This window comes from Beta vulgaris, chromosome 3 (assembly GCF_026745355.1).
Source record: "Beta vulgaris subsp. vulgaris cultivar EL10 chromosome 3, EL10.2, whole genome shotgun sequence".
NCBI lineage: Eukaryota > Viridiplantae > Streptophyta > Magnoliopsida > Caryophyllales > Amaranthaceae > Beta > Beta vulgaris.
The window spans coordinates 15,360,810-15,432,898 of record NC_079204.1 but is presented as its reverse complement, the minus strand read 5'-3'; the positions used below and the strand labels follow the sequence as shown (position 1 = coordinate 15,432,898).

The window sequence follows — 72,089 nt, the reverse complement described above, 5'->3', positions numbered from 1 at the left end:
TATGATTCACAGCATGAAGTGGGATACTGTTGGAGTTGTAACGAATGTCCTTATTAAAACATTCTTAGGCAGAATTATAAAGATTGCAGCATAATGTCTCTATTTCATTCATTCTTCTTGATTGTTTCTTACAACCTTAACTGAGCCTTATATAGACTTCAGCAGATTAGGGAAACTTCCTAGGAAACCGCCAAGAAAAACAGCTATAAAGATGAGCTGGAGGTTTTAATTACAAAGAGAGAACATAAACGATATCCTAGTACATAGTACACTGACAATTAGTACTAGGCACATCTGCATAGGTAGTGGAGACATTTCATTCTGTGCACTCACACACTCACACCAAGGAAGGCAGTCATTCCTTGGTGCTTTTCACTCCGCCTCAAGCTAGGGGTGAGGGTGGAGTGAGGGTGCTTTTCATAGAACCTTATATCCCTTGATACAAATGACACTCCTCTATAATATGGATCAGGTAATGCCCTAGAATGGCTTACATTTCTTATCTTCAAACTCTAGGGCATTACCTGATCTTATGATCTTTACACTTTTAATGAACTGAGTTCTAGCCATGTTTACAAACCTTTGTATGGCATCAAATGCATCATATTTCAGTTTTAACAAGTGTATCCATGTTAATCTTGACTTATCATCCACTTTTCCCTTTATAACTTACCTGATATGGCCCCCAAGTCTCCATATGTATAAGTTCAAACACATCTTCTACTCTAGAGTCACTTATTCCATAAGGCAACTTAGTAAATTTTGCCAATGGACAAGTCATACACACTTCTTCCTTCTTACTCCTTACATCAAGATTCTCAATCAGAGCAATCCTTTTCATTGGTGCATGCCCAAGTCTATGATGCCACAATGTTGCTTTACTAAGCTTTGGGACATCTCTTAACACACTAGGCACTTCAGATCATGTGTGAACAGTTATGGCTGTCTTTCCTTTTTGAGCACTCACAATGTTAAGGGTCTGGTCTTTAAGCTTCTTTAGAGTACTTTCTACAGGCTCATTAATAGGATAATAGAGTCCATTCTCCCCGTTTCCCACACCCTTTACCTCATTGCTTTCACAATCATGTATATACAATACTTGTCAAAGAATACAACTTTGCAGTTCATGTTTTCACACAACTTATTTATAGATATCAAGTTATATTTAAAGGCAGGGATGTATAGAACATGTTTAAGACTCACACCATTCAAGAGTAAAACAATTTCAATATGAGAGATTTCAGAAGTCTCACATGTGGGTAGACTTATGAGTGATGCACTTCTGCATTCATGAGCACTTCCTAAGAGAGAATAAGTGCCAGTCATATGGTCTGAGGCACCAGAATCCAAGATCCACTCCTTTTTTTCTGAGTTAGCAAAGCAACAAGAAACCATGCCTGAAAAAGCATAATCCATCTCTTCATCTGTATCTCCTCCTTTAGATGAAGGTGGGAGTAATCTTAGAAGCTGTTCCAGCTGTTGTGTTGTAATGGTGGTGGATGAGCTTGCTGTAGACACTGCATCCTGTTGAGCAGTAGCAGCAACTTTTACTCCACTTTGTTTTCCTCCTTTGTTCCATTTCTGCTGCCCAGTGGCTTTAAACTTTCCTTTACCTGCATCTTGATACTTCGTTTTGTTAGGTTTTGCAGGAAAGCCTATTACAAACCAGCAGCCATCCTTAGTGTGTCCTATTTTTCCACACACTGTACATTGATTGAGGACATGAGTGTTGTTATTGGCTCCCCCTGAGACTTTAGAGAACATGGCAACAATGTCATTTTCTTCCTTAACCTGCCCTAATACTTCTCTCTGATCTTCTTCTTGCTCCAGATAACTACATGCTGTTTCAACATTAGGTAATGCACCCATCATGAGTAAATTACTCCTTTGTGTTCCATAGGACTCATCAAGTCCATTCAGAAACTGAAAAAGTTTTTGTTCTTCTTGTTGCTGAGTCAGGACTTCCATAAACTTTGTGATTTTTGCATTCACATTTGTTATGGGAGGTAAAGTATTGAGAGCTTCAAGGTATTCCCAGTAGCATTTCATATGAGTGTATACTCACTAATCTCTCTTCCTTGCTGTTTGGTTTCATAAATCTCTTTACAGAGTTTATATTTTCTAGTGCCATTTGTAAGTGAGAATCTCTTCTCAAGTTGGTTCCATATTTCTCTTGAATCTCTAACAAACATGATGGACTTCTTGATTGATTCATTCACAGATGCAAGAATCCAAGATTTGATCATGTTGTTACATGTGTCCCAGGCATCTTACTTAACTGCATCTTTCTAATCTCTTTTTATTACTCCCGTAATAAACCCTAACTTCCTTTTGGAAGCTAATGCTATCTCCATAGAACGTTTCCAGAATCTGTAATTTGAAGATCCTTGGAGTTTATCTATAAATGTGAAGTTGTTCCCACTTGAGGGATGAAGATATAATGGATTTATTTGTTCTATTACAGTAGGAGTAGATGAAGCCATAATTTAAGCAACCAGATTTTAGTTAAAACAAGAAAAAATTTATGATGTGTGTGAAAAGAATGTAATATGAGTGAGATATAAAGAGTTGTGCTCTGATACCTTGAAAACATTCTTAGGCAGAATTATAATGATTGTAGCATAATGTCTCTGTTTCATTCATTCTTCTTGATTGTTTCTTACAACCTTAACTGAGCCTTATATAGACTTCAGCACACTAGGGAAACTTCCTAGGAAACCGCTAAGAAAAACAGCTATAAAAAGCTGAGCTGGAGGTTTTAATTACAAAGAGACAAAATAAACGATATCCTAGTACAAAGTACACTGACAGTTAGTACTAGGCACAGCTGCATAGGTAGTGGAGACATTTCATTCTGTGCACTCACACACTCACACCAAGGAAGGCAGTCATTCCTTGGTGCTTTTCACGTTAGAATCGAACTCGTGACTTGATGCCTAGTATATTCGCGCTCCAACCACCTGCTCCACCATACCTATTTGTATTATTGTCTCAGATAGGTTACTTATAGATATTTTAGATCATGGGATGGGCCGAGTCCCGGGTAGGCCACCTCCTAGATCCGCCCCTGCGCCCAGGCAAGATGATTTGCTTTAGGTTTATTCTCTCCATCTTATTTTTGTTTAATTTACTTTATTTTATCTTTTTTTTAACTATTCTAAACAAATTTTTTTAATCTCAATTTTCCTTATTTTTTCTAAACTTTAATTATTTATTATGAATTTTGATGAAAAAATTTCCTAATTTTTCTTACTTTTATAAAAAAACAAAAACAAATATGAGGTGAAGAGAACATGTTCTTAGTAGAGCAATTTTCCAAACTTACTCAAAACTTCTACTTTCTTTGGTTTTTATTAGTTTATTCACTTTTCTTATTGGGTTGTCCCTTATTAGTTTATCCATTTTTTTTCAGTTTTCAAAATGGTGCCACCAATTGTTTATTATTATCTTTAGCTTTTCAATCTACTTTGGCCCATAACATTAACTTCAATACAATATTTCAATATTTTCTCTTTATTTTTATGACCCACATACATTTTCTCCTAAAATTCTATGTTAAAAAAAAAGGTAAACTAACAAAAACTGGACAACTATCATACACTTGTTTTTCATCAGGAGAAAAAAGAGGCTTTTATTTTTATTCTTCTCATTAAACCAAAGTAGTGGCGGATCTTAACTTTTGAACTAGACTAGTTGGACCACCGCGTGCTACGCACGCGGTAGCCAACATGAATTATAACAATAATCTCAATTTTGGAATAATATTTTGCATATAATAAATTATATACATAAATATTATTTATATACACACATATTTATTAGATACATATATAAAAGCTTAATTTTGGACATAATTACATGTAGACCAAGATATAAACATCGAAGGAAAAAACAAATATTACATTCCTATGATATATTATTTTACATAAAATATACTTTTCTAAGAGATAGCAACATCATTTTTTTTATCTTTGATCTTGGATGCATTCATTGTATTCTTGAAGTAGATGACTATTTGTATCTTGCAATATTTTGAACTCATAGTAGTTGAAATCTGCAACTTCAATATTATATGTTTGTTCTAGAAATTTAATTGCTTTTCTTGCTGCATTTTGTTGTGAAGGGCCTAGTTGTGTAGATGATGATCCAATAAATCGTAGAGGTCCACGAACGTTTGGAATTCCATGAAGATCGACATATGCTTCTATTTTGTCATGAATTCCAAAATCTGCATGTGGTAGACTTAACTGCATTAATATATCATTTAATATAATTTTGATATTTACCTCAATTACTCGACGTGGTTCTTCCATTGATACTGAAATAGAAAAGGAGAGTGTTAATCAATTATAAGCAAGTAATATTTGAGATTTAAGATATGTAAGTTGTATGAGTACATTCTTAATTACTATGTAAGGGACGAACTATTGAACTTGTTGATGTTTTTTTTGTGTGTATTTATATAGAATACAAAAGGAACTGAAATAGATTTGTGAAAGATAAACTATGAACAAACTTAATTTCAGCTACGTGTCTTGATGTAGATATCTACAAAAATACGTGTAAGACAGGTGGTCAATTCAATGTAAACTTTTATTATACGTGTCTAAAAAGTTGTTGTATATGTGTCAACCAGTTAGTCAGTTATAAAAAGGTGTCATAGTATTGAATGACTTTGATTTAAGTAAAATATTGATAGTTATCCGCATATTATGTATGTATATACATTTTTTTTTGTTTGTTATAATATTGTATTTAGGATAGATAAAGAAATTGAGTTGTTGTCATTTCTATATAATAATATTTGTTAAAGTAACTATAATTATGAAATAATATGAATGTAGTAAATAAAACAAAATGATATTAAAAAAAACTTAATGGAGATATATTAGTATTTGTGAAAAGAGACAAATACATATTGCACCATATATTACATAGTTAATAAAACATAGTTAATTACATTAAATCTAATTTTGAACGTGAATACATTATGCAACAACACAATTAGGTTCTAATATATTTTTTGTATAGCTGATGTAAGTGTCGGTGACTGTCTTCCAACAATTTCATCTGATAATAATTGTAGTCTCCAATGTCAAGATTATATGTATCTTGAAGAAAGCTAATGGCTTGTCGAGCTGCAGTTTACTGTGAAAGATTCGCCTCTGTTGAAGTTATTCCGATGAATCTTAATGTTTGTGGGAAATTTGGAACTCCATGAATTTCAACGTATGCTTTCAATTCGTCAGCAGTGATAGAATGAATTCCATAGTGTGCCGCTGGTAAATTAAGTTTTGTGTCAGCATGTCATGCAAAATTATTTTCATGTTCGTTTCGATTACTCGATGTGTTTCACCCATTGTAAGCAACAATATTTTCGAAGTTTTCGTAGTATTTGAATGAGTGTGTATGTGTTTCATTTTCTTTCTATCTCTGTGTGTGTGTGTGTGTGAATATATATTGAGTACGAGTTTGATAATATATGTAACATGCATGTTGCCATGTGCCACAAAGATTGCTCTAAATGCATATATGTACGACAACACGTGTTGTTTAAATATTCATGTTGATATGATTTGGCATGAATGTTTATGTGGACTGTATATTTGAAATTTACGTGTCAGAACATTTATACCCTAAGATAAATAATTATGACATAATATGGATGTAGTAAATAAAACAATCTGATCTTAAAAAAAACATAATACAAATATATTAATACTTGTAAAAAAAAAGGTAAATACATATTCTACCATATCTTACATAGATTGTTACATAGATTTTAATCTTAGATTCGGATACATTATGTAATAACACAAATAAGTTCTAAAACATTTTGTTGTACAGAAAAAGTAAGTGTCGGTAATTATCTTCCAGCAATTTCATTTGATAATAATTGTAATCTCCAATGTCAACATTGTATGTATTTCGAAGAAAGCTAATGGCTTTGCGAGCTGCAGTTTTTTGTGAAAGATTGACCTCTGTAGAAGTCATTCCGACGAATCTTAGTGTATGTGGAAAGTTTGGAACTCCATGAATTTCAACGTATGCCTTCAGTTTGTCATCAGTGGTAGAATGAATTCCATAACATGGCACTGGTAGATTAAGTTGTATAAGCATGTCACGCAAAATTATCTTAATGCTTGTTTCCATTACTCGGTGTGTTTCATCCATTACAAGTAACGATATTTTCAAAGTTGTGGTAGTATTTGTTTGAGTGTGTATGTGTTTGTGTGTGTGTGTTTGTGTAAGTATATATTGAATACCAGTTTTATAATAAATGTAGCATGCATGTTGACATTTGTCATAAATTTTGCTTTAAATTTATGTGTCTATGATAACACGTGTTGTTTAAATATTCATGTTCATATGATTTGTCATGAATGTTTACGTGGGCTGCTTATTTGAAATTTACGTGTCAAAACATTTATGTCCTAAAATAAGAAATAACGTGTTGTTAAATAATTTAATTTGTTTTAGAACAATTATAATATTGTACTTTTTAGAAAACATTTTTTATTATATTTATATCAATAAATTGTGATTTATATTTGATTTCTCTATGTATTTATGATAGTTAAAATGATAAAAAAATATAGTAAAATTGGAAAGCATTGTATTTAAATATTTAAGGGTTCAACAAATGATATGAAATACATAGAATCAAATGTGGAAGATAAAAACAAAAACCCACCAAAGGAACACGATTTTACAATAAGTTTATGAAATCACAAAGCACAAATCATCAAGCAAATGAAATTTCGAAATTGTAACTAATTCCACAAACTCAGTGTCAAAATTCGTATAGCCTTAATTTGCTCCATAAACTATAAAAATTCATAAATATAAATGAGAAAACAAACAATAATAGTAGCTGAATACCTAAGATGATACAAACTCACCGTACTTAATCAACCCACATAACCATCTAATTTATCGTAGCTCAACCAACACTATATCAATCAATGTACCAGAATTTCATAATGAAATCTACTAATCATAATCGCAACTTTACCAAAGATCATCTTTTGGTTATACAATGTTATTACAAATGGATACATCACTACAAAATTTGACTCAAAGAATACGCTCGTAGTCCACTTCCATGAATAAAATTTTGTTATACTATACAATAAAATTTTGTAGAACATACAACATTTCACACATGCAAATTGGGAATCAAAGTACCATGGAAGTAGTTGTTGTATGTTATCAAATATAAAAAAAATACATAATTTTAGTTGACTAACACAACTTCATCATGATTAATTATGGAAGTATAATATAGGTTTTTCTAGCATAGACTTAAATTATGCATAGATATCCTATACGTTTCTCTTATAACAATTTCTTGCAAATTATAACAACTAAATAAAGAATAAAATTTTTATTCTTCTACTTACTGAAAACAAAGCTAATAAGAATAATTTTTTTTAAAAAAAAACAAGGTTGGTGATAGTTTCATTAACTTTTCTTCATCTTCTTAGTTCTTAAGAACTGCCATCACCATTCTCTAAACTTTCTCTAAATGCATGACCATTCTTTTCTTTTCTCAATGATGTGCAAATGCTCATATCTCAATGAGGAAGAAGTAAATAACCGGAAAAGACGAGGTGTTTTTCCTTCCTGAACTTCGTCTTCTCAAAGTTAAAAATTAATATTACATGATCGTGCATATCAAAAAGAAAAAAATTAGGCAACATAGAGTTGAAAACAGAAGAAAGAACATTCTTTATCTATAAAGATCGAAAAAAAAAAGATGGTCATATCTCAATGAGGAAGATACTCCAACATAATCATAAAAAATTCAAAATTTTAAAGCATAAACTTGAGAAATATAAGAAATTTACCAAACCCATATCAAATTTTAAATTTTTTTTTAATGGGAAGAGAGAGATTACCTTCAACACTATGAAGAATTTTCTTTACTTTTCGTTTGCAACCTTCACAGTTAATGGAGACTTTCAAGACCCATATCTGAAAAGAAAAAAAAAGAGCAAAAATAAAAAAAATTAGAAACTTGCAACTATAAAAAAACAAAAAAAATGAGAGGACAAAAAAAGGAATTTAGAATGGATCTTATAGTTGAGAGGTTTAGAACTATCTTGATCAGGTTCACTTGGAAGTGAAGGTAAATATGAGCAACGGTAGGCAACAGATAAATAAGGGACTGTGGCTATAATTTGGTTTAAAAACATGAAGGTAAAGCACACAGAGGAAAAGGAATTCCAAAATATAATGGACAAAGAAGCAATTGTTTTTATGGACTAAACACTTGCAACCACAGCTTTCAAAAAAAAACTTACCCAAACATGCCACAAGGTATCTGCCAAAGCAATACATCGCAAAAGCTTCATAGCAATCACGTAATATCTCAATGTCAACACTATTGATGGTTTCGTCAATGAAATAAACTGCACAAATATACATACATCATCAATTCATCATGGTCAAAAAAAGCATGTTAATCACGACTCAATTTAAAAAACAAGAAACAAAATTATCAAAACACAATTACAACAAATTAGAAAGATGAAATTTCAGATTAAAAAAAAAAAGCTTCAGAATTTCGAATTTACGAACTGACCAACGTCAATCAACTGGCCTCGATCTCCGGCGGCGACGACGATGATGCCGACGATAATAATGGCGGAGATTACGATGATTATGAAGAGAGAGAAAGTAAGGAAGTTTGTTTTGGTAAAACTGGTGAAAGAAGAAGTAAGAGTTTGAGGAGAGAGAATTGACGTGTTGGATACTGCCATTCTTCCCATTATTTTTTATTTTCCATTAAGGAAAGAAGAGAGAAAAAAAAAGCAAAAACTTCTTCAGAACCACATTCCATGGAGATATGAATGTGCTAAGGTTCATTAACAACAGCTAATGTCAAGCTCTCCGAACACGAATTTGAGAAACCAAAGTCATTATCGACGACGACAATGGCCATGATAATAATGCCGGTAATTACTATGATTGATGATGAAGAGAGAGAAAATAAAATGATGAAGTAAGAAACAGACGTTTGAGGAGAGAAATTCACGGGCTGAATAGTATCATTTTTCCCTTCTTGTGTATTTTCCATTAAAAAAAAAAGAAAAAAAAAAAGCTTGTAAGGCAGTTATGGCACGAAGGTAATATTGTGAACACATTGGTCGGTGCCCCTACCCCTAACCAGCCGAAACCCAAGTTCCCTTTTTATATAAGATATAAGATATACATTAAATTGTAAATAAAATAAATATTTTGTAAATTTTGCAAAATTAAATATTGCAACTGGAATGTTTGACAAATGAATGATGGTTGCAAGTTGCAACAGGAATGTTTGAGAATGGATGATGGTTACGACAGGTGTTTGACAATTCATGTTAATCCCAAATCATTTTGTTGTTAGTTGCTGTCGTCGTCATTCTCTTGTGAAACACATCTTATTACATCAATTTTTTGAAAGTAGGGTAGACATAATATATTATATGCAATGTACATCGACCCAAAAATTTTAAATTTTCGGTCATTTATTTACCTTTCCTTTGCAAGTTTTGTTGTCTATCAATCTAGAAATAATAATAGAACAACAAATAACAAAGTAAGAAATAACACACAATAACTTTTACGTGGAAACCTAAGAACTGGGAGAAAAACCACGAATATGCACTAGGAATCGATGAATATTCAAGAAAGATTACAAAAGCGCTCAAGAACTCTCTCTATAGCTTTTTCTCTCTCTAATCTGTGAATAATGATGAATAATACAATAAAAGGCGTACTAGGGAATCTATTTATACTACTCCTTCGAAAACCGCGTTTCCAGAACAAGCCGCACCAAAAAAAGCCCCGCCCGATCAGGTCGGGCGAGACCCACCCAATCGGGCGCTTAACGCCAAAAGAAAACTCGTCTCGGGCCCGACCGGGCGAAGACACGCTCGAGTCGTAATACGGTGTCCTGCCCGATCGGGAGAAGTGGCTCGGTGCCATCGGGCGAAACACAAAACAGTCTGTTGTTGATTTCGTTGCGGGCCCGATCGGGCGAATTAGAAAACCGTCATAACTTTCTCGTTTCTCAGCGGAATTGGGCATATGACCTATCATTGGAAATAAAGCTCTCGGAACAAGATATTACCTCCAATTTTAATCACCTCAAAATCATTTATAGATTGATAGATATGAGCATTCAAAGTCAGCCTTATGCCCCATATGACGTTTTTCCTTTATGCAACCTCATCTCCACACCCATACACTTCCATGAGCTCCATATAATACCATATACCCAACAATATCCCACTTGGAGATAGGTGTAAGTGAAGAAAAATTCATAACTTCATCATCCTCTCATTCATCATCCTACACACAACTCCCACTGCAAAAGCAATCTCTAGTCGTGTCCAAATCATGCCATATATCAAGCATCCTATGACAACATCTCCTCTACACCAAGGAAACTGACATTGAAGTTTTCACCAACTCCAATACAAAAAGCATCAAAGTCTAAACCGACTTTAATTTGATTCTTAATAACTAACCTCCAAATCATTGCACCATCACTACATGAGCCTACACACCCTCCTACCCCGGAGGTCGGATCACCTTAGAGACAAGCACAACCAAATGAAGATCCCTTCCTCTACAATCAAGGAAGATAACCACTTCCTCTCCAACCAAAGAAGCACATTGAAGTCTCATCAAAACTTCAATAAAACAAAGTACCACCTAAGCCAAAGAAGCTTCTCATTGTTTTGAAAACAAACTCACATTGCTCCCACTTGAAAAATACACCCTTTGTTCCACTTAGGATTTCCAGCACTACATGCTTGTGTGCTGTCTTCACCTTGTGTGCTTACCGTCAATTTGCCACCAGGATACCGTTTCACCATGGTTCTCATCCCTTAGCCTACTATCGATAGTTTTCTGACCAAACGACACTTTACATGAAGTTCTCATCCCCATATCTCGGACTCCTTTATTGTGCTCCCCATGGTGTAAAGTGTTCCACTCCTTGTCCCACGAGCTATGATCATAGCTCCCTTGACAATCTTCCAAGAACAACCATCAAACCCAATCTTGTAACCCGATGTAGCAAGTTGGGCTACCGATATCAAGCTCTTCTTCAACCTTGGGATAAACTTGACATTCTTCAACTCCAACGAGCCACCATGAGTGAGTTTCACACTCACATCACCTTTCCCCATGACTTCCACTACCTTGCCATCCGCAAGATAGACCTTTTCAAGTTTTTCGGATTTGAAAATCCAAAAGAACTCCTTGCATGGTGAGGAATGATGAGAAAAACCTGAATCCAAGACCCATGATCCCGAGCACCCAACCAACTTTTCCTGATCATCCATGCTTACCATCAAAGCATCGGAATCGTACTCTGAAATCAAGTTAGTTGATGCATCTTCTTCATCATCACTTTCTTGAACCTTCTTCTTCCCTTTCCCATTCACTTTCTTAGGACAATCTCTCTTTAAATGTCCTTCATTACCACACCCCCAGCAAGTAGCACTAGTCCTGCCTTTTGATTTACTCTGGTCCCCTCTTGACTCCGATTTTCCCTGAAAATTCCTCCCTTTTCCCCTCCCTCTACCTTCTGCACTGTATGCTCCAGATGATTCTCCACTCTCCTTCCTTCGAATGATCTCACTCAAAATCAGATTACGGACAACATCATAAATCAATTTTTCATTACCAGAAGAATTACTAACAGCAGTTACTACAGTTTTCCACACAGTAGGTAAGGAGGACAACAAAAATATGGCTTTTACTTCATCCTCAAAGACAATATTAACCAAAGATAACTGACTTATTAATGAATTAAATTCATTGATATGTCAGCAGCAGAACTACCATTATTCATCTCTAAATCAAACAAACGACGAATTAGATATACCTTATTCATTGCTGAGGGTTTCTCATATATATCTGATAGTGCTTTGATTAATTCTGCCGTTGTTTTTATATCCTTGACATTGAACGCCACAGTCCAAGCAATGTCAACCGTACCACTGCTAGTGCCTGCCTATCGAGTACCTTCCACTTAGCCTCTTCAATGTCAGTCGGCTTTGCAGACAAAGTTTGATACAAATTCTTCTGATATAAGATGTCTTCTATTTGCATCTTCCTATATCCAAAATATGTTACATCAAACTTTTCAATTATGATCTTTGCATCCTCCATTGTTAATTATTCTAGATCTAGACAATAAACCAACCTAGCTCTTGATACCAATTATAAGTTCTATTGTCTATCAATCTAGAAATAATAACGACCAATAATAGAGCAACAAATAACAAAGCAAGAAATAACACACAAGAACTTTTATGTGGAAACCCAATAACTGGGAGAAAAACCATGAATATGCACTAGGAATCGATGAATATTCAAGAAAGATTACAAAAGCGCTCAAGAACTCTCACTAATATGTGAATAATGATGAATAATACAATAAAAGGCGTATTAGGGCATTTATTTGTAGTCCTTCTTCGAAAAGCGCGTTTCCGGAACGAGCCGCACCAAAAAAACAGCCCCGCCCGATCAGGTCGGGCGAGACCCGCCCGATCAGGTCAGACGAGACCCGCCCAATCGGGCGCTTAACGACAAAAGAAAACTCGGCTCGGGCCCGACCAGGTGAAGACACACCCGAGTTGTAATACGGTGTCTCGCCCGATCGGGCGAAGCACAAAACAGTCTGCTGTTGATTTCGTTGCGGGCCCAATCGGGCTCCCTCGCCCGACCCGATCGGGCGAAACATAAAACCGTCATAACTTTCTCGTTTCTGAGCGAAATTGGACATATGACCTATCGTTGGAAAGCTCTCGGAACAAGCTATCACATCCAATTTGAATTACCTCAAAATCATTTATATATTAAGAGATATGAGCATTCAAAGTCAACCTTATGCCTCATATGACGTTTACCTTTTACGCAAACTCATCTCCACACCCATACACCTCCATGAGCTCCATATAATACCATATACCCAGCATCCTTCTCTTCTCTTCCTTTCCGTTGGTGATAAAAACAAAAGTGAATGAGCTAGAAACTAATTAATTTTTAAGTGTTCAATTAATCGTATCTAAAGGATTTTGTACTTTTACTAACGCACAAATTTAAGTATTAGCATTTTTAATTATATATATGTAAAATTTATAAAAAAAAATGAATATTTGGAAATATATACAAATATACATTTAACAAGCTAAATTTCACATTATATTTTTACTTATGCATAAATAAAATATGGAGTCTGCAAAATATGTGAAAAGCTTAAGTAAACATAACATGACTAAAAACACGCAAGTGAAATAGAATTAACTGAGCAACCCAAAACTCAACCCCTGCTCAGCTTAGTGGTGTCAGAAACAGATCTAACCGCTAAGTCAATCTGATTCTAACCTGACTTGAACATGGTTCGATCTGTGAGGGTCAGTCTCCAGACCTGACTGAAACCTGACCTGGGATTACCCAGACCTGACCGGCACCTGGAAAGATTATATGCTGACCTGACCAGACATACCTGCATTCAAATTCGAACTCGACTGTACTCAATCAGATATCACTAAAATTTAATTATTTTTTTCTATTTACAAAATCATTTAAATATATTAATTTATAAAATTTATTAAATAAAAAAATAAATTACATTTAATTTAAGGGTTAAACTTTGAATATCATGTACTTGTTTATATTTTCATTTAATTAACCAATGTTTCCATTTTCAAATAATATTAAAAAATATCTAATTAGATCCTGCACTTTAAATTTATTATCCCATTTTAATATTCTACCAAAATTTCCCCATTTTTTCTACCAAAAATCCCATTTTAACATTCTACCAAATAATATCTCAAATTCTCGTAATCTTATACTAAACAATTTGCAATAACCAAATTAGAACTTATAAACACTCTCCAATATGCCAAATTAAACGAAAGAAAACAATTGCCAAGCACGAAATCTCTTACATTAACATGAGCAATAAAAAAAACCAAACTCATATGGCAAACATAGAAAATTCAGATACTAAAACAAAATTACAGATTTGTTTGTCTTTATACTAAACAAACCATAATGTGAATGACAAAGAATGACAAACAGATAAAAACTAAGATTTGTTTGTCATGAAAAACTACAATTTGTTTGTCATGAAGATACTGGGGATTCTTTTATCATGAATTCCCAGTATTTTAATTGATAATAATCCCCAGATTTTCCCAGATAAAATTCTGCAAGAGAAAATTACACTGCAATTTATTTGTCACAATCCTAGATAAATTTCTTTTGATTGTCATAAAAAAAATACAATCCCAAATAAAATATTAAACTTCAGAATATCAAAATAAAATTACAATTTCATATCTAAGATCATCTGATAAAAAAAATTCAAAAAAAAAGATAAAATAAAAACGAAAATGGAACTAATAAGCGACGCTGGTGGAGTCGAGCAAGAATGAGAGATGAACGAAGGTGAATGAGGAATATGAGCGGAAATCAGATTTACACGATGATGAGCGGAGATGAACGAAGCACGAAAGTGGAACGATTATGCTCTATTGGAGAAGACTGGCCTGAGGGGTGAAATTAGTTCCTTCCGACGATGACGACGGACTTGGCGGAATGTGCAGCGCGGATGAGAGAGGAGAGATGACGACGAACGAACATATTGCTTGGTTGTGGAGGATGAGAGAGGCTAGCAGACGAGAGTGAAAGATGAGAGGGAAAGAGCATCGAAAAAGGCAGGAAGGGTGGTGGTGGTGGCGGCCGAATTCCGGCAAGGACAGAGAAAGGAAGGAAGGAGCAGCATGGTGAAAGCAGCGGGTTTTTTTTAGGAGATGAAAGAGCAGCGGCTGAACATAGAGAAATAGGATTTTTAGGTTTGGAGGAGAGATGGAAGAAGGTAATAGGATATGAGACGATCTAACGGTTCAGTTTGTTTTATGACATGTATCCAACGGTTAATATTCATGATCCGTGTGCTTTGTGTTATTTTCATGCGTGCCCTTAATTATGATGATCTAACGGTTTAGATTTTGCCCAATAGATGATTTTGGATTTTGCCTTAAGAAAACAAATAATCCTACCAAATTATTATTCATAACAACTAATCTCCATGTTCCACATCCCTAAAACCCAAATCACATACCTTATAACCCCATTTTTCAAATAATAATATAATTATTTATAGTAGTAATCTCATATCCACTAATTGATCATATATTCGTAGTTAATATATAAATTATAATACTCATTATTATTATCGTTAATAATCAATCGCGTATTAGTTAAAATGATTCAAATATTATTATATCGTACTGAAGTATTTAAGTCTACTAATAAAATAGTTTGTTTATAGTCACTATATACAAAGTTAGGACATATATCTCAAGTATATGTTTTTTGTTTCAAAATGCATTTCTTATAAAGACGATTAACTCAAATACTGTATTGTTATCTTAATTAGCCTATCAAATACCATTGACACATTCGTTTGTTGATTATTAAAACATATGAAGAGAATACACTAAACATCACGGTAATCAATATAGTGTTTTTATTGGTTTTTCGTTGTCATCCATATATTTATCGCACACACACATATGTGTATATATGTCGATATTAATACTTTTATTAATATGATTCGTTTACAAAATACATAACAAAATCAAGATGGCTCGACCAGGAGTTACCCGAAGTTGAATGGACGTTCAATAGCGAATGGACCCGATATTTCGCAATGATCGAACTAAGGTCATTACTAATTCAACCTGAGTACATTTGACTTAACGCTACCGTGCATGAAATCTAAATACGACCTGCGCAAACCGGGCAAAAAAATATCAACGGGTGATCATATCCGATATTGGATCGGTTTATAAATGGAATGTTCAGACCTGTTCGGCACCTGGGAATCAAATGATTCAAATGTGTTCGACCCAGTTGAACAAAACCTGACCAATCATGACCTGGGACACTGACAATCAGAATCCTGACCTATCCGGATATGACCTGGTTTACCATAAGTATACCCAGAACCTGTTTGAGAACATGTTTTAACACCACTAGCTCAGCTACACTTGGAATCATTTAGATGCAAGGGCCGTGGAAGTCCTGCACAGCGTCACATAAATGTTAACAAGTATTAAGTGGTAGGAGCTTTTATTTTCTCTTTTTTCTTTATAATATATATTGGATAATCTTGAATTGATAGAGCCATAATAGTTATTTACTTTCATTTTATTTATTTATCGCAGTGATATTCTTACCCAACCATATAATATAGCATTTAAGAATGAATGAAGGTCGTCGTCAACTCCCCCTCCGTAACTGTCGTCTTCTAGGCTTGCGACAGTAGCATTTGCTTCGAAAATTCAAACTAACTACACCATCACCCATCAGTGTGTTCATAACTTCAGACAAACTAATTTATTTATAGAGCTTTTGAATCCTTCACTATGTCTCAGGCCAAATCAAACGTACACCACCACTCAACACTTAACTAGCGTCCATATATACACAATTTGATCATCCTGCTCAAAACGCGAGTCCAATTACTTTTACGCATCTCATGGAGCATTCAAGTAATACACTTCTTACAATTGTACTACTTTGGGTTTTAACACCATTCGTCTTAGGAGATGAAGTGGTACCACGGCAAGTCCTCAAGCCATACTGTTCACACACTTGTGGAAACGTTAGCATTCCATATCCATTTGGTATTGAAGATGGGTGCTATTACTTTGTGGATAATAACTATGATTACAAATTCGTTTGTAATGATACTTATACTCCACCAAGACTAATACTTGGTAGAAATTTGGAGGTGTTGAAAGTTTCACTAGAAGGTGAACTAACCATTAACAATCCCGTTTGTTATGATTGTTACCATAACTCAAGCCAAGGCCAGCTCCTTAAAACCATATTTTGGAGCTGGGTAAACCTGGCGACCTTTACTATTTCTAGCACGAAAAACGTATTAGTTGCCATCGGCTGCGATACCAATGTCTGGTTTACCGGGTTTCGACATGGAAGACCATATTACACAGGCTGCATGACTCAATGCGCCAACTTAAACGATGTTGCTGATGGTGCCTGCAATGGGATTGGTTGCTGCCAAATTGCGCTTCCTGAAGGAGTTTCGAACATTACAACAAATGTTTCAAGTTTTTCGAATCACAGATTTGTGCCTTTTAATCCTTGTAGTTCTGCGTTTCCTGTTGAGATAGAAACATTCAAATTTTATCAAAGGAATTTGAGTCAGGACTTAAACTATTACCGTAGTAATGAAATAAAGCTGCCAGTAATCTTCAATTGGAAAGTTGGAAGAAACAGTTGTTCAGTTGCTAAAGCACACAGGAATTACATGTGTACGGAAAACACAGACTGTTATGATTCAGAGTATGAAGTTGGCTATCGTTGCAAATGCAAAGATGGTTATTCCGGAAATCCTTACCTTTCTCAAGGTTGCACAGGTAAATATTCTGATTTATTTTCTTTGTTAATCAATCTACAGTGTAACCCAATGACATATGAAAAAGTTAGGATTATTTCCGGTTCTTTAAGTTTCTAAGTGTTTTGTCGTCAGATTCCAAATTCCTCAAAAATACTCTCCTATGTCTCCCCATCATTCACAACTTATAATTATAGAGAACTGAGGATAAATAAGATCCAGGCGAGTTTCTAAAATTGAGAAGAGTTTTAGCAGCCTTGCTCAGTTATTGTTGTTCACTCAATTGAGTCAGAAAATAACGTAATTATAGACTAATCTCCCCTCCGAAAGTAAATTACAGACTAATTTCTAATTACAATTACTCAATTGGAAGTTAATTTAATTTTACAAATTTTTTTTATTGGATAAAAGTTAATTTATTGTAGATTATTGTAAGTGTAAGTTTCACTCTGACCATTAGTAAATCCTAAATGAATTAAAGCCACACCTTGTTACGCGTTAGAGGGATAAGGTAAAATGCAGTATGAATGTATGATAATCCCAATAAGGATTTGCTTATGTGTCAAGTGCAAATTGAATTGTCGATGTGTCAATCCATTGTAATATATTTTTACAATTTTTTGCCACGTGTATTTGTCTCTAAATATTTCTGTCATGCATTACTTTTTTACGCATATAATTGGAAAGCTATTTAAGAAAGTTCTCTGTGATGGAATGTAAATCAACTAAATTTTAGGAATTGATTGCTACTAATTAGTAATTACTTATGCATCATAAAACTGCCAAAAAAAATATATCTCCTAAATTCGATATTTAAGGCACTAATGAAAAAAATCATATCCCCTAAATACGGTATTTTAGAAACTAATTAAAAATTCATATCCCCTAAATTCAGTATTTGAGTTACTAATCATATATTTTGGCACTAATTAAGAAATAAATTTATAGCAAGAAGCTTATATTTTAGGTACTACTTAAGGTATTACAACCATTTAAATGAACATGTTGTACTCTCTTCTTAAACCCAAATTAAAACAAAAGTCTTAACAGATTATAATATATATATAACTTAAAGTTTACCAAGGGACGTATTAATCATACAATAAGTTGTATTATAGGTTTTTTTAAAAAGTTCAAATTATAAGATCATTGACCACATATCCATACCATCAAAATTATAAGTTCATTGCAAACTATAAAATCGTGGGCCGTCATATTACACAGACTACGGTGTATCCCATAAAACGATGATAATTATTAGTGAGTTACAATGTGATTAGCAATACAAAACACGATCCACGATAAAATCAATAATAATTGATATTAGCACCTCATGTATAACACAAAAAAAAAATAAACATCTTATGTATTAACACTTAGCTTGCATAAAAGAATAAACATCTTATGTACTAACACTTAACTTGCACAAAAGAATAAACATCTTATGTAATAATACTTGCACAAAAGTCAAAACATCTTATGTACTAACACCTAATATTAAACTATAAACTAAAAAACGGATTAGCCAATATATAAATAGATAAGAAAATATAACAAAGTCTCAACAAAAGTTAACTTTTACTTGGCTCATGAGGTTTGTAAAACTTAAAGGGGGATAGCCTAATTGTAACAACAAGCATGAGATGTCTTAAAGTTTAGTATAATAACAATGGAACCCCTTTCATTGTACAAAATATCACATCGCAGTATTTAAAGTCCGCTAGGAATATGCTATCTTAAGTGGTAAATGTATGGCATCTCTACGTAAGGTTAAAGATTAAAATTACATATATTATGTACTTATCAACTAAAAACGGATTAGCCAATATATAAATAGATAAGAAAAGATAACAATCACAAACTCAGTAATATATAAATATGTAAGGTTAAAGATTAAAATTGCACATAGAACTTATGTGAAATCTATTGTCCATAATTTTAGTGTAGTTGTACCTTTGTGAAGTTTATAAGTCATATTATATTTGTTCAGTTTATTCACAACAACCGAATCACAACTAAAAAAAATAATATTACCATACATATGAAATTTGAGAGCTCATAATTTCTAGGTGTTCATCTCAAAGAAAAGATAAAATCCCATATAATATATTTCCACATATAAATTGATTTTTATTTCTATATAGTACCGTTTATTTGGAACAAGTATTATTAACCTGGGTCAGTGAGCTAATCACAAACTCACAATAAAAATGAAAAAAAGGGTAATCACAAACTCAGACTCATTCCTCTCCTCCTCCTATTTTTCTCCCTCACAATACATCAGTTGTTCATGACTACTCTTTTCCTATTCCTAAACCTTTTCAATTTTATGAAACACTTACACCTTCTTCCATTTCCACTTTACAAAATGACTCTTTCTCTCCTTCATCTATACCACCACAAAATGATACTTCTCTCCCTCCTTCACCTGTCCTTAGACACTCTACTAGAGTTCATGATACTCCTACTTGGATGACTGACTATGTTGCTTCTCTTTCTTTTTCCCTTCACTGGTGAAACATAGTCTCTTTCAATGACCTCCCTTCCTCTTCTAAGCCCTTATTTCTCATACTTCTTCCATCTCTGAACCTGAAAGTTACTTAGAAGCTTCACAAAATGAGGGCTGAGTTGAAGCAATGCATAAAGACATTGTTGCCTTAGAAGCTAATGGCACTTAGGAGCTCATACCAATTAACCTAAAGGCAAGAAGGCTATTGGGTGCAAATGGGTGTTTAAAGTTAAGCTTAAGGCAGATGGGTCATTAGAGAGGCTCAAAGTCAGATTAGTTGCCAAGGGATTCACCCAACAATATGGGATTGACTTTGAGGAAACCTTTTCACCAGTTGTGAAAATGTCCAATGTGAGATGTTTGCTTGCCATTGCAGCTAGTAAGAGATGGCCCTTGTTCCAATTAGACATCAACAATGCATTTCTGCATGGTGACCTTACTGAAGAAATCTATATGAAGATGCCTCAAGATATTCCTAATCCCAAGAACCTTGTATGTAAGCTCTAGAAAATCTTTGTATGGTCTTAAGCAAGCCTCAAGGCAATGGTTTACTAGGCTTACTTCTGAATTACTACAACAAGGCTACTATCGATCAAAGAATGACTATTCTTTGTTTCTTAACAAATTTGGCTCCCACATTCTTATTATTGGCATCTATGTGGATGTTATCATCCTCACTGGCACTAATCTTGCTCTGGAGACTCTCAAGCTTCATTTACATCAAGTCTTTAGCATTAAAGACTTAGGGTCTTTAAATTATTTTTTAGGCATGGAAATCACTTCTATTTCTTAAGGTCTTATTATGACTCAAAGGAAGTTTTCCAATGAATTGCTAGCAGCTTGCAACATGAATCTCTCTAAGACAACCAAAACTCCTCTCCCTATTGGTATTAAACTTTCTAGTGATTGTGGTGCTTTCTATGTTGATCCTGCTCTATACAGAAGTTTAGTGGGGAAACTGAACTTCTTAACTCACACTAGGCCTCATTTATGTTATGTAGTGCAAACTCTTAGCTAGTATATGCACCAGCCTCGAGTTCAACATTATGAAGCTTTACACCATGTTCTTAGGTACTTAGCTGGGTCCCTAGGGCAAGGAATATTGCTCACTGCCACTGATTAGCTTACTTTGAAGGCCTATTCAGACTCGGATTGGGCTTCTTGCCTTGATACTCGCAGTTATGTCACTGGTTATGCGATGTTGCTTGGCTCTTCACCTGTTTCTTGGAAATCCAAGAAGCAAGCTACAATCTCCAAGTCTTCTTCTGAAGCTGAGTACAGGGCAGTGTCAGCAGCAAACTCTGAAGTCACCTAGCTTGTTAGACTTTTGCAAGAACTTGGGGTTCCTGATTTAACTTCTGTTAAATTATTGTGTGAAAACCAATATGCCATTCACATTGGTAGAAATCCAGTTCTACATGAGAGAACAAAACATATAAAACTTTGTTGTCACTTTACTAGAGAGAAAGTTATGGAAGGTTTGCTTGAACTCTCATACTTGCCTACCCAAGATCAACTTGCTGACTTGTTTACAAAGGCCTTGAATTCTCCCCAGCATCCGAAACTTAGCTCCAAGCTAGGTTTGATTGAAGATCAATCACTCCTTAGCTTGAGGGGGGTTGCTGATGTATGCAATCTTCCTCCTACTGAAACAACCACTTGATGGTTATTACAACTGCCAGCTCAGCAGGTTGTTATAACAACCTTTCTTCTTGTTTATAACTAATTCTAGATATTTCTCTCTCTCTCTCTTGTAATGACAGTAGTATATAAATTGTCTACTTAGTTCAATCTAAGCAATGATGTAATAATATTCATTCTGGAATTATTACACACTTTCTCCCTCTAAATTCTCTCAATCACTTTTACATTGTTTACAATTGCTGAAATGAAGTTCAGTTCATGAATTTCTTCACCATCTTTTATCATTATACCCTCAATCAACAAAATATTTACATCATCCTTGATTTATTGGTTTTCAAAAAAAAAAAACAGAAGAAAAATATACAATGAACTTTATGAATAATTTTTCGTATATATTATTATGCAATTGAACTTTTGTTTGTTTTCACACACATCGCGTGCATACAAGACTAGTTATTAATTACAGTAGGGAGGGCTTAACGTAGCTCATTAAATTTATTTTAATAATAATAAAAACCTGCGTTGTTTTCCCAACAATAGTTTTTCTTTGGCAGTTTTCTGAGTCTTATCTGATAGATTTAATCGTTGAATCTCTCCTCAGATGTTGATGAGTGTAAGAATAATGATACAAATGATTGTGAAAAGCCAGAGTATTGTTTCAACATTAATGGAGGCTACAACTGTCACTGTCCAGAGGGCTACCATGGCAATGCGACGATGACTGATCGTTGTGTATCTAATAGGAAAGCTTGGTTCACACCGGTTCTCGTCACTGCAGGTTAAGTTTCGTAAGTTTTTATTAGAAATGTTATAATTATTTGCAAGTTTCAAATTTTCTATTGTTATTTGTTACACCCATGTTCATTGTGTACACGTGAGTTTGTACATCTTGGAGAAAGAAGAGAGAAAATACCACGTTTAAGATAAAGGAGTTAATCCTACTGTTGTCAATTAGTTATAGTACGGAACCTTCGGACTTGTAAGTGGACCAAATTCTCCTCCTCTTTACCAACTTGCCCAAATCCATTTTGAATTACATTAAATTTATAATCATTTTTCAAAATGAACATAATTAAAATAAGTTTCGAGTAATTCTTGATTCCATTATAAAACTAGATCATATGGGCCATAAAGTCTCAAAAGCCTTAAACTAGATAATGATAATGTTGCCTATATTAGCTAGTGGTTTTATCATGTTATGGTTAACAAAATTAATAGTTGACAAATGAGATCCTATGTGAAGGGCTAAGTAGCACGGATACAGATACGGGGACGGGTACGAGTACGGAAAACGGTAAAATCAAAAATTCTAAAAACGGGTATGGCTCGGATTCGGCAAAAAAAATTAAATAATATAATACATTTAATGAATGATATTACTTAAAATTGAATTTTTATAAATTAAATGGTAATTATAAACTTATTAATTTACAGTATTTCAGTCATAATTAAAATTAGATTATTAAAAATTAATATTTCATACTTATAAGTTATAACTCAACACATTATACTGTTAAAATAGACTAGACTAGAGTTTTCTTTTAAAAAAGGAAAAGGGAGATGACAATGTATTCCCCAAAGTAAAAAACAGAAGAAAAGAAACAAGGTGGATGACACCTGTAAAGTGTAAACAACATACTCCCTCTTCCTTAAAGGATATTTTCAGTTCTTGTTATACAATGGAGAAGAACTATTAAACCAGAAAATAAATATTACTCACTAGGCTAGTTCAGGTGAGAGAAGAAATCCGACGATGAGTGGAGATAACCGATGAGAAGAAGTCGAGGCTTGCTTCGAAGTTCGAACTCAGAGAAGTCGAACTGGCTTCGAACTTAGAGAAGTCGAACTTGCTTCGAAGGAGGTTGAGAGGACGACCGGCGAAACCACCGGTGACCGGCGAGAAGAAGTTCAGGTGACTTCACACTTTCGAAGTTCAGTTAATTGAGAGAGAATTGAGAATTTCGAACCCTAAAACCCTAGAATTCAAATTTGGGGATTTCGAATTTCACTAAAACAGGTTGGGTACGTGACTTTCCCCTCAAAAACGTCCCCGGCGCCGTCCCCAAAGTCGGCCCATCCGTCCCCAAAAGCAACCCACGTCCACGACCCACTGAATTCGTTCTGGGTACGAATCCCAGCCGAATCTGTAGCGTACCCAAGACGTCCCCGTCCCCGGTACGGGAAACGGTACCTGGGAGTCGTACCCATGCTTCATAGGTGAAGGGTGTAGGGAAATTTAGTTTCAGAACCAAATAATAAGTATGCTAGTACGAGAATACAACTTTTGTATTAACACTAGTTTTTAGGCCCGGTTTACATTCTACTAATTATATCTTTTATTTATTAATTACTATTCTACTTTGAAATAATAACATTAAGTATTACTTAATTTAGTGGTTAAGACATTAGTAAATATGCTTGTGGTTACAAGATCAAATCTTACATAATGTTTTTTCTATTTTTTAGTGTATGTGGATTACATGGCATAAAACACTCTAAGCGAAAGCACCACGTGGCATTATTCCTTTCTTAGGAACGCCTTTTAATATATAGTAGTATAGATTAGAGATATTTTGTTCAAATGAAAAATTAACTTCTTAAAGTAGATTTACTCTGGTGACTCAATGTCTATATTACATTGTTATGATACGTTAAGTACAATGGAAGGTACTAAACTTTAGCAAAAGTTGTAGTTTAGATACTCAATCCAAATTTTTTTCAAGATTTGCTTAACTCCAAGTAAATAAATAAAAATATTTTTGTACATAATAACTATTTTTCAAAAAGAGAATTCGTGTCTTTTCTCTCTCCTCCCCTCAAAACCAGACTAGTTAAATATGCACGTGATACGTGCGTGGATATACGTAAATTATAATTAGTAAAAGTAACTTCTAAATATTGCATCACTAAAATAATAACAATTTTTTTAAACATTTTTTTAACAATAGCATATCAGGAGACACCAAAGTAAACGTGGCAATAGGACCAATCATATCAGATTCGGACTAGACCAATTTGGATCATACTGTTTTCAGATCAAGTTAGATTCAAACTAGATCGGAATCGGACCAGACCATTTTAGATTGGGATATTGTTTGGACCATTGTATTTTGGGACTAAATCGGATTTCAGATTATAATTTCATATCATCATCAGATCAGATGGTTTTCGGACCGAGCAGTTGTGGATTGGGTTTTTCGAATCAGGTTAAGCTGGGACCAAAAATATTTTGAGTTTTTAACACTAGGGTTGTTATATGTAAACAAATTTATTCTATTTGCAGTAACTAATTACATTAAAAATTCAATCGTATTTGTGCTAATATAAGGTTTATATATTTGGATAATTAAGCACATTATAGAAATTACAAGTTAAGTCTAGTGACTAGCAAGTTATATAAGGTTTATGTATATAGATAATTAAGCAAATAATTAATGGAATATTTACGCAATAATATATAATATCTTTTATAGGTTTCCATGGTGTAGAACATAAATTAGTTTTAAGTCTTTCATGATAATATTATTCATAAAAAGGTCAATGTTGGGTACTTCGGATCAGGCATAATCGAAGCGAATAGTTTCTTTTTGCTTTGTGATTTTGGGTCAGATTGATTTTGGGTCGGGTTGATTATGGATCATATCGTTTGGATTTCGAATGAGTATTGGATCAAGATTGTTCGAACCAGATTCAGATCAGACCGAATCATTTCGAATTCATATCAGATTTTGGATTATCTGTTTCGGATCCAAATCGGACCACTGATCAGATATTTCGAATCGAATTTAAGGATCAAGACCAACTTTGTTGGGTCTACACCATAAGTATTCTCCTATAAAATGGGCTCTGATATATTGGTTCAAAGGGTAAGGGATTTGACATTTGCACTATTAGCGCCAATTATACACATTTACTTACGCCGGCCTTTCATTTCAAAAACAAATCAAGATCGCAATCAATCATACAAAATTTTTCATTATAAATCTCCCAAATGATCCAAATTATACTAAGAAAAATAAACTACAAACATGTTCATTTTCACTCGAACGGACTGTTCTTAATAATCTAGTGCGACTATTTAGAATTCCAAAGAAAGCAAGTATGTTTTAAATTATTTTTAATATGTTCCAAAGAAGAAAACAAGTAATTTTCAAAGAATTCAGAGAAAAATTTCGGTGTGCTGTTGGTAATTTTAGGTTGATTTTAATTTTTTAATTCGGAAAATGCAATAAAAAAAAGGAAACAATACTATTCATATTTAATTTTAATTTTTCATAAATTTATAAATTAGAAACATCAAAACTCTAGTGCGACTATTTAGAACATGACAAGAACTATATAGAACACAACAATAACTATTTAAAACACAGTAAGAACTATTTGGAACATAATATTAACTATTTAGAACATATGTTGTACAATATTTAGAGCATAGGAACAACAACGTAAAACATCCTTTTCTATTATCAACAAATTAATTGCAAAATTGACATGGGAGAAAAATATGTTAAGAAACATATGCTCTCAAAATTGAAGTATATACTTCCGAAAAAAAACTTAAGTATGAATCCTAAAAAAAGTTAAATAAATATGTTGTTCTAAAAAGTGTTGTGTATGTTCTAAAAATTTAAGTTTAATTATTTGTTTCCTTAAAAAATTGTAAGTATGTTCCCTAGAAAAAGTTATATTATTAAAAAGAGTTGCATATGTACTAAACATTTAAGTATATTTCCTAAAAAAAAAAAGGTTAAGGATGTTATTCTAAAATGTGGTTGCATATGATCTAAAAGAATATTACATATGTTCTAAACCCTAATCTGTTCTCACATAAAAAGTGTTCTCAAGTAAGATATGTGTTCTCACAAGAGTCTTCCCCTCTATATGTATATATGATATATATATATATATTTATATATATATATATATGATACATACATACATATATATATATATATGATACATATATATATATATATGATACATACATACATACATATATATATATATATATATATATATATATATATATATATATATATATATATATATATATATATATATATATATATATATATATATATATATATATATATATATAAACAAACGCAAGATCACATGAGAAGGCTCCTTACATGAGAAATGAGAATTAATCTCAACCATACGATTGGATTAGAGTTACAACACTTGTTCATTAGAGTTATACACCCCTAAAAACTTTTGAGCCCAAAAAAAAAAAATTTGGAATTTTTTTTTCTAATATTATTTTTTCTTGGAGTTATATCACTTTTTCATTAGAGTTACATCACTTATCGCGCGTAAAATTCATTCTCATGTAAGTATGCATTCTCATATATGAACTCACTTATATATATATATATATATATATATATAGGTAGGATCCGCTGAAAACAGCTCTTATTCTGAAAACTGAAAACAAGGGTAACTTTTCCCACTTTTAGAGTAACTTTATATACTTTAGGGGTAACTTTTGCCTGTTTTAGGATAACTTCATTATATTAAGGACAACTTTATATATTTCAGGGGCAACTTTATATATTATAAGGGTAAATTTTTGTACGTTTAAGATAACTTTATTATGTTATAATTAATTTTCATATTTCTAGGGTAACTTTGAGTATTATAAGGATAACTTTGAGTATTATAAGTGCAACTTTAATTAATTGTATTACAATAACTAATTGTATTAATTTGGTTATCGCCATTGTCAATTTGGTTATCTTGTCTTCACCATCGTTCCTTCGAGTACTTGCATAAACCATCAATTTGGTTATCACAACAATGAAGACAAAAATACAAAAACTTTTCTCTTTCCTAATCATAGTAACTAATCACAATCGTTCCTTCGAGTACTTGCAAGTTCATCCCACACAGAGTTTGCATTATCACCTGATATATTAAGGGCAGCAATTCTCTCTCCTAATCAACAATTCCAATCCAAAAGAATACACTAATCTAAGCCAAATAGAAGAGAGTAAAAATACATTTTGCGAAAAACTAAACTAAATTTTCTTGAAAATTTGTTCGAAGTAGTTTGCTCATAGCAAAACAATCAAACGAAAATAGCAGATTCGAAGGAACGAAAGTAGCTGAAAATTTATTCAGAGGTTGCTTATCTTTTCATTGTGGTTGGATTCTTCATCTTCTTAATATGAGAATATCGCCATTGTTGTGATTAGGAGAGAGAAAAAGAGATTTTTTACATTTAACCAAAAATTATTGTGATGAGAGTATCCCCTCTTTAAAAAAAAAAAAAAAAAAAAAAAAAAAAAAAAGAAAAGTAATAGAATGAATTTACATTTAACCAAAAATAACATTATTGTGATGAGAGTATCCCCTCTTTAAATAGAAGTATTTGCTTTTATTGCACTTTCATATATGCCTATAATGATAGATGTTAGAACAAGAGTTTCGCAAAGGCAGAAATAGATAACTTTCAAGGTTGTGCCGTGATAGAAGATCACTGACTTGAAAGCAATTACGGCCCGACAATGGTGGTTATCGATCTTGGCCGCCCAAGGCCCAAGGCCCAAGGCCCATGGCCCGGTCCGGGCGGGGCGCGCGTGTGTGATAGCAAGCCCAAACCAAACATATCATCCAACCACAAAAGCATCTCTAGTCACAACTCAATAGATGGAAGGAGGGAGGAAGTATATAAACATGAAGAAATTCCCTCCCACAAGCAATGTGGGACAAACAAGAATATGAGCCAAGGCTTTTCCAAGCCTTAACTCCAACAATAGACATGGGAGATTGGAATTATGGAAAGAGTTGAGATAGATAAAAACAAAAAATTCCTAGATGCTATGTGGGAATGTTAATTGCGTAATGTATTTGGATGAAAGAATAGGCCCACTAGTGATGGAGGTTGAAATTGAGGATATAAGAGCTTGTATGTTAGAGTGTGAAATTGAGGATATAAAATGTTTTGGGCATTTCTATACATGGAATAACAAGCAAGCTGGGAGACAAAGGGTTTTCTCAAATAGAGTCATGGCTAACAGTAGATGGTAGGAGAATATTTTATGTGTTAAAGCATGTTTCAGGAAGAAGGTGAACTTGATTATTAACCAGCTCTCATAGTCTCAGCACTATACCCTAGAGAACTCAAGGGGTAAACCTTTTAGGTACTATACAATGTGGAAAGTAGCTCCACAGTTCAGAAGTATAGTACGAGATACAAGGGTCAAAGATGTATATAGTCAATTAGTCATGAAGAAATTGAAGCCGGTGAAGGTAGCTCTAAAGGAGTTGAATAAAACTGGATTCTCTAAATCCATGTAGCTAAACTGAAAGCTTACCATGAAATGGTAGAAACTCAGAGATGATACATCCGCACCATCACGATGAGCAGATTAGAAACAAGGAACTTGTTGCTGTACAAGATTATTCAATGAAACATGCAGCTTATCTAGAATTTCTGAAACAGAAAGCAACGATGGAGTGGGTGAAACATAGTAATGAAAATACTGCACTTTTCCATCAGATTTTTAAGGCTAGAAGAATACACAATCATATATATAGTATATATAATGTTGATGGAAATTGGAAGTATATAGTGCTATTGCACTATCTGATGCATTCTTGGACTACCATAATAAGCTGTTAGGTAGCACTACTGAGAGATTTGTTGTTTTACCAAAAATAATACAATGTGGTCCTCTAGTTAGTGAGCAACAAAAAGCTATACTAGAAGGTCCATACACAATATACGAGATTAAGAGTGCACTTTTTTCTATTTAGGGGATAAATCCCCATGGATTTGGAATCATTTTTATAAAATATGCTTGGGATTTTGTGGGAATCAAAGAGGTTTTGTGCATGGGAGGTATATTGCACATAATATCATGGGTATTTAGGATATGGTCAGGCATTATGGTAGTAAATCTGTCTCTCCAAGTTGTCTTTTGAAGATTGATATTCAAAAGGCATATGACACTGTCAATTGGGCATTCTTGAAGCAAATGCTGAAACATTTAGGCTTTTCTCTAAAGTTTATACAACTGGTTATGGAGCGTTTATATACTAATAGGTTTTCTTTGCTCATAAATGGTTTAATGAAGGATTTTTCCCTGCAAAGAGAGGGGTTGAGACAAGATGATCCTATGTCTCCACTCCTCTTTGTAATATACATGGAGTATATGTCAAGAGTTCTACATAGAAATGAGTAAACTTAGCCAATCAAAGTTCCACCTCAGATACAAGGAGCTAAGTTAACTCACATGTGCTTTGCTGATGAATTAATTCTCTGCTGCAAATAAAGGAGATTTTTCATCAATTTACTTGTTGTTAGGTGCTTTCAAGTTATTTTCACACACTTCTAATTTGATAGCAAATATTCAGATGTCAGTTATGTTCACTAGTGGTATGAAGCAGACAGATGTGCAGAGGATTGTTGCTGCTTCAGAGTTTACAATTAACAATTTGTCTTTTAGATATCTTGGAGTTCCCATATGCTCCAAACGAATATCTTAATATGAGGCTTTGATAGAAAAGATGACTGCTAGGATAAGAGTCCGGAGCTCTAGAAATCTATCCTACATGGCTAAAGCTCAATTAGCAATTGAGTGCTCAATAGGATACATAGATAATGGGCTCAGGTTTATGTCTTGTGAAATTAAAGAAAGTACTGCAAGATGTGGTTAGATTTTGTAGAGCTTTTTTGTGGAGTGGAAATCACTTCAGTCATAAGCCTAGTTATGTAGCTTGGGAGTAGGTTTTTCAAGATGAAAGTGCATGAGGATAGGTTTTCATAGATGTAAAGTTGTGGAACATAGCTTGCATGGGAAATATGTGTGGGCTATCTCATCCAAACAAGATAATGTTCAGATAAAATGAGTTCATCCACTTTAAATTAGAGAATCTAATTAGTGGTCATATACTCCTAAGACTTATGCTAGCTGGTACAGGAGAAAAATATGCAAAGTGAAAGAAAATTTTTAAAGCACATTACGCAAGTGATAAACTGAGCAACATGGGTAAATATTATGTAAAGTATATTTATGGAAGATTATTGGAGAACATAGAAGAGTATCTTGAATGAAAGTAGTATTGGAATAGGTTGAGCATACCTAAGAACATATTTATTCAATGGTTGGAAATTCAGGAGAAGCTGCAGACTACTGAAAGACTGAAATAAATTGGCATAAGTAATATTGATATGTGTTTGATGTGTGGTCTACAAGTTAAAAATCACAAGCAATTATTTTTCAGATGTGCATTCAGTAATTGATGTATTCAAGAGGTAAATAGATAGACGAGAGTTCATATCACCACTATGGACTTGCAGCAAATCTGTAAATGGATTAGAAGAAGTTCAAAGACTAAGATTCATAAATAGGTCATACTAGTTGGAGTGGTTGTTGGTGTATATCATATCTGAAGATGTCGAAATGATTGGTACTGGAATCAAAGTGTAGCTACTATTATTAGTAGTAGTGTAAAGAGAATCAAAAGTGAGATTAAAATCAGAGTTAAGGTTGTAATATATACCCCAAAAGATATCAAGGAAGGATCAATAATGGTTATGTAGTTGTAAATTGCTTTATGAAAACGTTTCTGTAATGTAGTTTGTATACCTGCTCTTATTCCAAAGAATTAAACTTAGTTGGTTTGTTTGGACTTGAATTTGTTTAGGTTGTATGAATGGTTGAATATATGAATGAAGAACTTTCTTATTTAGAAAAAAAAAATTCATTGAAGACAATGCATACAAGCCAGTAACTCGGCTTGTAGGCATGAATAGGCAAGAAAATAGATTCCTCCACACATCAACTGATCATGGCTAGGATTGGGGATAGGCTAAACATCCCCCTCATGTAAATTTTGTTGCCCAATATGGATTGAGACAAAACCTCTGAAAAATCTTGTAATCCGAATTGTTTTCTAAACTGGATGAACTTCTCTGTCGGAATTGCTTTAGTGAATATGTCTGCGAGCTGCTCCCCCGTCTTGCAGAATTGTAGCTCGATCTCTTGTTTGTCGACCAACTCTCGGATGAAATGATGTCGTGTCTCAATGTGCTTTGTGCGACTGTGAAAGACCGGATTCTTTGTCATGGCTATTGCAGACATGTTGTCGCAGTAGATAGTTGTTGGTTCTTCTGATATCTGTTGTAGATCATCGAGAATTCTTCTAAGCCATACTGCTTCACATGCTGCACTTGTTGCTGCTACGTATTCTGCTTCTGCTGATGACAGGGCTACTGATGCTTGTTTCTTTGATGACCAAGATATGGCCTTGGTTCCCAGCTGGAAGACGTAGCCACTTGTACTTTCTCGATCGTCAATGCTTCCGGCCCAATCACTGTCTGTGTATCCTGTAAGGTTGTGATTCTCCTCTGTTTCGTACATAATTCCATAACCTTTTGTTCCCTTTACGTACTTGAGAATCCTTTTTGTTGCTGCCAAGTGAGCTTTACTTGGCTCACTCATGAATCTAGATACTATACTGACAGCATGTACTATGTCGGGCCTAGTATGTGTGAGGTAGATGAGAGAGCCAACCAAACTTCGATATATTGATGCATCGACCTTCTCTTTGCCATCATTCTTGGATAGCTTTTCATTAAGTGCCATTGGTGTAGCCAATGGCTTGCATTCACTCATGTTGAACTTTTTAAGTAGGTCGTCTGCATATTTCTCCTGTGAGAGAAATATTCTTCCTGGGATTTGCTTGACTTGCATGCCAAGTAAATACTTCATGACTCCAAGGTCGGTCATCTCATACTCCGACATCATTGCTTTCTTGAATTCTCTAATAATTTTTGAACTAGTGCCTGTATAGATTAGATCATTTACATAAAGGCACAATATGAGAAAATCGTGTGATCCTTGGGCCTTGATATATAGTGATGGCTCACTTGGGGTTTTTATAAACCCATTTTGAAGTTGGTAGCCATCTATTTTGCTATTCCAGGCCCTGGGTGCTTGCTTAAGTCCATAAAGGGCTTTACGAAGGCGATATACTTTGTCTTCTTTGCCTTCAATGAGATATCCTTGCGATTGCTCAACATACACTTCTTATTCAAGCTCCCCATTTAGAAATGCTGACTTGACATCTAATTGAAAGACTGGTAATTTAAGTTGAGCAGCAAGAGCAAGGACTAACCTGATAATCTCTATGCGGACAACGGGAGAATATGTCTCGTTAAAGTCAATCCCTGGTTGTTGGGAGTAACCTTTTGCGACGAGACGAGCCTTGAATTTCTGGATGGAGCCATCTTCGTTATACTTGACCTTATAGACCCATTTGAGACCGATGACTTCTTTGTCTTCAGGTTTCTCAACAAGCTCCCATGTGTTGTTTTTCTCGATCATCTTGATTTCTTCATTCATGGCCTCGATCCATTTCTCTTCTCCTGATGCTTCTTGAAAGCTTTGTAGTTCTCTAGTGAAGAGAGCCATGATAGCTTGATTGCACTGGAAATCCTCAAAGTAGCTTGGCGGTCGCCGATCTCTTTGTGAACGTCGCACTACTGGAGCTGAGCTTTGAGAGCTTGATCCTGATGTTGGACTCACCGATCTCGAGGATGATATTGAAGATATCGGTGATGATGTAATGGAGGATGACTGTGTTGCTGGATGATTTGGGCCTTCATCTTCTCTTGGGTTTGGTGGAAGAAAATCTCCTTCATGCGGTTGAGATTCCTTCTCTATCCACATCCATTGAGCTCCTTCATCGAAGATGACGTCTCTTGAGATGATTAACTTCTTGGATTCGGGCTGATAGAGACGATATCCTTTAGACTCGTCACTGTATCCAATGAAAATACATTTTTCTCCTTTTCCATCAAGAAAATCTCCTTCATGCGGTTGAGATTCCTTCTCTATCCACATCCATTGAGCTCCTTCATCGAAGATGACGTCTCTTGAGATGATTAACTTCTTGGATTCGGGCTGATAGAGACGATATCCTTTAGACTCGTCACTGTATCCAATGAAAATACATTTTTCTCCTTTTCCATCAAGTTTTCCCCGATTTTCTTTCGGGATGTGGGCATATACTATGCACCCGAAAACTTTGAGGTGCTCCACTCTTGGCTTTCTTTTATGCCAAGCTTCATAGGGTGTCATACCCATGACGGCCTTCGTGGGAGATCGATTGAGAATGTAGATAGTCGTATGTACAGCTTCGGCCCAAAAACATTTGGGCATGTTTTTGCCTTGCATCATACTTCGGGCCATCTCAGCAATGGTCCGATTTTTTCTCTCCGCAACACCATTTTGCTGAGGTGTGCGTCTGACAGTTAATTCTCTTTTGATTCCATGCTCCTTACAGAAGCTATTAAATTCTTTATTTGTGAATTCTCCCCCACGATCTGTTCTAAGAAGTTTTATTGAACGCCCACTTTGTTTTTCTGTGAGGGCTTTAAATTGCATGAAGTGAGAAAACGCTTTTGATTTTTGCTCCAAAATATAAATCCACATCATGCGAGTAAAATCATCGACAAATAATAAAATATATCTTTTTCCGCCAAGAGACGATTTCTGGTAGGACCTCATATATCTGCATGAACAAGCTCTTATGGAGCTCTGATCTGGCCCTCCATGATGAAGTAGGGAATGGCAATCTATGCATTTTGCCATATATACAGCCCTCACATATTTTTCTTGCATTAGTTATAGGTGGAAGCCCAATCACCAATTCTTTTTGTTTTAACAGTTTTAAACTGTTAAAATTTAGATACCCGAATCTCAAATGCTATAATGTGGACTCATCCACCATAGAACTTAGGACAACATTATGCTCCAATTGCATTCTTAATGGAAATATTTTATTAGAAGCCATTTGAGTAATTAATTTCCCTTTTCTCTTTTCAAATATGAGGCATTTATTAGCATCAAAATTTCACCATATAGCCTCTTTGAATTAGCTGGCCTACACTTTAATAAATTTTGTGCAAGCCCGGGGACATAGAAACATCAGAAATAAATTTAGACGAGCCGTTTTTTGTTCTAACGGCTATTGTCCCCTTGCCAGCAACCTCTTGGTTGCTTCCATCACCAAGAGTAATTTGTGTTTTTATGTTTTCGTCCAGACTGACAAATGAATTTTTCTAGTCATATGTGGTTTGAACAACCACTATCAATATACCATATATCATTTGACTCTTGGTGAGCATTTAAACATGTATAAAATAATTGATCTCTAGGCTCCTTATTTTCCGTAAAATTGGCCTCTTCCTTTTGCCGGAACCAACAATCTTTTTCAAAATGAGTGTGCATTTTGCATCTTTTACACTTATACCAGCAATCTTGTGTATTATGACCATTTTTCTTACATAGATTGCAATAGGAGCCAGATTGATTATTTTCTCGAGTTTCTTGATTTTTATAACTTCCTCTCCCCCTGCCACAGTTATATGATGTCCCTCCTTTTCGGAAATTTTTACAGTAGACATTTTTATTTTCTCCATTATTAGAGAATTTTAATTTAGCTTGAAATGCTTGTTCTAGTGGTTGCTCTATAAATCTCTGCATTCTATCTTCATGTGTTAGAAGGGAGCCCATTAATTCAGTTAAACTTAATTTAGATAAATCTTTATAAGACTCCTCTATAGCAGCCACTATGTGATCATAATTTTTGGGGAGACTTCTTAATATTTTTCGAACAACTTGAACATCTTCTATTTTATCTCCATTCGTTCGGATTTGATTTATAATATTTGTTACTCGACTAAAAAACTCTTGTATTATTTCATTTTCCACCATTAACAAATTATCAAAGTCTCTCCATAAAAAACTCTTGTATTGTTTCATTTTCCACGCCTCCTTGGCCGTTGTAACAGCTATGATGGTAGGGTGAATAGTTTCATCTACTCCCCGATAGGTCAAGGATAGGGCATAATTATCCCTTATCCGATTTTGTCTATATTGTTTGCGACGTGATTCGTCCCAAGTAGCTTCTTGGATCAAATCATTTGGTTGTTCATAACCATTTTGCACTAGCTCCCACAAATCTTGTGAGATAAATATAGATTTCATTTGAATAGACCATTGTTTATATTTTTCTCCCTTAAAGATAGGTACTCAATTTAATTGGGGTAGTTAAATGTGTTTAGGGTAGTCATTTTTATTTTGTGATGTTTGAAGTTGAGGGATGAATGAATTTAATTGTTGAAGGCTTTGAAATAAAGTGGCTCTGATACCAATTGTTAGAAATGTCTAGTGGAAGCTGTGTAAAAATTATAGGCTTAAGGTATATGTTTGAAGGTTTTGTGACAGTGGGCAAATGCATGAAATGCTTTTTTTTTTTCATTCCCAAATGAAGTGAATCCATCACATATTTATATTGTGGTGTTGTCGGTGCATTTCCAAGAGCCGACATTGCCTTTTATAATATTTTATTTTGTTCTAGATTTCTCTAGCTTAGTTTTTACTCTTGCAAATTACATCTTGATAAATCTTGAATCCTTAAGATAATTATTTCTAAGTTGTTCTTAAGATATGGTGAATGCCTAGATTTTTCTAGATTAATAATATTATTTTTAACAAAACCTAGTGATCTTTGGGAAGCAATTTTAGGAGGATGGAGAAAATGAAGATATTGAAGTTGAAGCTTTATAAACCACTCATGTTGAGAGATATCATTAGAAATGGCCACCCGAACTTAGGATTTAGAAGAACTACCTCCACGAAAAAGGTGATTATTCCGAGTCACCCAAATACCCCATAGCGTGGCAAAAAATAACACCAACCTATGGCTATCAACAACATCCTTACTAGTAAAAAGTAGGATATAGGAAGAAATCTAATCCTGAGCATCCTTAAAACAACATAATTGACGAATAAAAGGAGCACTTCATTGGGCAGAAGGAGAAGTGATAACATGAGATCACTAACTTTCCCACTAGCTTGTCTCAAGGTTATAGATGGCTGAGCCTTTGGTATTATGTGGAAGAGCCATTTTTTCCTAAACACTCAATATTACGGCCATTACCTAGTTTCCCAATTACATCCTCTAATAAGAGAAGCCTCAGCTCTAGCTAAACCATTAGATAAAATTTAAAAGATAAAAGTTAAGGATAAATTTTTTGTTAATAACAACAGTTTTACCTTTACTTTCTTAAGTGTCAATTCCTCCGTCATACAATGCAGTTTCTTTTTTTGTTTTTACCAGTGAATTTAAAGTAAAACTTTCCGCAATTTTTGAACTTTTTTTTTAAAAAAATATGACTGGTAGATTATGCAATTAGCTTTGTACTTTGGGGTATATTGGTAAGAATGATATATACCAAAATCCTGAAGAGTTCTCACATATATAATTGAGATCCACCACCCCCTCCCCCCCCCTCTGGACCCCCTAGTTTTTCTCTATCGTCTGCTCCTGCTTTCACCGCTCCAACATATATATGCTCGGGCATTCCAAGACACATAACTTCACTTCGACATCATCTTAATATACCCATCCTTGAGTTTCCCACACTTGAAATGCATATTCAAAAGTGAACTTCCAATATACACATTAAATTCACAATCCACCTTAATAACCATATAGTGCAATTGCTCCCCATAAGTAATCTTTACCATTGCAATTAAACCCCTTAAGAATACTACCAAAATTTTACTAATCTAGGCTACAATCGCATGATCCAATATACATTTGATTAAATACAAAGATGTTAATCACTACCAAATATCATATCTACGTAATATATGACATATTATAACATCATCCACCCCAAATTTATGATGTATCATCTTGTAGAAAAGTTCCCAACTGGGAGCAAAACACCCAATATTTACATATCCAATAATCATGGTGTTCCAAGAAGTTTTATCACTGTGATTATGTTTATTTATTGATTTTATGTGATTTCGTTGAAATGTGTTAATTTGTGGCACATTTTTGGTTGGTATATGATTTGATTTTTGGTGTCGATATTGGTTTCATGTTTGTTACTTAGTTTTCAAATTCTCCGAAGTTTCTCTAATTTTGTGGGTAAATTTTGGTTCGTCCAATTTTAAATTAGGTATTGATTTTACTTTGATTCTTGTTTAGTTATTCAATTTTACTAATCGTATGGGGTGAATTCTGGCTGTTACAATTTGAATTATGGTATTGATTCTGATTTGATGCTTGTTTATTTGAAATTATGGGTGAATTTTGATTAACGAGCATTATTTTCACATTCAGATTATCTCTGTATATAATTTTTGTATTTACCTGATGTTTAGGCTATTAATGATAAATGATTAATGATGAGTGTCTTGGCTAATTTCTTCCGATTTTACTAATTGTTGTCGGAGAGGAGAGGAAGGACGTAGAGTGGCAAAATTAGCAGCAGAGGAGAGAGATAGACTAAGGGGATATGGAGGGCACAAGGGGGGAGGGGGGGAGGGGAGAAGGTGGAGTGGTAGGTGGGAGGTGGTGGTGAAATTGGTTTTGAGGAAGCGGAAAGAGAAAAGACATAATTTTTTTTAGAAAAAGTTATGTGCAAAACTACTTTTATTTGAGGGAAATTTTCAATGGTAGGCTCCTATTCTTGAGAATTTCCAATGGTAGATTCAACTTTTTTTTCCCTATGGCTAGGCCTCACTTTTCCTAATTTGCCCAAATGTAACATTACTTAGGCTTAGACGTTAATTTCATGTTTAGTTTTAATACTTCTGTTATGTATTGCCTAAATCCTACCAACCATGATTTATTAAGTCTAGACTTTCAACTGATTAACAAAAATTTTGCATCCAATTCTAATTTTTTTTCCTCTAGCCTAACCTCCCTTTCCCATTATGGAATGTATTGCTTTGTGACTGTCACTCACCTTAGCTTACATGTCCTTCTTTAAAAATAAATAAAAAAATCATGGCAAATTCATCTTCTTACTCCATCAGTGTGTAATTTGTTTCCTTAGGTATGCATCATATATTTAAGAAGTTAAAGAATAGTGAATCTTTCACTTTATTAGAAAAGCATGTGAGTACGCATACTACTAACAGTACATAATATACCAAGATATGTCAGGATGCATCAAAGATTAATATTGACCCACTCTTTGACCTAAATAAATCATGGTTAGTAGGGCTTTGATAGGTTGTCGTACACCCGTCAAAAATAATTCCTGCAAAACCTTCTAACAATGTAGTAGGGTAAGTAGGGTCGAATCCACAGAGAGATGGTCGTTTTATCTAGCTTATAAGGTAAAGAGAAACTAAACAAAATCACAGATATTTGAATTAAGGTTATTCTAAACTAATCAAACTACGAAAATCAAACTAAAAATGATCTAGGGTAATGGTTCACCATGTTTATACTTATAAACTATCAAAATATCATCAATAGTTCAATCAATCAGATATCTAGGGCACAGGTTAATCCTTGGTCAGGCATTAACGCTCTCAAATCAACATATGCTAGTACGGTCGCTCAACATAATCAGATTTGCTAATTGTAGGTAAGCCTCTAAAGAGTACTATCTCTCGATCTATGACTCGATATTAGCAATATTTAATCAGACAATTGATCAGATTGCAAGATTAACAATAAAACACTAATCAATTAGAGAAATCAATAACTAATCAAACCATGAATAAATATCAATCAAATCATATTATATAAACATGGATTCCCAAAACCCTAGATATAAAAACTACTCTATCATGAAATAAATAATGAAATCTAAAACTATGAAAGAAAATATAATCAAAGAAATCAATGAAAGAAACTAAAAGAAATCATGAATTAATGAAGGAAATGAAAACTAGGGTTTACAACTAAAAACTAGAGACAAAGAGAGAGGACTAAACTAAACCTAGAAAATAGAAAATAAAGTGAAAGGGGAAGGAGATAGAGAGAGAAAAACTAATCTAAATAATATTCTTTAACCTAATATGACTAGGAAAGTCATTTACAAGATAAGGAAAGTCTTAATTAAATCATTAAGGCTCCGTTTGGTAGGGCGTAAAACATTTTCAGTGTAAAATGATTTTCATGGAAAACAATTTACAATGGAAAACACAATTTCAAAATTAGTTTTCTGTTGTTTGGTTCGATGTAAGAAAAATGATGAAATGAAAGGAAAATGAAAGGGAAAGTAAGGAGGTAGTGAGAGGAGTGTACAAGAGAGATAAGGAAAATAGTTTCCCTTCATTTTGAAAGGAAAATGGTTTTCCATCATTGGGAGAGTAATTTTGCCCCAAGGGAAAATGATTTTACACTCTTTTGCCAACCAAACAATGTAAAACTGAAAATAGAGGAAAACAGTTTTCCGGGAAAACATTTTACACCCTACCAAACGGAGCCTAATAGGCGGATTTGTGATCCGCGCGTACGCGTGGCAGATTCCAGCAGAAACAGTGCAATCTTCCGAAAGGCATAACTCCTTGACCAGAAGTCTCCTCGGGGCGTGCCACCTATCGTTGGAAAGATCTTCAAGTCTATTTTCCAAATCTGGTGGAATTACTCGGTTTTAATAAGCACGTCAAAAGTTATGATCAGAAGAGTAGACGTGACTTCTTTTTCACATTTCTTCTAATGATTTTCCGCTTCGTTTTTGCTCAAACTCATACTATGACATATCCATACGATCCTTATTCATTGTAGATCCTTTCCAAGTGCTCCTAATCCTCAAGCTTAGCTAATCATACTCCAAATACGTTATCAATGCCTGAAATTCATCAAAAACAAGAAAACATACCGAATAGGAGAGGAAAATCATAACTTAAGAATATAATGCAATAATGAACCTAAATATGAAACTAAATGCTCTAAAATGCAACCTAAATGCACCTAAAAACTATATATAAATGACTTATCAAACTCCCCCAAGCTAAACCATTGCTTGTCCTCAAGCAATAAGACATAGACATCGGAAAAGTTAGACAACCTACAATATAGGACTACAACAGGGCTAAAAACTCAATTGAGAACACAAGAGATATAATCACTACATAGACCAAACATCGAAACAATCTCGAACAAAGCTGCATAGCATATCATGTATCGCAATCGACTCTCCAATCATACCACAACCCATTTCCCCCAAGCTGGATTTAACAAAACCTGACAGACCTCGCTATAGTTATGTGCACTCAAATCTCTCATGTGTTTAAGGGTTAAACAATGACTCTCAACCTAAACAAGTCGACTCAGATGAAGCAAATACTCTTTAACTTTGACTTTTTGACTCACTTAATACTCAACAATACAATACATAATGATCAAGAGGACTTTCAAGGGTTGTAATGGGGCTGAGGTTAAAGGTATGGAAATAATTTGGGAATTGTGGTGGAAAAACCAAGAAGGGGGAGCATCATATAACTGAAAACATGACCAAGATATATCACAACTCCGTTCAACAACCAACAATCTCTAAATATAATCAACAACCTTTTTCACTTAAGAAATTCAATCATAACCCTTTTTATTTCACTTTATTCACAACTCTTTTTCACTTCTTTTTCATTTCATTTTTCACCTTTTTTTTTCTTTTTTTACAGACTTTCATTTCAATTTCCAAGCTCACTAAACATATTTTTCATTCTTCTAACCACATATAGAGCACTTCAATTCAATACAAACCAAACCAAAACAAATACTCGCTCCCCCAAGCTAGGCTTGGGACAAGAATCAAATGAGGCCAATGGCTTGTAATGTAGGTATTTGATAAGTCCCTATTTTATATATAATTTTAGCCCATTATATTACTCTTTAGTATAAGTTCTGAGACTTATAATATGTTTTCTTCTCATATTTTAGTGTTTAAAGAGTTAAGTTGCTTAAGTAATAAAGTTGTTAAAAAAATATGAAAAATACGCCAAATAAACTACTTGCTTGATTCTAGTATTATTTTTTTATACATGCAATTTTAGTTTATTTAATATTTATAATAATGGTATGTGTTTACTATGCAAATAGTTTATTTTTTAAAAAAACCGAATTTATTCATTACCTTATTATTTTGAAGGAAATATTTGAAAAGAAAAAAAAAAATAAAGGAAGAAAGAAAGTAGTTGAAAGCTTGAAGCCCACGAAGGAAATCAAGAAAACCAAGAATTGGGCCAACAATAAACAAAAAAATAAACCTAAGCCTAAAAAGGGGACAGCAGCAATTAAAAGGATCCTACGGAAGACTAAAGACGAGAGGCGACATTGAGAGAGGAGCAGCACAACAGAAGACTAAGAACGCAGCACGCAGAACCGAGGTGACGGAGGCGAAGCGATTGATGCAAATTCATCATATGAATATGGAGTTTATCTTTCTCCTCTCTTAGTTAGTTTATGTTATTTAATTTCATCAGTCATTATGTTTAATTTCAGATTTTTAGTTTAAATTGGTTTGTTTGATTTAGTTGTTATGTCTAGCTAAATTCCTTTGTTCTAGGACTAGATGTAGTCTTTTAATTTTCTGTTAATGAATTGAATTATTGTTTGGGTTTATCTATTTCAATTGCAATTTGATAATTTTGGTTTGATTTCGTATAATTGATTTGGCCAGTTGATTATATGTTTAAGGTATTGGATTAGTAGCGGGAGTGAACTTTCAATATTAGTTCGTAGAATTATCAAACGTCAAGTAGTATAATTTTAGGAATAGTTATAACTTGGGGTGGTTGTTTACATGAATTTCTTGTTCGTAATGAGTTTATGGTAATGTTTACGACCACGGAAGTAGGCGTAAAGTTATTATAAATATACGTTTTCTACCTTGGAAGAGGAGATAATATAAATTAGGAAATTCGATCATTGCAATACAATAGTCCTTAACCCAACAATTAGTTTAATTTCATTGTAGAAAGTAATTGGCGAAATCTAAGTCCTGGAACTGTTTCTCATATTTGATTCTTACCCATTAGTGTTAGAATTAATAGTAGTTTATATTAATTTAGCTTAGTTATTTTCACTACTCACGTCACCCGGATTGTCTAAATAATATTAGATTTTTTAATTTGGTAGTTGACTATAGACCTCCTTGTGGGAAACGATATCTTGCTTACCTTATATTTACTTTAATTGACCCATACACTTGCGGTATTTTAAGGTACATTTAGGACCGACCAAGTTTTTGGCGCCGTTGCCGGGGAGGCAATAGTTCAATATCATACTAAAGGGATTTTGATATTAATTTAGACAAAGTATTTCTTAGTACTACTTGTTTGTTTTTACGCCTACTTGTTTATTTAGCTAGTCTTGTGTTGCTTAAAGTAGAGTACCACTGTTTTTATTTTTATTTTTAGTTGATTTCATAATTTAGTGTTAGCCATTAGTTTATACATTTTTCTGCTCATATTTTGCATTAGTTTAGAGAGCTGCATTCTGTGTCTTTACATTTAGAAGTTATTCAACATTGATTTTGGTGATTAATCTCTATTGTTTTATCCATTCTAACTTTTATTTTTAACAATTTTATGTTCTTAGCTTTTATTTGCATTCTGCCAATAGTCTTGGTTTATGAATTATTAGTACTTTATTATTAGTGTATGCCACGTACTAATCGTTCTTTGGTTTCATTTGATCCAGAGATTGAAAGAACGGCTCGTGCACTAAGGAAACAGAAAAGGTTGGAGCAAATACAAAAGCTGCCAGATTTTGATTTGGAGTACATCTTCTCTGAAGCATCTGACAATAAACCATTAAAGATGGGGGATAACAACAACGAAAAGCCACTACGTGACTACGCAATGCCGAATGCTAGTGGAGCCCCTTCAAGTATTGTAAGACCAACTGTTACTGCAAATAATTTTGAAATTAGTCCTGCCTTAATTCGTATAATTCAACAAGAACAATTTAGTGGACTAGATAATGAAGATCCTAATGACCATATAGGTAATTTTCTAGAAAAATGTGATACTCTTAAGCTGAATGGAGTAACCAATGATGCCATTAGATTAGGACTTTTCCCCTTTTCACTAAAAGATAAAGCAAAAATATGGTTAAAATCTAATCCTGCTAATTCTTTTACTACTTGGGAAGATTTATCTGGAGCTTTTCTTAGAAAGTACTTTCCCCCTGGTAAGACTGCTAAACTAAGAAATGATATAACTAGTTTCATACAGAATGATGGGGAGTCTTTATACGAGGCTTGGGAAAGGTTTAAACATTTACAACGTCAATGTCCTCACCATGGTGTCCCAGATTGGTTGCTTGTGCAAACTTTTTATAATGGTCTGAATGAATCTGTTAGGATCACTATAGATGCTGCTGCAGGAGGTGCTATAATGGGTAAAACTACTGAGGTAGCTAATAAATTATTAGAAGAAATGGCTTCAAATAATTATCACTGGTCTAATGATCGAAATACACCAAGGAGAACTGGTGGTAAGTATGAAGTAGAAGGAATAAATATGTTAAATGCAAAAGTGGACAACTTAGTAAATTTGTTCACTAAAATGAATAATTTAATTCTGTGTCTTCTTACTATGCCATGTAATTTATGTGGAGGTGCTCATTTAACTGCTGAATGTGTTAATGTGGAACAAGCTCAATATGTTTCTAATTTTAATAGACACCCACAAAATGATCCATATTCTAATACTTATAATCCAGGCTGGAGAAACCATCCTAATTTCTCTTGGAGGAATCAAGGACAACAAAATGTTAATGTTAATTCACAACATCCACCTGGCTTCCACCAAAAACAACCTCAACAAGAAAATAGACCATCATGGGAACTAGCTATTGAAAAATTAGCTAATGCTACTTCAGAAAGAATTGAAAAGTTAGAAAGTAAAGTAGATCAGATTGCTATTTCTAATAGAAATGTAGAACTTCAACTTGGACAATTAGCTAATGCCATTAATTCAAGGAGTCAAGGATCTTTGCCTAGTAAAACAGATGTAAATCCTAAAGAACATTGCAAAGCCGTGACCTTAAGAAGTGGTAAGCAACTAACACAAGTAGAAGAGTCAATTGACAAAAGTAAGGGAGTTAAGGAAAATGAAAAGGAGGGTGAGGAACACGTTGAAACTGAACATGAAAAATCACCTTCTCCACCCCCTGCCAAACCTTATGTGCCTCCTATCCCCTTCCCTCAAAGGCTTAAAAAGAATAAAACGGATAATCAATATGAAAAGTTCATGAACATGTTTAAGCAATTGCACGTTAATATTCCATTTGCCGATGCTTTGACCCAAATACCTGCATATGCTAAGTTTCTAAAGGAGTTCATTGCTAAAAAGAGAAAATTGGAGGATTATGAAACTATTGCCTTGACTGAGGAATGTAGTGCCGTAATTCAGAATAAACTTCCTCCAAAATTGAAGGACCCAGGAAGCTTTTCTATTCCCGTCACTATAGGTGACATAAAATTTTCTAAAGCTCTATGTGATTTGGGTGCGAGTGTATCTCTTATGCCATTAACTATTTGCAAAAAGTTAGGATTAACGGATATAAAATCTACTACTGTTTCATTACAACTTGCTGATAGGTCAATTAAATATCCGTTGGGTGTGATTGAAAATGTCTTAATGAAGGTGGATAAGTTTATAGTTCCTGTGGACTTTATAATTCTTGATATGGATGAAGATGTTGAAGTTCCCATCATTTTAGGCAGACCCTTTCTAGCTACTGCAGGTGCTGTTATTGACGTTAAAAAGGAACTTTAACCTTTAAAATTGGTGATGAAGAGGTCAAATTTAATGTGTTTAAATCTGTGAAATTTCCTTCTTTTACTGATCATGTTTTTCAAGTTGATGTGCTTGATGAGATAGAAGGGCAGACGACTAATAAAGTGCTCTATGATGATCCTCTCCGAGCATTCTTAGAAAGTGTAGACTTTGAAAGCCCAGAAGTAAATGAAATAGCTCTCGCATTGGAGGCATGTCCTCCATGGCGGAAAAAAGGTAATAACTTTGAGGAGCTCGGTAAAGGTAAGCCTCTTCCTCCCCCATCTGTAGTACAAGCCCCTGTTTTAGACTTAAAACCACTCCCTGCCCATCTAAAATATGCATATTTAAGTGAAAATGATACTCTGCCAGTGATTGTTAGTTCATCCTTAAGTGATGATCAACTTGATAAGCTTCTGCGTGTTCTAAGAGAAAGAAAAAGGGCCATAGGCTGGACTATTTCTGATTTAAAAGGGATTAGCCCTTCTGTTTGCATGCATAAAATTCTTATGGAAGATGAGTTTAAACCTTCTATTCAAAATCAAAGAAGGCTAAATCCTAATATGCAAAAGTAAGTTAAAAAAGAAGTTTTGAAATGGTTAGATGCTGGAATAATATATCCTATATCTGACAGTCCGTGGGTTAGCCCAGTGCAAGTCGTACCTAAAAAGGGTGGAATCACAGTAGTACCTAATGATAACAATGAACTAATTCCTACTAGAACAGTCACTGGTTGGAGAGTTTGTATTGACTATAGGAAACTTAATAGTGCAACTCGTAAGGACCATTTTCCCTTACCTTTTTTAGACCAAATGTTAGAGAGAGTTGCTGGACATGAGTTTTATTGCTTCCTTGATGGGTACTCTGGTTTCAATCAAATTCCGGTTGCTCCTGAAGATCAGGAGAAAACCACATTTACATGCCCTTACGGTACTTATGCATTTCGTAAAATGCCTTTTGGTTTATGTAATGCCCCTGCTACTTTCCAACGTTGTATGATGTCTATATTTTCCGATTATATTGAAAAGATTATGGAGGTCTTTATGGATGATTTTTCTGTTTTTGGATCCTCCTTTGATAATTGTTTAGCTAATCTATCTCTTGTCTTACAACGTTGCGAAGATACTAACTTAGTTTTAAATTGGGAAAAATGTCATTTTATGGTACAAGAAGGTATAGTACTTGGGCATAAAATTTCTGTGAATGGTATTGAAGTTGATCGCGCTAAAATTGAAGTAATTGAAAAACTACCTCCACCTATTAATGTCAAGGGAATTAGGAGTTTTTTAGGACATGCAGGGTTCTATAGACGTCTCATCAAAGACTTTTCTAAAATTTCCAAACCCTTATGTGATTTATTAAATAAAGATATTCCCTTTGACTTTAATACCAACTGTTTAAATGCATTTAACAAGTTAAAGCATGAGTTAGTTTCATCACCTATAGTTGTCCCTCCTGATTGGTCTTTACCTTTTGAATTGATGTGTGATGCGAGTGATTATGCTCTTGGTGCTGTTTTAGGCCAAAGAAAAGACAACAAGTTGCATGTTATTTATTATGCTAGTAAAATGCTCAATGAGGCTCAATTAAATTATGCAACTACTGAAAAGGAATTACTTGCTGTGGTTTTTGCGATGGACAAGTTTAGGTCGTATTTGATTGGTTCAAAAGTAGTAGTTTACACGGATCACTCTGCCTTAAAGTACTTGTTAAATAAAAAGGATGCTAAACCTAGACTTATTCGATGGATTCTTTTATTGCAAGAATTTGATTTGGAGATTAAGGATAGGAGAGGTATTGAGAATCCAGTGGCTGACCATTTGTCTCGCTTGAAATTTGATGTTGCTTCTGATATACCTATTAATGATATGTTTCCCGATGAGCGATTGCTAGCAGTAGTTAATATCCCTTGGTATGCTGATTTGGTGAATTTTCTAGTAAGTGGTATTATACCCCCTAAGTTAACTTATCATCAGAAAAAGAAATTCTTTTGGGATTCTAAGCATTATTTTTGGGAAGAGCCTTTGCTATATAAATTTTGTGCTGATGGAATTATTAGACGATGTGTGCCTGAAGAATATGTTTCAAATATATTGCAGCATTGTCATTCATTAGAATGTGGAGGTCATTTTAGTACAAATAAAACAGTTTCTAAAGTTTGGCAATGTGGATTTTATTGGCCTACTATGTATAAGGATTCTAGAGAGTTTGTTAGTAAATGTGATCGATGCCAAAGAGTAGGAAATATTTCTAGAAGAAATGAGATGCCTTTGAATATCATTCTTGAAGTTGAACTGTTTGACCTTTGGGGAATAGACTTTATGGGGCCCTTTCCTCCGTCCTTTAACAATAGGTACATACTGGTAGCAGTAGACTATGTATCTAAATGGGTTGAAGCTATACCTACTCAAACGGATGATTCTAAGGTTGTCATGAAATTTATTAAGAAAAACATATTTTCTAGGTTTGGAGTTCCTAGGGCATTATTAAGTGATGGAGGCTCTCATTTTTGTAATAAGCCACTTGACAGTCTTTTAAAGAAATATGGGGTTAAGCATAAAGTCGCATTACCATATCACCCCCAAACTAATGGTCAAGTTGAGCTTGCTAATAGAGAGTTGAAGCTTATTTTGGAGAAAACCGTCAATAGTTCTAGGAAAGATTGGGCTAATAAAATCGATGACTCATTGTGGGCATATAGGACAGCCTTTAAGACACCATTAGGCATGTCTCCCTATAGCCTAGTATATGGAAAATCATGTCATTTACCTGTAGAAATAGAGCATAAGGCATATTGGGCAATTAGAGAGTTAAATATGGATCTTAAGGCTGCTGGAGCTAATAGATTATTGCAATTAAGTGAGCTAGAAGAGTTTAGGTTAAAGGCTTATGAGAATTCTAAGATTTATAAGGAGAAGACAAAACTTTGGCATGATAAGCATATAAATCATAAGGAATTTGTGGTTGGACAACAAGTTTTGCTCTTTAACTCACGTCTCAAACTTTTTCCAGGAAAGCTACGCTCTAGATGGTCTGGTCCCTTTACAATTGTTAAAGTTTATCCATATGGCTCTGTTGAACTACAAGGTAATTCCAACACTTTTAAGGTTAATGGTGCACGACTGAAGCCTTACTTGGCTAGCGAGATGGTCCCCAATGCAGTGACATATTCCTTAGAAGATCCTTCTGAAGCATGAATACTATGGTGGTCAGGCTCGCGACTTAAAACAAGCGCTACTTGGGAGGCAACCCAAGCACTTTTAATTGTTTATTTTTCTTTTAGTTCTTTTTATGCTTGTTCTTTTTGTTTTTCTTTTGCAGATACCAAAGACTATAATGAAGATAAGTCTCTTATGCATGTAACCTGCTACTGCTCTATTACCTGCTACTTCCTTCTACTGTGTGCTGTTGTGTGCTACTGCTACAAGCTACTGTATCACCATTATCACAAGAGTAGCTAGCTCGCTGCCACTCTCTTACTGCATAGCACTTGAGACGTCGTCTTGCCCCCCAGGTTGTTTCTTTCTAAGTCTTTTATAGTGCCACATTGCTTCATATAATCTGAGTTTATCGAAACATTGAGGACAATGTTTGTAATAAGTGTGGGGGAGAGGCTTAAGCCTTAGATTGCTGGATTGATGTATTGTTGTGATGCTGGAATTAATTTGTGTGAAGAAACAGGTTTAGAAAATGAAAAAAAATCTAATTGGATATGCCATATTTTAGGGGAGGTGCTGTCAAAATTTATGCAGAAATTTTAATTTTCATGTCTGATATTGATTTGAAGGCAAATTCCATTAGCTTAATTTGACTGAAAAGAAAAAAAAAAATAAAAAAATTCAGTTTTTAATACTTGAAAGAAAAAAAAAAAAAAAAAAGAAAGTTTTTCTAGTTTTGTTGCAAGCTAATGGGTTTTTAATTTCGACTGATTCGGAGAATGGCATAGCATAATTGTTCAAGTGTTTGGCAAGTGGTAAGAATGGTTATTTAAGATTTGATTGTGATTTACTTGGTGGACATTTATAACCATTGTGAGATCCTTTTGAGCCTTTTAGTAGACTAAAACATCTGTATTAGTCTCTATTTTTTGAGAGTGTGTGTTAGTTCCTGGTGAAATATAAACTCTTGGATTTGCATTGGTTTCTTCGAGATTACATTGAAACATGAGCATATATTAAAATGATAAAGGCATTTGTTTTTTTGAACCACATTTAGCCTAAGCCACCTACATTATCATATCTCTTTCTAAAACCCTCTGAGCCTTAAGCCTATTTCTTTTGTCTAAACCACATTACAAGCTTATTTCCTAAACACATAACTTTTACCTGATCTTTAAGCTAGTGGAATATATGACATGATTATAATGGGGTTGTACGTCATACTTCTATGTGTAGGTTATTATATTAGTTTCCAAGAATATTTTTTCTCAAAAAGAAAATATCAAAATGAAATGAAAAATATGAAGGAAGAAAGAAATGACAAAATATGAAGAAAAAAAGAAAAAGAAAGAAGGTTGATATTGAGAATAAAAATGAGTTCGGAAAAGTTTATTATTAGATATATATGACTAACATTTGAGTAGTTGGAGTTTTGACTGTGACCATTACAATTGGCCTTCTTAGAGATTGTGTACTCCACTAGTCTTAAAGATCTTGAGCACCAAATACTAAATACTTCCTACCCTTTACCCGAGCCTTACATTACAACCTTACTAAAGTCCTTTTGATTTTTGTATGCTCTATGTCTTCTTAGTGGTGGAGAATTGAACGATATGCAAATTTAAAGATAATATATTTCATTTCGAGTCGACCTGGTAGGTTTTGAGTGATAATTATTATACCCTAAACACATGAGTGATCATAATATTTTATTTTTATTTGCACAACTAAAGTGAGGGTTCACCAAGTTAATTGCTCAATTACTCAATTCTTGAATATGGTTGTGGTAAGACTGAATGGAAACACTAATACATGAAGTACTATGCTTTTTGAAGAATTGGTTGGTTTTTGGCTCATTGCTTGTGACGTCTAAATAATATTGAACTAAAATTATTTTTAAATCATATTTTTGGTGTTTGTGAAAACTTTCAGTTGAGTTATGGCTACTTATAATAGGATTTGCCTGAAAAGTCAGTCAATTGGAAAGTTAAAATTTATAATGACAAATAGATGCTAGTATAGTAGTATTATAGTCCTAGTTTGCTCGAGGACTAGCAAACCTTAAGTGTGGGGGAGTTGATAAGTCCCTATTTTATATATAATTTTAGCCCATTATATTACTCTTTAGTATAGGTTCTGAGACTTATAATATGTTTTCTTCTCATATTTTAGTGTTTAAAGAGTTAAGTTGCTTAAGTAATAAAGTTGTTAAAAAAATATGAAAAATACGCCAAATAAACTACTTGCTTGATTCTAGTACTATTTTTTATACATGCAAATTTAGTTTTTTTTAATATTTATAATAATGGTATGTGTTTACTATGCAAATAGTTTATTTTTTAAAAAAACCGAATTTATTCATTACCTTATTATTTTGAAGGAAATATTTGAAAAGAAAAAAAAAAATAAAGGAAGAAAGAAAGTAGTTGAAAGCTTGAAGCCCACGAAGGAAATCAAGAAAACCAAGAATTGGGCCAACAATAAAACAAAAAAATAAACCTAAGCCTAAAAAGGGGACAGCAGCAATTAAAAGGATCCTACGGAAGACTAAAGACGAGAGGCGACATTGAGAGAGGAGCAGCACAACAGAAGACTAAGAACGCAGCACGCAGAACCGAGGTGACGGAGGCGAAGCGATTGATGCAAATTCATCATATGAATATGGAGTTTATCTTTCTCCTCTCTTAGTTAGTTTATGTTATTTAATTTCATCAGTCATTATGTTTAATTTCAGATTTTTAGTTTAAATTGGTTTGTTTGATTTAGTTGTTATGTCTAGCTAAATTCCTTTGTTCTAGGACTAGATGTAGTCTTTTAATTTTCTGTTAATGAATTGAATTATTGTTTGGGTTTATCTATTTCAATTGCAATTTGATAATTTTGGTTTGATTTCGTATAATTGATTTGGCCAGTTGATTATATGTTTAAGGTATTGGATTAGTAGCGGGAGTGAACTTTCAATATTAGTTCGTAGAATTATCAAACGTCAAGTAGTATAATTTTAGGAATAGTTATACACTTGGGGTGGTTGTTTACATGAATTTCTTGTTCGTAATGAGTTTATGGTAATGTTTACGACCACGGAAGTAGGCGTAAAGTTATTATAAATATACGTTTTCTACCTTGGAAGAGAGATAATATAAATTAGGAAATTCGATCATTGCAATACAATAGTCCTTAACCCAACAATTAGTTTAATTTCATTGTAGAAAGTAATTGGCGAAATCTAAGTCCTGGAACTGTTTCTCATATTTGATTCTTACCCATTAGTGTTAGAATTAATAGTAGTTTATATTAATTTAGCTTAGTTATTTTCACTACTCACGTCACCCGGATTGTCTAAATAATATTAGATTTTCTTAATTTGGTAGTTGACTATAGACCTCCTTGTGGGAAACGATATCTTGCTTACCTTATATTTACTTTAATTGACCCGTACACTTGCGGTATTTTAAGGTACATTTAGGACCGACCAGTATTAATCAAACAAAGTCAGAAAAGGCTCAGCGGGGCTAGAGGAAGGATAATATGAAAACAAGAATAACTCTGGAGCTAAGATCATAAAATGAAATGCTTCAATCATATCAAAATGCATGCACTATCAAATATCAAGGAGTACCAAGTCAAAGTCAAGATCAATGCAACAACGAGGAACTAATCACACATGAAAGAATAGAACTGACATAGATACGTCAGTTTATAGGCACAAAAGCTCACTTAGGTTAAGGTGTCTGCATAGTAATGTTAAATCGAGCCAGAGAGAGATCAGTCAATCTTACCACAAACAATCAGTTGCAAAACAATCGTGCTATGAAGTATCATGAATAAGATGAGTGACACTTAACAAATGTAGTAAAATATCAACAAGGTTCTCAAAAGTCTTAGCAGTAGTCCCATAGATGCAACTAAATGAGATGAAATCTAATATGAGATGAAATATGCTGATGCAACTAAGAAAGCAGTACAATTTTTTTGGTTACACGTAAACTCCCACTCCTAATAAGCAGTACAAACCGTGCAACATCCTACGAAAGCAATGAAATCTACACTAAAAAGCAATAAAAGATAGAATATTCCTCCCCAAGCTAGAATTTGCAGTGTCCTCACTGCATAAACCAGTTTAGAAAAGGAATGAAAAGCAACCCCGGAATCACCAAATCACATACTCCGTCAAACATCACAATTCACCACTATTCCCGCACATAGACCCCAACAATGAAAGAGTTAAATCAATGTAGTCGTAAGAACTCAACAAGTACAACAAATCCAAGCAAAAATTGATAAGAACATCAAAAGCATCAACGCGATAGAATACGAAGGCATACTACCCAACTGATGTGTCGAATAAGCTTAAAAAGCACATGGCATTGCTTCTTGGAGACGAACTTGAATCAATTTGTAGCCACTTGAAGAGACACCTAAACAATCATTGATAAAAAAAAAAAAATTAGATTAAAAAAAATGAAAAAGAAAAGTTGGGTTCATTAAGGGAAGTTAGGGAACAATAGTAAGAAATCGAAAAAAAAAATAGGAAAAAGAAAAGAAAAACCGAAAGAAACAGAGTAAAGCAAGGAGAGAGAGAGAGAGCAGAAAACAGGGGAAGGCTGGCTGGGGTTGTCGAAGCAGGAGGATGGAAGGTGGTCGGATGCAGGATAGATGATAGGTGGGTTTGCGGCTATTGTAGGTGGTCGAAGGAGGTGACGATCGGGGCGCAGGTGCGATGGGAAGAATGGGGCGGTGGTTCGCTGGACCAGGCGTGGGTAGAGAAGAGAAAGGCGGAGAAAGGAGGGAGAGCAGCAGACGCGAAGAGGAGGAGAAGGGGCGGTTGTGCAATGGTGGGTGAGGGTGGTGCGTTGTGTTGTGCGCTGAAGAGGTGGCGAAAGAAGGAAATATAAGAACGTGAGAATGAGTAGGGGCTACTGGTGGTGCAAGGACCAGGAGGGGGTCGCGAGGATTTCGAGGGTATCAGAGATGGTAATTCCGCGCAGGGGGGTCGCCGGCGGTGTGGTGCGATGCAGGGCGACCATTTGAAAATCCGCCCGGTCAGTCCATTTGGCCCGGTCAACCGGGCAAGAAACAGTTGGACAAATTTTTGAAGATCTGCAGGATGTGCTTGCGCGCCCGGTGGGGCTATTCTGCCCGGTCCAGTCTCTTCTTCTTTTTTTTTTCTTTTTTTTTTTAAACCCGTTCTACCTACAACAAATACACAAAACACACCATAATCAGTAAAATCACTCAAAAAAAAAAAAAGAAACAAAGATAAAAATTATGAAAAAGAAAAAGTAAAGAAAAGAAGAGAGAAAATGAGTTAATGTTCGGGTTGCCTCCCGAGAAGTGCAAATTTAAGGTCTTGCATGACCGTTTAAGACTAGTAGATCACTCATAATAGTTCAATGCTCTAAGAAGCTTATCATATGTTCCTGCAGACATCTCAGAGCAGATTATATAAGAGTAAAAAGGAAAAATGAAAAAAGTTAATACTAAAGAATTATTAAAACTACAAAAAGAAAAATCAAAGGAAAAATTATATTTACAAGAAGGAGAAAAAGAAAAATCGTTAGTCTTTTTACATTATTTACGTTATCACGTGAGTCATTCAAAGGGGGAGAAAGAAGGAACGAAGGAGGATATAATATAGGAGAAGAAGGAATAAGGCAAAATGGTTGTGAAAAGGGACATGAGACTCAAAAACAGTATACGGTGTCGATAAAGACTCATAAATCACCTCACCTCAACTTGACTTTCCTCCGAAGAGGAAATTTCAACATGATTTCTTCCTCCTGCAAAACATCCATCACATTAGCACTTCTCTCAATCTTATCATCATCCAAATAGCTCTCATTAAAAATCCACCCCTCAGTATCATCATAAATAAATGGGTTGGGGTTAGAATTTTGAGCAGATTGACATTCAAATTGGAAAGAGGGGTCAAAACAATTCACTAATTTCACATCACATGAAGAAAAATCATGAGAATTGGTCTGACAATTAGAACAATAAGGGGGTGGTGTCATGTATGTTTGGGGTGAAAGAGCAGATGAAGACATCTCCCACTCATAAGTATCACTAGCCAACCACAAAATTAAATCCCAACAATAATCTGGTGATTGAAAGAGAAATCCCCCATTAGACATTGTTTCTACCATCATCCTAGTTTCTTCATTTAACCCCTCATAAATCACTAGGCACATATCCCACAGTTCAATTCCATGATTAGGACCAATAAAATCACCAAGCCTATGATAATACTTCCAAAACACTTCATTCTCATACTGAGGAAAAGAAAAAATTGCTCTAGAATTACTAACATGTACCTGGGGTTCACAGAACATATGAGAAAATTCAGGAAAACTCATGCAAAAATTGGGAGGATTTTGATATGATGCATCAAAACTGTAAACATGAGAATTCCAAGAATTATTATTATGTTGCCTAGCAAAAGAATTATCCACATCATCAAAATAACATGACTCCATAATAGAAAAAAAAAGTATATATATAAAAAAAATATTCACAAAAAGGAAAAAAAAAAGTATATACAATTTAATCTCACCAACAATAAAAACTAATTAAAATTATACCGTCTCCCCGGCAACGGCGCCAAAATTTGATAGGTTGTCGTACACCCGTCAAAAATAATTCCTGCAAAACCTTCTAACAATGTATTAGGGTAAGTAGGGTCGAATCCACAGAGAGATGGTCGTTTTATCTAGCTTATAAGGTAAAGAGAAACTAAACAAAATCACAGATTTTGAATTAAGGTTTCTAAACTATCAAACTACGAAAATCAAACTAAAAAGATCTAGGGTAATGGTTCACCATGTTTACTTATAAACTATCAAAATATCATCAATAGTTCAATCAATCAGATATCTAGGCACAGGTTAATCCTTGGTCAGGCATTAACGCTCTCAAATCAACATATGCTAGTACGGTCGCTCAACATAATCAGATTTGCTAATTGTAGGTAAGCCTCTAAAGAGTACTATCTCTCGATCTATGACTCGATATTAGCAATATTTAATCAGACAATTGATCAGATTGCAAGATTAACAATAAAAACTAATCAATTAGAGAAATCAATAACTAATCAAACCATGAATAAATATAAATCAAATCATATTATATGAACATGGATTCCCAAAACCCTAGAAATAAAAAACTACTCTATCACGAAATAAATAATGAAATCTAAAACTATAAAAGAAAATATAATCAAAGAAATCAATGAAAGAAACTAAAGAAATCATGAATTAATGAAGGAATGAAAAACTAGGGTTTACAACTAAAAACTAGAGAAAAGAGAGAGACTAAACTAAACCTAGAAATAGAAAATAACGTGAAAGGGGAAGGAGATAGAGAGAGAAAAACTAATCTAAATAATATTCTTTAACCTAATATGACTAGGAAAGTCATTTACAAGATAAGGAAAGTCATAATTAAATCATTAATAGGCGGATTAGTGATCCGCGCGTACGCGTGGCAGATTCCAGCAGAAACAGTGCAATCTTCCGAAAGGCATAACTCCTTGACCAGAAGTCTCCTCGGGCGTGCCACCTATCGTTGGAAAGATCTTCAAGTCTGTTTCCAAATATGTGGAATTACTCGTTTTATAAGCACGTCAAAAGTTATGATCAGAAGAGTAGACGTGACTCTTTTTCACATTTCTTCTAATGATTTTCCGCTTCGTTTTTGCTCAAACTCGTACTATGACATATCCATACGATCCTTATTCATTGTAGATCCTTTCCAAGTGCTCCTAATCCTCAAGCTTAGCTAATCATACTCCAAATACGTTATCAATGCCTGAAATTCATCAAAAACAAGAAAACATACCGAATAGGAGTAGAAAATCATAACTTAAGAATATAATGCAATAATGAACCTAAATATGAAACTAAATGCTCTAAAATGCAACCTAAATGCACCTAAAAATTATATATAAATATGACTTATCAGGCTTAGATGAAACTTAATAGAAGTATTAAAATTTATAATGAAATTATCGTTTAAGCCACATTAATGCTACATTCGGGTGAATTAGGAAAATAGAGGCATAGTAATGGGAAGAAAAAAAAGTTGGATTTACCATTGGGATTGCTCAAGAATAAGAGCCTATCAGTGGAGATTTCCCTTTATTGAGTTGGAGTTAACAACAAACTTCTTAGAAGTTTGGTTTGAGTACCTAAACTGTAACTTTTGCAAGTTGAATATCCAAATTGCAACTTTGTAAAACTTCAGTACCCTACGTTATATTAAACTTTTGTTACCCTATATATGTTGTTGTAGGCATTGGTGGTGGCATCATAGCTTTGCTTCTGACTGTGTTTCTCTTGCATTGGCAACATGGGAAGAAAGAAATCAAGAAAATGCGAGAAAAACTTTTTCGGGAAAATGGTGGCATGCTTTTACATCAAAAACTCTCTGGACAAGATGATGATATCCTAAAATTTTTTACTATAGAAGATCTTGAAAAAGCTACCGATAACTATAACAACGTAAATATAATAGGACGAGGAGGCTTTGGCATTGTTTACAAGGGTACTATGCCAAATAATCAAGTTGTCGCAATAAAGAAATCCATCAAGGTGGATCCTAAACAAGCTGAGCAATTCGTCAATGAAGTTCTTGTATTATCAAAAATCAACAATAGAAATGTGGTCAAGTTATTAGGTTGTTGTCTAGAAGATGAAGTACCACTATTGGTGTATGAATTCATCAGCAATGGGACTTTATATGAGCACTTACATGAAGCAGTCTGTGCGTCCATTCTAACATGGTCGATGCGCTTAAAGATCGCATTAGATGTTGCTGATGTGTTGTCTTATCTACACAACACAATCTCACCACAAATTATTCATAGAGATATGAAGTCGATGAACATAATGTTAGATGAAAGTTACACTGCTAAAGTAACGGATTTTGGAGCTTCAAGGTTGGTTCCATTAGACCAAGGCCAATTGGCGACGATGGTGCTAGGAACTTGGGGGTACTTGGATCCTGAATATATGCAAACGAGTGATCTAACGGAAAAGAGTGATGTTTATAGTTTTGGTGTTGTCTTGGTGGAGCTCTTAACGAGGAAAAAGGCAATATCTAATGATAGATCCGAAACTGAAAAATGTCTCGCGATGCACTTCCTTCTTAAGATGAAAGAAGGCCGCTTGTTGGATATTCTTGATAAAAACATAGTTAATGATGGTACTATTGAGCAAATACAACAAGTGGCTAATCTAGCCAAAGGGTGTTTGATGTTAAAAGGAGACGATAGGCCTACCATGAAGGAAGTTTCCATTGAGCTAGAGACAATTAAAAGTAAGGGTTCACATCCGTGGAATAACAATGATGCACAATTTGAAGAAGATTGTCAATTGTTGCTTGGAGGAAATTCAGGATCAGGTGCTGGTGGTTGTAGCAGTGGAATTGATTCAGACTTGTACAATCCACATTCACCTCTAGGAAGTGGCAGGTAATTACAGAGCTAAAGTGTTGGTCTTATAAACTATAAATTGATGGTATAATTTGAAATTCATCAATGATAATTGTATACATCATGTGTGTAATATGTATCCTCTCCTATGATTGAAAGTGATTGGAAAATACTGTCCTATTTGTATAATTTTTATTCAGTGGTTGGTTAAGTTTTTAATATCAGGTAGAACGGGTCCAAGCGAGTACAACTTGCTGCTTTATTTATGTGTGGTTATCAATTTATTCTATCTTTGTGGTACTAAATATTAGTCCAACCTCTTACCACGGTATTGAATTCTCTCATGTTAGAAAGTAGTTATATATCTATCTATTGGAGTATTACAATGTGAAGGACTTTATATCCTTTTAGGCTAATAGGATACCCAAGGAAAACACAAAGTTGTGCCCTAGCAGCAAGTTTAGACCTTTTGACTTTTAAAGTGTAAACGTAACACAACATCCAAAAGTCCTAAGGTGTTTTAAGGAAGATTCCATTCCAAACAATCTGAAATGAGGTGTGGCATGATTAATGGTTTCAATGGCATTCTATTAATCAAATTCACAATAAAACATAATATCCCCAAAATCTAGATCAGGCACCCTTGACTGAATGTAGAGAGCTCTAGCAGTTCTAAATGGCTATTTGTGCCTTCTTTATGCAACCCCATATGGTGGGGGTGTAATGGCAACTAGTTTGACACAAAATGCACAATTTATTTTACAATTGCTTCATCTTCCCTTCACATAACTCACTAGCATTGTCTGACCTCACATACTTAACAATGACGTTAATTAAACTACCATTTGCAAGAAATTTTTCATCACATTACCAACTTAACTTTTATGTTTCAAGAAGTGAATCCGATTATATCTACTAAAATCATCAACTATAGTGAAGAATTGATTACAAGCAGGAATATTTACATAATGAAGATCCCAAACATGAATGTGAATCAATTCAAAGGGACTATCCGACCAGGACTATGCAAAGATCAGGATCGGACCAGAATCTGGACCGGGCCGAACCAGAATTTGGACTGGACCGGACTGAAAATTCAGGTCCGACCCTCGATTCAGAGAAAATTCTGATTCCGGGTTTCTGGTACGGTCCAAACCCGAAAAATTCCGGCCTAGACCGATGGAACGAAATTTCTGATTTTTTAGTAAAAAAAAAAGTTTATATATTAAAAAGGTTTAAAAGATAGAAAGTTACAAAGTCAAAAACCTACTATTTATTAAATCCAGGTATATTGTTATTAAAATTATTAAATTTTAATTGTATCTAATTTATTAATATTTTAAATCAAATAATTCTTTTTTCTTTTACAAAAATATAGATTCCGGTCCAACAAGTCCACAATCGGACCGGACCAAATTTTTCCGATCCGATCCAAGTCCAATTTTTTTCAGATTCTGATCCACCGGTCTAACCGGTTCCGTTCCGATCCTGGACTGGTGAACTCCCCTCTGGGACTATATATGTGTTGGGGCAATCGGAAGAGGTATTTACATAATGAAGACCCCAAACCTGGTTTACTTTGCTTTGGGACAAACTTTACAGATGATTTTTTTAAGCAACACTTGACATCACAAGAGGGATAAACTGATTTCATTTGGCTAAAGGTAAGTGTCCTAACATAAGGTGCCACAATTTATTACGGACTCTTGGGTCCAATGATATGGCTTCCTATCTCCCACATGGGAGAAGGTTCAAATTTGGTGGAAATAAAATTTCAATATTGTTGGAGGGAGAGGGGTTTGGAACTTGTTGGACCTCTGAGTGATTAGCATTGTATGAGGATAGGCTAGAGAAAATTCATCTTAATATGAGAAAAAAAAAAAGTGCCACAGCTTGGCATCCATGCAGCAAGATGCACCTTATTGTTGGTCATGAAGTGCAGCATATTTGGATCTAACCTTCCCACTTATTGCAAGAGGTCATTTTAGGCGCAAAGTTTATAGTTTATGCTGTCAAAAAATATATAGTTTATGCTAAAAGGGAGAATGAGTGGTATGCTAAAAGGGAGAATGAGTGGGTTTAATTTGGCCCAGGCAAGATGATTTGGTTTAGGTTTATTCTCTCCACCTTATTTTTGTTTAATATATTTCATCTTTTTTTTTTTGTAACCAGGGCCGACTATGAGCTTGTGCAAGCAGGCCCATAGCACAGGGCCCCAGATTTTATGGGGCCTCAAAAATCAATTTTTCTCAACCCACATTCAAGTTTCACCTTTTCTTGTCCGACAATTTCGCATTCAAAGCATTGACTTATGACCTTCTTCTCCTTTAATTCTCTTCCCTAATTAATGTCTTATAATTCCCATAAAAATATGAAAACTTTCCAAATTCCTTTTATTCTGAATATTTAATTTTTCTTAATTTTGTATTTTTACCAAAGTTTTTTTTTTTTAAACGTACTTATCTAACTCTCTCATCTACCATTACGAATTATTTTTTTCTCAATTTTTGGGCTATTAATGGCAGATTTTATTTCACTTCCTTCCCCAATAAAATTACCAATTAACAGTTAATTTTACCTCTTTGAGACCAAAAATATCATTTTTTTATTTTATTTAGAACACTTACTCATGGAAGAAAATTGGAGAATTGTAATTAATGGAAGTGAATTGTGCGTTCGACTTGCTATATTCTTGAGTTTCCCTTTGTGAAGTCTTTGATGAAGGAATTGGGTGAATCTTCACCCTTCAACATTTAGCAATAAACAACATTAGGTAATTATCGTAATTCTATTTCCTTTCTTTTTTTTGTAATCTATTTTTACCCCTAATAACACTCCTTCTTCCTCATCTTATTTTTTCAGAATAGCTCATACATCTAGATTATAACATGTCAAATTAAAATAAAGTGTGATGAAGTCAGATCGATTAAGATACAAATTCTTATTTTTTCTTCAAGATGTAGAAATTGGAGTATTGTTTTTTTTTATTGATAAGTTGGTTATTATTAAAACATGCATTTGAGGCGCATGTCAAAAGGAAGTTACATTCCTTAGTTTACCAGTTCAATGATAGCATCATAGCAGTGTTTACACTTCACCACTGCTTATATAATTACAAAACTTATATGAGAGAGAATGTGTGAGAAGAGTAAAAATGCTACAATTATCACTTGTATTTTGAGATTCAATTATCAGGTTGTTTCGTTCCTTTTTGCACTTACACTACTTGCCTCCTTAAGTTAAAATGCTTAAAGTGGATATGAGAAGAGTAAAAAAAACAGAAAATAAAAACTTGTGGTTTTTGACATTTGGATTTTTAAGAATATAACCGAAGTTTTTTTTTTTTTTTTGAAGGGAATAACCTAAGCATCTTGAAAGGAACTTTTATTGTTAAAATATCACTCTTTTTTTAAATACTGAGGGCCTATTTATGAGATTAGAACAGGACCTCTGAAATATTTAAGACGGCCCTGTTTGTAACTATTCAGGATTTTATTTTTTTTTAATTTCAACTTTCTTTATTTTTTCTAAACTTTAATTATTCATTCCGAACTTTTATGAAAAAATTTCCTAACTTTTCTTAATTTTATATAAAAAAAAAAACAAATATGAGGTGAAGAGAACATGTTCTTAGTTAAGCAATTTTCCAAACTTACTCAGAACTTCTAGTTTCTGTGGTTTTTATTAGTTTATTCACTTTTTTTTATTGAGTTGTCCCTTATTAGTTTATTTTCAGTTTTTGAAATGGTGCCACCAATTGTTTATTATTATCTTTAGCTTCTCAATCTACTTTAGCCCATAGCATTAACTTCATTACAATATGTCAATATTTTCTCTTTACTTCTATGACCCACATACATTTTCTCCTAAAACTCTGTATAAAAAGAAATTGGTAAACTAATAAAAATTGAACTATCATACACTTGTTTTTCATCAGGAGAAAAAAGAGGCTTTATTTTTGTTCTTCTCATTAAACCAAAGTAGTGGCGGATCTTAAATTTTGAACTAGATATACATAAAATTGTGAATAAACTAAATATTTTCTAAATTTTGTAAAATTAAATATTGCAACTGGAATGTTTGACAAATGGGTGATGGTTACAACAGGAATGTTTGAGAATGATGATAGTTGCGACAGGAACGTTTGACAATTCATGTTAATCCCAAATCATTTTGTTGTTAGTTGTCGTCGTCGTCATTGTCTTGTAAAACACATCTTATTACATCAAATTTTTTGAAAGTAGGGAAGGCAATTGTCTACCTATTATATGCAATCTACATCGGCCCAAAAATTTAAAATTTTAGTTCATTTATTTGCCCTTCCTTCCACTCTCTTCCTTTCCGTTGTTGATAAAAAAAAAAAGAGAACAACCTACAAATTAATTAATTTCTACGTGGTCAAATTTTTTTTTTTTTTTTTTGAGGGGAAAGTTAGATCGAGCTATCATTGCAAATCATATTCCGCCAAAGTAATGATACTTTGGGGAATTGGAGCCATACAAACAAGTTCAGCACTACCATGAGTGTCCCATCTTGCCACTAAATGGGCTATAGTATTCCCGACCCTTCTAATATGAGAAAAACGAAAGCTATTAAAAGACTTTGACAATACTCTAATATCATTATAAAGCAAATAGAGTGGAGAAAAGCCAATAACTTTGTGATGAGAAGCGAGAACCACCGCAAGAGCATCACTTTCTAACCATACATTGTCATAACCGACCCTACGAGCCACTTGAAGCCCGTATCTTGCTGCTTCAGCCTCAGCCATGGTTGACACCTCACTCCCTACAATTCTTCTTGTTAGCCATCATTAACACCGTACCAGAGTTATCGCGAAACACCGCTCCCAAACTTACATATCTTCCTTCCACAATGTGAGCATCCACATTCATCTTAATTACGTCCACAGGAGGATGAGCCCAGGTAGCAGCCAAACTCCCATTCCCTGTGCTTATTAATGTTGGCGAGAAAACTTGCTTTGAGTAGGCTCTATACTCTCCCACCATGCGAAGGAAATTAGTGGCCATCACCTGCAGGTTTGATTCTTCCTGAGAATATACAAGTTTGTTGCGGCAAAACCACAAAGCCCATGCTATTGTTGTTATTTCACGGACCTCCTCCATACTCAACTCACTTACCCACCAGAGTAATTTTTAGGCAAAAGGACCATCAGGGGCAGCCCTCACCATATTTCCATGTTTACTATTATCCCACACCACACCTGTCACAATGTAATCAAATAGCACATGGTTAATGGATTCTACTTCAATGCCGCATCACATACAAAGCTCGTCTTGTGCTATGTGACGCTTGAACAACACTTCTTTCACAGCTATGTTTCCATGCCAAACAAAATGAGAGAGTTTCGGGGGTCCACCAAGCTTCCAAACTATGCGCCAGACATCGTTCACATTTTGCGGCATCATTTGACCACCCAATAATCCAAACCAATAACCTGACTTGACATTGTAAACACCATCCTTCGAGCATCCCCAATATCTCATATCAGTAGCAGAAAATATAGATAGCGGAGTTTGAAGAATTGACTTACAGTCCTCGTCTGAAAAACATGTCGATACAATGTGATGATTCCATGTTTTTCTTGTGGTGTCAATACAATCTCCCACCTTGGATATCATCTCCTTTCCTCCCAGAGAACGTGGTACCGGTGCATCCCTGTTTCCATTAATCCATGCTTCTTCCCACACGTTGATATTTGACCCATCTCCAACACGCCATTTAAGGCCTTCTAGAAGAAGAGATTTTTCTCCCCACAAACTTCTCCAAGAGTAGCTTGGATCGAAACCTCGTCTTGCATTTAACACATCATCATTTTTAAAGTAGCGAGCTTTAAGAATTTTTTGCAGTAGAGAGGAGGGGTTTGCATGGAGTCTCCAGATTTGTTTCGCAAGGAGAGCTTGATTGAACACATGAAGATTTCGAAATCCCAAACCTCCCTTAGCTTTCGGCTTACACAGTGCATCCCACGAACACCAATGCATTTTCCTTTGTGTATCAGTTAACCCCCACCAAAACCGAGCCATCAATACATGAATTTCATCAATTAAACCGTCCGGAATTTTGAAGATACTCATCATATAAGTCGGAATGGCCTGCACAACAGCTTTCAGCAGAATCTCCTTTCCGGGTCTCGACAATAATTTCTCCTTCCACCCTTGAATTTTCTTCCATATTCTCTCTTTGAGCGATGCAAAAATCACCTTCTTTGATCTGCCAACAATAGTAGGTAAACCCAAATACTTATCATGTTTCACCACTTCTTTGACTCCTAAGGTTGTCACAATCTCTGCTCTTCGGTTAGTATCCACACATTTGCTAACACACAACATCAGTTTTATCCAGATTGACACTTTCTCTAGATGCTCTTTCATATTTACTGATGATATCAGTTATCACAGAGCATTCTCTAATAGTTGCTTTAGCAAAAAGAATATTGTCATCAGCAAAGAAAAGGTGAGAAACTCTAGGGGCTCCATTACAAATTTTCGCACCATAAATGCGCTTTTCCTGGGCTACTTTAGAAATAAGGGTAGAGAAAGCATCAACAACCATGAGAAATAAATAGGGGGAAATGGGATCTCCTTGTCTCAGCCCTCTCGAGGGAATAACGGAACCAGAAACTTTCTACGTGGTCAATTAATTGTATGTATTAGCATTTTTAATTATATATGTAAAATTTATGAAAAATAAATATTTTGAAATTATATACAAATATAAATTTAAGAAGCTAAATTACACATAATTATATTTTTACTTATGCATAAATAAAATATGGAATCTGCGAAATATGTGAAAAGCTTAAGCCAACATAACATGAATAAAAACACGGAAGTGAAATAGAATTATGCTGAGCAATTGTTGGGCCTTTTCATATTAGCAAAGAAAGAATTAAAAATTAGTTAGCAAGACTCATGGTATTGGCATTGACTTTGGGTATAACTGCTGGAGGAAAATCAGGAGGAAGTTAGAGATAACCAAGGCACTACCTATCTTCAAGGGGAGTTTGGCAACATCTTTAAAGGATATCCCTTAGCCTATATATATATATATATACACATACATATATATATGAGTCTTGTAACCTAAAAAACTACGTGAGTTATTACTGATTACTAGCTAGCCTCCGCCTAGTTTTCTCTCTCTCCTTTTCATTCTCCATCAAACATACATAAAAAAACTCTTGTATTATTAATTGATTGAGCTCACATATATACTTGTATCAACGGCGACGTCATAATAGTAGATTGGTGATCGAGAGTGTCACCCACGGTTTTTCCCGTCATATGGGTTTTCCGCGTCAACAATTCGTTTGTCTTTTTATTGTTTTATTTCCTTTACGTATTTCATTTATTCGTTAATATTAATTTCCATAGTATAAAGATCTCGTTGTTGGTTCCCTTTTCCTATTGCGTACTTGGTACAAAATCGGCATAAACAATTTGGCGCCCACCGTGGGGCCTTCAGCAAGATCTCTATACATCGGTCATCCCTCTCTTTTTGTCTACTATTTCGTTTGTGCCTTCTCTTTTTTCCGTGTTTGCAATGGCAGGAGATTGGGTAACCACTCAAGAAGTCATAGATGAACTCAATCGCGTCAAGGCTGCTATGGCAGAATTGCTGAATAGCTATGTCGCATCATGCATGGAGAATCAAATACTGAAATCTGCTCAAAAGTCCAAAGGCTCTAAGCGCCGCAACATAGGACGATCATCAAGATATCGGCGCGACATCAGCATGACGCCGTCATCGAGCAGCGTCTTCAGCGACTAGAATACATGATCGCTAGAATCCCCGGCTTCCCTCGCCCTATGCAGAAAGCGACGCCGAACAGCTATGCGGACTCACCTTTTGCTGAATTTATTGCCATGGTCGAGGTTCCAAAGCGGTTCTCTGTCCCAACCATGAAGATGTACGACGGCACTACAGATCCAAATGACCACGTCGCCCAATACAAACAACGTGATGACCATCTCAATTCCTCGTAGCATGCGCGAGGCATGCATGTGTAAAGGATTCGATCGACGTTGACTGGACCACCCTGCAGTGGTTCATCCACCTTGGCAACGACACTATCTCTTCCTTTGCTCAATTGATTAATTAATATTTATAATTTACAGTTTGCTAGCAGTCGTAAGATAGAAAAAAAGGCTAGTGACTTACATAAATCGTGCATAAATCTGATGAATCCTTGAAAGAGTTTGTTCACAGGTTTAACAGGGAAAAAGTGTCGATTCCAAATTGAGACGTTAAGACGACGATTGAAGCTTTTCAACGGGGATTGGATGAAGACTCATATTTGTACAAAGAGCTTACCAAGTATCCTGTCCGACTTCGAGGATGCTCAAGCCAAAGCCTCGGCCAGATCCGATTGGAGGAAGACATGCAGTAGTCAAGAAAGGAATTTAATGACGTCAACTGCAGGAAGTCGACGCCAAACAAAGAAAGTTTGTGGCGTCCAAAGCCTTATGATCGTCCATAACAAGTTCATAGCGTCCATCAGACTCACCAAGCCAACAACTGGAAAACGATCCTAATTGGACGTCGTCCAAAAATTGATGTCGACGTCAACAATTGCGACGGCGTCTAGCAATTGGACTTCATCCAAAAAGTGATGTCGACGTCAACAATTGCGACGGTGTCTAGCAATTGGACGTCGTCAATTATTCCATATCTCAAGGAGGATAAGCACGTTCCCCGAAGTGGAACGTCATCCATCTAAAACTCTATCACTTTTAATCGTTTTATGTTGAGAACAAAAGGGACGCCACTACATGTAAGTAACCAACAAGTTAAATTGAGTTATTTCATTTCATGTTGTTCTCAACATATTCTATTTCCTTTGTCTTGTAAACGTTATTTCTTTATATTATACTAACATGAGCGTCGTGGGACCGTTGGGGGAAGCCAACGATCATCTCACCTTTGTTGTATGAACAGAAGCATGGGGGACAAGGATTAGTTGACAATCAACTTTGAGACAATCGAACACCATAATGTTCACATTCACCTGACGCCATCATCAGCGTCGACGACGACATCATAGTTGACGCCGACCTTTATTATGACGGCGACAGTTTTAAGCTGGGGAATCAAGGTTTGACGGCGTTCAGGTGAACACAACGTGACTTCTATACAAAAAGGGACACACACCTAAAGAATTCATCACAACAACATACAAAACACCACACGCAATTAATTAGAAGAGGTAATTTAAGCCCTTCTTAACAGTTAACACTACAAGTGGTTCAAACATCAAAGGTACCTACACACATACGTACACACATTCATACAAACATAAGGGTCGAGATATCCTGGATGACAACATTTAGTTTTAAAATTAAACCTCTAGTCACGATGGAAAAGTCATATACATACGTACCTACATACTTACAAACCTACATTTGCATAACACACATCAAAGATATACAACGACTTTTATACGCAAAAACTAACACTGAAAACTAGTTTGTCTCCATGGCATCTTTGTCCTCTACAACAGGGGCGGATTAAGAGGTTGTCGATGTTTCAGTAGCGGCAGCGACGCCGTCAGGAAGCAGGTTGTCGAGAGTTCTAAAAACAACAAGGAATTGATGGACGTCGTCTTCTGGAGTCCATGTCGCCGTCTGACCTTCCATGTTCTAGCATCAATTGCCTCCTTCAATAACGTCTCTTTGACGATTTTGGCATCATCAAGGATGACGACGGCAGTAGTTATCACAACAGCAGCGACACCGGCAGACGACATGGTGTTCTTTAACGATAGCACATGAAAATAAGCAAGGAAACTAAGTAAAGACAGAGTGACGGCGTCCGAAGAGAACGAACAACGTACTTGAAGCCATTTGAAGGAGAAGATTAAGGGAAGAGTGTAATTGATGCCACTTCCTAAGACGGTTGAGCAAGTGTCATCAATTAGGGGCAATTGTTGGGCCTTGAAAATTTCATATTAGCAAAGAAAGAATTAAAAATTAGTTAGCAAGAATCATGGGATTAGCATTGACTTTGGGTATAACTGCTGGAGGAAAATCAGGAGGAAGTTAGAGATAACCAAGGCACTACCTATCTTCAAGGGAGTTTGGCAACATCTTTAAAGGATATCCCTTAGCCTATATATATATATATATATATATATATATATATATGTATATATATATATATATGTATATATATATATATGTATATACATATATATATATGTATATACATATATATATATGTATATATATATATAATATATATATATGTATATATATATATATGAGTCTTGTAACCTAAAAAACTACGTGAGTTATTACTGATTACTAGCTAGCCTCCACCTAGTTTTCTCTCTCTCCTTTTCATTCTCCATTAAACATACATAAAAAAACTCCTGTATTACTAATTGATTGAGCTCACATACTTGTATCGACGGCGATGTCATAATAGTGGATTGGTGATCGAGAGTGTCACCCGCGGTTTTTCCCATCATTTGGGTTTTCCGCGTCAACAATTTGTTTGTCTTTTTATTGTTTTATTTCCTTTAGGTATTTCATTTATTTGTTAATATTGATTGCCATAGTATAAAGATCTCGTTGTTGGTTCCCTTTTCCTTTTGCGTACTTGGTACAAAATCGGCATAAACAGCAACCCAAAACTCAAGCCCGGAGCAGCTGCACTTGGAATCATATAGACGCAAGGGCCGTGGAAGTCCTGCACAGCGTCACATAAAATGTTGACAAGTATTAAGTGGTAGGAGCTTTTATTTTCTTTATAATATATTGGATAATCTTGAATTGATAGAGCCATAATAGTTATTTACTTTCATTTTGTTTATTTATTCCAGTGATATTTTTACCCAACCATATAATCTAGCATTTAAGAATGAATCAAAGTCGTCGTCAACTCCCCCTCCTTAACTGTCGTCTTCTAGGCTTGCGACAGTAGCTTTTGCTTCGAAAATTCAAACTAACTACACCATCAGTGTGTTCATACAAACTAATTTATTTATAGAGCTTTTGAATCCTTCACAATGTCTCAGGCCAAAAATCAAACGTACACCACCACTCAACACGTAACTAGCGTCCATATATACACAATTTGATCATCCTGCTCAAAACGCGATTCCAATTATTTTTGCGCATCTCATGGATCATCCAAGCAATACACTTCTTACAATTGTAACACTTTCGGTTTTAACACCATTCGTCTTAGGAGATGGAGTGGTACCACGGCAAGTCCTTAGGCCATACTGTTCACACACTTGTGGAAATGTTAGCATTCCATATCCATTTGGTATTGAAGATGGGTGTTACTTGGTGGATGATAAATATGATTACAAATTCGTTTGTAATGATACTTACACTCCACCAAAACTAATACTTGGTATCAATTTGGAGGTGTTGAAAGTTTCACTAGAAGGTGAACTAACCATTAATAATAACGTTTCTTTTGATTGTTACAATAACTCAACTCAAGGCCAGCTTCCTGGTAACAGATTTTGGAACTGGGTAAACCTGGTGAGGTTTACGGTTTCTAGAACGAAGAACGTTTTTATTGCAATCGGCTGTGACACCTATGTCTGGTTTTCCGGGTTTCGAAACGGAAGACCGTATGAGACAGGTTGCATGACTCAATGCAGCTCCCTAGACGATGTTGTTGATGGTGCTTGCAATGGAATTGGTTGTTGTGAAACCACACTTCCTGGTGGAGTTTCCAACATGACAATAAGAGTGAGAAGTTTTTCGAATCATAGTCTCGTACCCTTTAATCCTTGTAGTTCCGCGTTTGCTGTTGAGAGAGAAACCTTCGAATTTTACAAAAGGAATTTGACCCAGGACATAAACTACTACCGTAATAATCAGATAAAGATGCCAATAATCTTCAATTGGACAGTTGGAAGAAACAGTTGTTCAGTTGCTAAAGCAGACGGGAGTTACATTTGTATGGAAAACACAGAATGTCATGATACAGAAAATAAAGTTGGATACCGTTGCAAGTGCAAGGATGGTTACTCCGGAAATCCTTACCTTTCTCAAGGCTGCACAGGTAATATTCTGATTTATATTCATTGTTAATCTATCTACAGTTGACCAAAAAAACAAAAATCTATCTACATTACGTCCCAATATCAGTTTCTAATAAATGGTGGTAATGGAATGAAGTTTAAATGTAATGTTATAAGGGATGAGCATCTTTAAAATTTCCACAAGGAGACAATTTTAATTCCCACAAGACGCAAGTTTATGTTTTTTTTTCATGGGGAAACAATCTCACTCCTAATAAGTTTTTGTGTTTTTTTTTTCTTTAAGGGGAACAATTTTCATTACTGTTAGAGATTAATCTAGAAAATTCTAAATATTTGATGAAAAATGTGAGAAATATATCTAATATGTATCCAGAATTATCTTGTGAAAAATCTAAGATATTTGTACTTGAAAGAAAAATCTAGAAGCTAGGATTCAACCACTATAAATATATAATATATATGTGCATGAGTTGAAAAGAGAGCCAAACAAGTGAGCTCTATACAAGATATTAGGAAAGGTAGAAACAAAGGGTTCTACCAAGGTGAATGAGAGATATGAGCTCTCAGAAACACACTACAATTAATTATCAATGAAAATACAATTTTATGATACTATTCGGTTCCATTAAAACTTTCGTGTGCGCCACAAATTCTATCATGGTATTAGAGCCGGAACGTGATAACGTCAACATCCGAGTAGCAAGAAGAAGATAGAAGATGCAAATTATCAAGTTGAATGTTGAAGCAAGATAAAAGAAGTTGAGGTAAGTGTCAAATTTAAAATATGTGGAAGAATTTAAATTAAAGGTGAAGATAAAAAAAAATTGATGAATATGCATTAAGGATAAAAGCTTGAGGAGAAATTAAAAATGAAAAGGTATGTGAAGGAAAGATTAAAAAGAGTTGAGAAATAGTTTAGTTAGTGACATGAGCACTAACAAAAAAATATTTGAAAATGGAAAAATTTTATTAAATGTTGGAGAAAAAAAGATTTGAAGAATAAAGTGTTTAAAGGATGCTAATGACAAGGACATTAGCAAAGTATATTGGTGACGAGAGCATCATCAAGAGTTTGGAAATATTCACACAAAGAAGTTTTTGGAGTTTGCTAATGACATGGGTATTAGCAGACATGATTGATGACATGAGCATCAGTAAAATAATAAAATTGGATAAATTCAGATTAGGGGGAGTGAGTTGGTAACATGGGTACCAACACAAAACAATGAAGATGAAGAAGATGTGATGAAGAAATAAAGGTAGGATGGTTGGTAACAAAGGTACCACCACAAAGGAGTGATAATCAATAATATGAAAAGAATAAAATGGAAGATCAAGGTGGTTGGTAACGTAGGCACCGACGAGGACGAGAAGAAAATTTAAAGAATCAAGTTTGGAGATAGTTGATGACAAGTGCATCAACAAGACTTTGAAGAGATCTTTGGAAGAAGCATGATCAAGTACAAAAATTTTCAAGATTAAGGGGGAGTGTTAGAGATTAATCTAGAAAATTCTAAATATTTGATGAAAAATGTGAGAAAAATATTTAATATGTATCTAGAATTATCTTGTGAAAAATCTAAGATATTTGTACTTAAAAGAAAAATCTAGAAGCTAGGATACAACCACTATAAATATATGATATATATGTGCATGAGTTGAAAAGAGAGTCAAACAAGTGAGCTCCATGCAAGATATTAGGAAAGGTAGAAACAACTGGTTCTACCAAGGTGAATGAGAGACATGAGCTTTCAGAAACACACTTGTACAATTAATTATCAATGAAAATACAATTTTATGATACTATTCGGGTCCATCAAAACTATCGTGTGCGCCACAAATTCTATCAATTACCACCTATAAGGTGATATTGGGTGAAAATAAAAGTTTAAAAGATAAATATACACACTTTATGATATAGTAGCATTATCATGAGAATAAACAAGATTTTCTTTGTAAATTTATATACAAATTCATTTCCGTTATCATTATCTCCAGCCAACTACCAAACTCACTATGAGGGGTTATGATAATACCAGGAATCATTTCGGTTTACATTAGCCACCAAATTATATTGTCAAATTCAAACCTCCCTAAGGCTTAGCTTCTATCCTACTTCCTAAATATTTTTACACATGCTACATTTCCTTTAATAGAAATGTAATAATAGATGCTATATATCATAATGGATCTCTTTAATTTCATCATAAAGATTATTTTATACTATTAAAAATTTGATGGTCCCCCACTTTCTCCTTTAAAATACCCATATTTTTTCCTTAATAAATGTTTTTATTTAAAAAATGATCGTCCCCACTT

At 34.5% G+C, this 72,089-nt stretch overlaps 3 protein-coding genes and 1 non-coding gene across 4 annotated transcripts; 2 read left to right on the top strand and 2 right to left on the bottom strand.

The window, feature by feature from the left end:
• Positions 1–5,690: 5,690 nt before the first annotated feature.
• Positions 5,691–9,187, bottom strand: LOC125495988 (uncharacterized). The gene is made up of 3 exons (XM_048641164.2): positions 8,307–9,187; positions 7,902–7,977; positions 5,691–6,095 (listed from the first exon to the last, which is right to left on the bottom strand). The coding sequence occupies exons 1-3, from the start codon at positions 8,355–8,357 to the stop codon at positions 5,827–5,829; spliced, it is 396 nt and encodes a 131-aa protein (XP_048497121.1). The 5' UTR covers positions 8,358–9,187; the 3' UTR covers positions 5,691–5,826.
• A 7,243-nt stretch (positions 9,188–16,430) lies between these two features.
• LOC104888876 (putative wall-associated receptor kinase-like 16) lies at positions 16,431–57,848 on the top strand. The gene is made up of 3 exons (XM_048641163.2): positions 16,431–17,462; positions 22,195–22,371; positions 56,602–57,848. The coding sequence occupies exons 1-3, from the start codon at positions 16,559–16,561 to the stop codon at positions 57,783–57,785; spliced, it is 2,265 nt and encodes a 754-aa protein (XP_048497120.1). The 5' UTR covers positions 16,431–16,558; the 3' UTR covers positions 57,786–57,848.
• On the bottom strand, positions 43,574–43,680 carry LOC125496208 (small nucleolar RNA R71). Its single transcript, XR_007272905.1, has one exon. It is a non-coding gene; the product is annotated as a small nucleolar RNA R71 (small nucleolar RNA).
• An 11,041-nt stretch (positions 57,849–68,889) lies between the features above and the next one.
• LOC104888964 (wall-associated receptor kinase 2-like) lies at positions 68,890–69,819 on the top strand. The gene has a single exon (XM_010674079.2). It carries the CDS (start codon positions 68,890–68,892, stop codon positions 69,817–69,819), a length of 930 nt encoding a protein of 309 aa, XP_010672381.2.
• Positions 69,820–72,089: the final 2,270 nt, after the last annotated feature.

What these genes read in the sequence shown, in the direction of transcription:
- LOC125495988 (XM_048641164.2), bottom strand. Translation starts at nt 8,357, where the DNA reads ATGAAGCTTTTGCGATGTATTGCTTTGGCAGATACCTTGTGGCATGTT. An exon ending in ATACCTTGTGGCATGTTTGG is followed by an intron (nt 7,978 to 8,306) that starts GTAAGTTTTTTT and finishes TTTTCTTTTCAG; the next exon opens with ATATGGGTCTTGAAAGTCTC. An exon ending in AATTCTTCATAGTGTTGAAG is followed by an intron (nt 6,096 to 7,901) that starts GTAATCTCTCTC and finishes TTAATCTACCAG; the next exon opens with TGCCATGTTATGGAATTCAT.
- LOC104888876 (XM_048641163.2), top strand. Translation starts at nt 16,559, where the DNA reads ATGGAGCATTCAAGTAATACACTTCTTACAATTGTACTACTTTGGGTT. An exon ending in CCTTTCTCAAGGTTGCACAG is followed by an intron (nt 17,463 to 22,194) that starts GTAAATATTCTG and finishes ATCTCTCCTCAG; the next exon opens with ATGTTGATGAGTGTAAGAAT. An exon ending in ACCGGTTCTCGTCACTGCAG is followed by an intron (nt 22,372 to 56,601) that starts GTTAAGTTTCGT and finishes ATGTTGTTGTAG; the next exon opens with GCATTGGTGGTGGCATCATA.
- LOC104888964 (XM_010674079.2), top strand. Translation starts at nt 68,890, where the DNA reads ATGGATCATCCAAGCAATACACTTCTTACAATTGTAACACTTTCGGTT.